The sequence below is a fragment of the Bicyclus anynana genome, chromosome 12, assembly GCF_947172395.1.
Source record: "Bicyclus anynana chromosome 12, ilBicAnyn1.1, whole genome shotgun sequence".
Taxonomy (NCBI): Eukaryota; Metazoa; Arthropoda; class Insecta; order Lepidoptera; family Nymphalidae; genus Bicyclus; species Bicyclus anynana.
Genome location: NC_069094.1, coordinates 13,445,744 through 13,517,832, shown reverse-complemented (window position 1 = coordinate 13,517,832; position 72,089 = coordinate 13,445,744).

Sequence of the window (72,089 nt, the reverse complement as noted above, 5' to 3'; positions counted from 1 at the left end):
TAAAAAAAAATGTCATGCAGTTCGGCTCCTTTAAGCGGACTGATCAACACCTTGAAGTTATGGGAAATACTCCCGAGCAACCCGTATATGTATATGTAGGTATATGAAGATTTCATTAATTAAAGTCCAAACCAAATTATTCAAGTTTCTAGTTTGAGTTAACCAATAAAATTAGTGATGAAGTTAGTCACAATAAAACTTGGGCAATCAAATGTAAGTCAACGGCATCACAAGACGCTAGATACGACGGAGGAGCACTCCTTAGTTGAGTACTTTGGTATTAACAGGGTGGCCTCACTTTCGGATTAAATGAGACTGTCCCGACCCGCTTGGCTGGTCTCTGTAGTCGTTAGATGTTCGCTCGATTGCGCTTGACACTTTGGTATTAAAGACAGCTTAGCATTTTCCCTTCTCAAGGATTACGGGCACTCGGATTCGTCTTTATACTCGCAGCGTTGAAAACTAACAAAGATTCTCATGACATTTAAGATTTGCCGATAAGTGGGAATGTATAAATGCTTTTTCTTACTGATGTCACGAGAATACACCGAAGGTATTTGTTAGAATTGTGAAATAGATGTTGCTTTTTTATATTTCAGGGTAAATATATACAATTCAAGATGTTTCGATAATGTATTCTTTTCATTATTATAAAAAATATGAACGTGAACGAAAGTTATCTTTTCTACTTTACTTGGGTTTAAATTACTTGAAATAATGCCAACTTGCAAACTTTTTCAAAGAAAAACATTTAAGTACATACGCTTCGATGTCGACTTTTGATGATAGTATTTATTATATTTTATTCGACTGTCGATATAGGATTAGTGCCTGTAGCCATGTGTCATTGAAGTGGGGTACTCTTTCGACAATCGAAAAAGCTTCGAAAATTAAAAAAATATATGGGAATGACAGATCCAACCGATAACATGATCACGTGACCTGTCGATGCCTGTCAAGGTGTATTTTTTTAGCGCATCGTATGTATTTCCTTAATTTTGTATGTGTGTCTTTATTTGGTAGATTACAGCCTAAATGGCTTAACGGATCTTAATATGAGATACCATTATAGTCGTATTAATATTATGCCAGTTGTGTGTAATAAGTTACCAGTACCTAGTTAGTAATAAGTAGTAGAAAATAACGTCGTGTTACTTACATTATTTATACCTTAAGAACGGTTGGACCAATTTGGCTGAAAATTGGTTGCTGACAAACAGGATACTTAGGGTAGGGTAGGGTTTCACGCGTACGAAGTCGCGGGCGTCCACTAGTTCCTACATAAAAAAAAATTATGGTCACCGTAGTCATAACTGGCATAACTTGGTAGGCAACTGCTGCTCCCTGCGGCGGAAGCGAGCAACTTTTACTTACGCCTCTATAATTGCTCCTCTACTAATAAAAAACTTCTTATTGAGATAAATTTCTCTTCTTGCTAAATTGCTTTAAAAGTTATTTCTAAAGTGTCTCGTACGATAATGCGTTTAATTTTCAGACCTGAGAGCTAAAAGGCTGACCGATTTTGATAACAACTTTGACGTATTTGTATTTTTTACACCCATCAAATCACTTTTTAATCCTATTTTTCTTAAAGCAACCAAACAGAGAAACGAATACTTACAAAAAAATTATAACTGGTCAAGTCGAGTTTTAGGGCGACGAGCAAACAGTTATTTTTTGTATACTACTTCAAATATATCAGACTTAAAAAGCATAAGTTTGTAAAAAATAAGTTAATAAAAAATAAGTTTGTAAAATGATGGTAAACAAAAAAAATAAACCTTGGCTGAGTTTATTGTGGGCTCTTCTCGGACCACGGCGCATTCGGAACCCTCGTAACTTTAATTTTAAGTTTTCGACTATTATTAAATTAAATTATGTCATAATCCTGACTAAATTAAGCCTAATTGAAATAAATGAGTTTTTAAATTTATACATTTCGTCAGTAGTAGGCGGGTGTGGGGTGTTTATAAACTAACTTTAATATTAGTATCTTTGAGTAACATAGAAGCCAAGCAGGGGCAGATCACTAGTGATACAAAAATACACTAGTGGTAGAAAAAGTATGTGTCAGCTCCGACGTACGAATGGAGTTTACTCTTTCAGATCGACGATGTCTAAAGAGGTGTATGTTGCGCCGCAGCATATGTAGGTCTCAATTCCTACGCCTGAAAAGTCAAAGGTGCGCAACCCAGGAGCAGCAGGCCGCGGCGTAAAAGTTTCGCAGAATAGGTTGCGCACAAAAAACGTAACGCTGTCATTCGTTCATCGAATTTTACAGCCCATATTTTTTTCACACCGGGGGCTTTATATGAAAAATTGATTCTTATGGAGTAAACTCCAAAAATACACCTACTTTTACTTTTAAAATATTGTTGGTAGCGTGCACTGAGCAGTCAGCGTTATTTTTTGCACATCGCAACATACGGGACATGCAATCGCCTTCACTGAAGCGTAACAACGGCTCCCAAACACGGATTAGGGGTCCGTAGATCAATCTATCAATGTCCCATCACACACAAGTTCGGTCAACCATACATTCGCTATAACATTACGGCAAAAAGAGGCGTTTTTCCCTGTAACCCGATAAATAATCAATACTACGTCAAGATAACATAATAAAAGGATTTATGATGTCTGACGAGACTAAAATATACTTCCGCTTCATTTGCTTTTTGTCGCAAAAGTTTCGTTTATAGAAAGGGTTCGATGTGTTTGGGAAACTATCAAGTTTTCCCGCTAAATCGTCTACGCGTTTGATGGGGTTTGTTAGGATGCAAAATAGATTGAATGGAGGCAGATGGAGGATGGAGAAATGAGCTAGAGAAAACTTCAGTCTATATAACAGAATATAGGATTCTGTAATCTCAAGAATATAATAAACGAAGTGAGTTCGTTATAGATAGTATCGATTTTTAGTCAAATAACCGTTAACGTATCGAACGACAGTTATTTAACCAATTACGACTCATGGTGACTAGTTATTTCAATTTCGTTTGTTATTCGGAATTTTGTGTTTAGGTTTTTATTTGTATTTTTTGACAACTCCTAATAGTAGGGGAGCCCGGGATGCTAAATTTGCAGTTACTCGAGCGTCATTGAGACCGAACCGAACATTTGGTAGATTAAATTATAGGAAGAATAAATGGTTATTTACTTTTTCCTTTAGCGTTTTTTTTAGCGGTGGAAAAAAAAAACTACAGACTTTAAAAACATTTTCTATTACTTTGGCTTACTGAAATTGTAAGAAAATTTTAGCGATTAATTAGGAGATTATTTCCTTAAAAATAAGTAAAACATTAATCGCACTCGTACCTCGACCACTAAAATATAAGGGTTTAATTTTGTAACTTTGAAACCCTCCCATTCCATTACGTTACGCTCAAATCGTCAGATTTTCGAAATGTGCAGTTTTTAGCTATCAACTCACCTACCTTATCTTAATCTGACGTGCTGGTTGAGTATTTATGAAGTTAGTTTTTTTTTTTTGTTGCCCTAAACGTACCCACCAATATTAAGGGCTCATACTCGGTGGAGGTACTCGACAAAGTGTAAGGTATAGTCCCTTATGTTTATCTGCCGCGCTCGAGTAACTGCAAAAATCCCCTCTTCGGCTCCTCTACTATAATCATAGATAGAAAATAAACATTTACGAAATAAACTAATACCTAAATAATCTAATTATAATCGACGTCTACATTTTACCGTCGAATAAATAGAACTTCCTGCTTTAGGGGTTAATAGGATCAGTATTTTTTCAAATCATATTTTAAAAGATTCTTCTTTGGTATTTTAGTTCAGTAGCAGATGGAGTTCTTTGTTACAGAGCTTGTTATATTCAATAGCATTGATAAGCAGCATCGCTATGTTCCAATTTAGTTGAAGGGTATGTTTTCTAATGAAACATAATAACGGACGCCCACGAGTTCGTACGCGTGATGTTTTGTTTTTCACAAATCCCGCTGGAACTATTGTTTTTTTCCGGATAAAAAATAGCTTATATGTTGCTCATTGACCTCCTTTATCTTCCAATGAAAGTCCCATTAAAATCAGTACAGCCGTTTCAGAGATTAGCCTGGACAAACATAAAGATAGACAGACACATCACTATTCACACTATCACTCTAATCACACTTAATATTTTATAGGCGAAAGTTTGTGAGTAAGTGTGTAAGTATGTTTGATCCTCTTTTACGCTGCGGCTACTGAAGCGATTTGGCTGAAATTTGGAATGGAAATAGACTTTACTTTGGATCAACATATAGGCTACTTTCATCCCGGAGAAATCCATGGTTCCCGCGGGATTCTTGAAAAACTGAATTCCACGCGGACAAAGACGCGGGCGTCCGCTAGTTTGTTATAAAGCTTAATTACGTTTTTGTGTCTTGTGTCTATAAGCACTTGAAAAATTCAGTTATTTTGAAATCACAGACTAGAAGAAACAAAAACTTCTCTAGAAAATGTTTTCATTTATTTGAAAATCATTTTTGTTCAAAAAACATTAAAGTAGCACTGACTTGGCCCCGTAATAATTGAGACGGCGACTCTGAAATACTTCGCGGAGAGTCGGAGAGCTCTCTGTGACAGAGTTTGAAGCGAGTCGTAAAAGTTATTTTTCCTCCTCTTCTGTTTAGACAATGTTATTTACAATTTCAAGTTTTAAGCTCCTTTATTTTTCGAGCTCGAATGATTTTGTTTTGTATCGCAATTATTGTACTCAAACAAATTAAAGAGTGGCAATAATATTATTTTTATTTACTTCGTTGTAATTATTATTCGAAGAGCCGATGGACGTTGGGGTCCCAAGGTGTTGGAATGGCGACCCCGCACCGGAAAGCGCAGTGTTAGTCGACCCCCCACTAGGTGGACCGAGGACCTCAATCGGATTGCAGGAAACCGCTGGATGCTGGCGGCTCGAGATCGTTATGCTTGGAGGTCAATGCAAGAGGCTTATGTCCAGCAGTGGACGTCCATCGGCTGAAAATGATGATTATGAATTATTATATTTTTTAGGGTGTTTTGGACAGATTTGTTATGATGTTATTTTTCAGTAATGTTTGTTTTACATATGGACCGAGAGCCAGCCGTCTGGCTGTATGTATGTAAGCTCTCATTATATTATTTTAGGAAGCTAAAATGTAGGTGTTTGTCCACCTATGCTCCTAGAAAAGATAAGTGCGATAACAAAGTTAAGGTTTAGTGTTTCTGTGCATTGTATTATAATTACTAATCATAATATTAACGAGTTGCTAGTTATAAATAAAAAATGCTTAACCACTTGACTCCTAAATGTACGACCGGTCGCCCATCGTATCCGTCACGTGACATGTAAAAAAATATAAAGTAAACTAAGGGCAATAGGCGAGCAGAGTATCATGCTCCGCGCGATTTTTTTAAATGGCTCACAACGGTAGATTAAAACCGCATTCCCTGACTATCGGCTTCTTCAACGCAGACGGGCTTTTCGATAAAATACTCGCGGGCAGCGAATGGTTAAATTAAACCATTAATTATTTCCATTACCTAGTCTCTCTTAGAACATCCAAATCGGAAAGACTAACAGTCATTATTCTCACGGGGTTAAGGAGGGTTGTAATTCGACGGGTGAGACAGTATGGGGTGTTAATTCCTGCAAATGACAGGTCATGCGTCCCGGGGGAGGGTATTTCACTAATAGGCGTTTCTCCTTAACGATATCAATTAATACGAGACGAACAGCGCGTGTGAATAGTAGACTTACAGACGGCTTACATCGCTCCAGTTACCGGATTATTTATGTTTTACATGAAAAGGTAATACAAGTCTTATGCCCGGGAACAAAATCTTTGTGTAATATCTTTATACGTGACGTGACATTCATGGCGAGTCGGAAAAATATGAACGTAGCGTTTTTTTGGTTTCTTGGTTATGGTTGGTGGTAAAATTGCAACCTCAGATTCTGTCACAGACAATCTGTTCCAAAATTACGTCCGTCGGTTTAGTTTGTACGTACCTACAGAAAAACCTCTTGTCTATGTACGTAATTTAAAGTATTTTTTTTTTATTCTTTACAAGTTAGACCTTGACTACAATCTCACCTAAAAAAGGATACGTATTAGGATTTTTTCAACATTTTTGTGCTTATGATCTTTATTTGACATTGTAATGTTTGTTTCGAATAATTAAATTTTAACTTAAAGCTTTTTTAGCATTTGTACGGAACTTGCAGTGCGCGACCAACTCGCACTTGACTGCTTTTCTTTTAACAAATAGATGTCTACGTCTGGAAGTCTTCGTATGGAGCTAATTGAATTTCTCCGTTTGCCGCCGAGCGGCGCGCGTGTCCTGTTTAAATAATGATTCAAACTAGCTTGATGTATATTATGAAACTTTTCTGACAGTTACTAACCTATGCTGACATACTAACATATACTAGCCGATGCCTCGCGACTTTAACCGCGTAGTTCCTGTTCCCGTAGGAATACGGGGATAAAAGTTAGCTTAAGACACTTACAAATAACCTAGCTTTTTATTGGTAAAAGAATTTTCAAAATAAGTTCAGCAGATCCAGAGATTTTTTTCTCTTCACAAGTTAGCCATTGATTACAATCTCACCAGATGGTAAGTGATTGTAAGATGGAAGCGGGCTAACTTGTTAGGAGGATGAAATCCACATCCCTTTCGGTTTCTACACGACATCGTAGCGGAAAACTACCCACGGCCAAAAATAATTAAAAAATTACCCCTGCAAAGCCACAAACTTTACCTCTTTATAAAATTAGTCTAGACTAACGGACGCCCGCGTCTTCATCCGCGTGGTAACTACTTACTATAGCATTTTTTATCGTAATCAAGGTTACGATAAAAAATGTTATAGTGGGTCAACCTTAGGTCATCATTTATCGTGGACTTTATTTAGAACTTTTATAGGGAAACAATACATGATTTTTGTGTGACTAACGCACGCAGCACGCAACGGAAACCTTAAAAAGAAATATTTTTTCCCGTTTTCACTTCATTTTTCACTGATACTCCACTGTTATTTGTTGTAGCGTGATGTTGCGAGTATATTGCCTACAACCTTCCTCGATAAATCGAGTATCCAACACAAAAATAGTTTTTAAATTTGAACCTGTAGTTCCCGGGCTTAGCACGTTCAACGGGGGTAAAAGTTATGTAAACGCATAGACTAATAATGCAGGCAGACAGTATCTCGCTGTCAAACAACTGAAAATGACGCCGAGTATCTATGTATGAGTGTAAAGTTTATTGCCATGTAATTATAGGAAATTATTCTGCCTTTATATGTGCATCTGTGTGCATGACGGCATGTACATTACCCGCCACGAGATATTGTGTTTGTGAAGTTAGCAACAAATGACTGCGCAATGAATCAATAACGGTACAAACGGTGCGTGCGTGGAGCCGGCTAGACGCGACCGCGCATCTATAGTAATTCCGCAGCTAACTTCACAAACATAAAGATCCGTGGCGAGCACTGTACGTACACAGAACAGCATCGCTAAAAGCTAACTCTTTTAGCAATTTACGTATATGCGAACTGGAAGAATTGGGGTCACTTTTTACTTCACTGTGTCTGGACTTTTTATTACGTCTATGACATGTAAATGAACGTGGACAAAGTCACGGGCGTCAGCGAGTGACGGATGTATTTTGTTTATCCGGAAGTAAATAGACTACGTTTAATAATAATTAATATAGCTTTCGAAACTATTCATAACAGCCCCGTTAAAATATGACTTGATAAACATCTGTGCATTAAACTGTAAACCCTTGATAAATTACGACGGCTAATTAATATCGACTCGAGCAATGTTAACACAAGACTGATGAAGTCTATTTGTCTGTTTGTCTGTTCTGCTTCATCCATGTTAAACTGTTGTAAATATTCATACTAAATAATGGTTACATATCAGAGAATTTTCTTAATTCTCTGCGTGTCTGCTAACCCGCATTGGGCCAGAGTGGTGGACTATTGGCCCAACCCCTCTCAATCTGAGAGGAAACTCGAGCTCAGTAGTGAGCCGAATATGGGTTGATAACGAACGAAATAATGGTTAAAATTTTATGCATAAAATCCTTTTTAATTTTATGACTTTTTTTCGATGATTATTGGCTTAATTCTATTTTGGTATATACACGTAGGAGATGAAGCTACATTTTTTCTTTTTTAGGTCTCAAAATCATCGGCTCTTCGAACTATGTGCCCTGCTCATTGCCACTTCAGCTTCGCGACTCCCATAAAGATGGGCGAAATAATGTCACCGAACGCAGATCAGTGTCTGTAATCTTTATAGATTTCTGTCTCATACCAACCCTTATTAAAATAAAATCAATAGCTAAGGCAAGGCAGGTACCATCATAATAAATTTCATCAGCATTAAATAATGCGTTCAACGAATTATTTTCGACCGTTTACATAACTTTCGCTCCATGGAATCCAATAATGGTCGCCTACAGCACATTTTGTTTGCAACTGTGCGTGTAATATCAACTCTATTTGTATTGTGTTAAGGTTCAATGTTATCGTTATAGTGTTTGATATAAAACAAATTTAGTTTCCATCGTAGTGGATATCACCTGGGCTTCACGCATCACTGCCCGCAGGCGGCGCGGCTAACATGCTCTGTTGTTGCAGTGATTTCAATTAAAAGTGACCAATGATTCTTTTTTTTTTGTAACATACACCTATGTGAAATAATTTATTTTAAAACGTTTTATCGTTATGTTGTTAGGCCGGCATAACCTCATTCTCTGAAGAAAGTTTGTCAGTCCATGCTACTCGTAGATAAAGTACGGTAGCTAAATTACAGCTCTCTTGTATACTATGCACAAAAATTAAGGGAGCAGAAAAAAAAATCCAAATTTTTGGGGGATTTTCAACAGGCTGTAACTTATACAAAAATGGTCGTACAGCAAAAAAAAAAACAGCAAATTGTAGCTCTAAGTGTTTAGTTTTTGGATCTGAGTTTGAAAATTTTTTTTTGAAAATATTTTTCGAGTAATCATAAGAAAACCACCGAAAAAAAAATTTTCGAAATTTTTTTGGTTTTTTTTTTAATCTACGGACGTGGAAAAAATTTTTTCGACTCAACCTCCATATGGACCGGATAGCTTGTTTATTCAGATTTAATTTCGTTTTTTTTAAATCTCGATACGAGCATTTCTCGCTGAGATATCGATGTTTGAATGGAAAAAGATCATTTTGTCTTTGATTACCAATATCTCAGCAACCAATGATCGCACAGAAATTTTGAGGTTGGTTTGAAAAACTTGAATAAATTCTCTACAAGGATTCGCAATTGAATTTTGAAAAAAAAAATTTTTTCAATCATTACATGAATTTGAAAAAGCATCCAAAAAAGGGCTTTTTGTCGTTTTTTGGAAAATCTAGCGACCAATAAATAATATTGCGGAAACTACTGACGTTAAGTGTGCCTTTTACTGTTCAATATACCCACAAAAACCCTACAAAGTTTCAATTCAATCCAGCCAACCGTTTATTTTTCCCACTTGATCGAATTTTTGAAAAAATTAAAGGAGCAAGAATTTCGCTCTGAAAATGTCATACCTACATACCTATATACATCTTCTGCTACCGGTCGAGGCAACTAGCCGCGGAGAAATGACTCGGAGAAATTTTAGGCACTGTGACTTCATGACAAAGATACAATATACTAGACATTGAAATGAATAAATTAAAGCGTTTCACATACAACACAAAGTATTTTCTTGGTGCTACGCTTACAAAGAAGACCTACACATAAAGCAATTTCTAGAAAAAAAAACTAAATGTAAGTAAGCATCGGCTTAATTAAATAAGTAATATTATGGGCGCGTGTATGCAAGTTTTAAAACTCAGACTGGACTCGTAAATTGAGCTTCATCTGTCCGCTCATTAGTATTTAGAAAAAAATACAAGAAGTTTCACACACAACACTAAGTATTTCCTTATCGTTATCAACCCATATACGGCTCACTGCTGAGCTCGAGTCTCCTCTCAGAATGAGTGGGGTTAGGCCAATAGTCCACCACGCTGGCCCAATGCGGATTGGCAGACTTCACACACGCAGAGAATAAAGAAATTCTGTGATATGCAGGTTTCCTCACGATGTTTTCCTTCACCGATTGAGACACGTGATATTTAATTTCTTAAATTCCTTTATTATTCACATATAAACAATACTCACACATAAAGCAATTTCTAGAAATAAACGAAATGTACATAAGCATCGGCTTAATTAGACATGTAATATAGGCGCGTGTATGCAAGTTGTAAAACGCAGGCGTGTTAATGCGGGCCCCGTAAATTGAGCTTTATCAGCGGCTCATTAGTATTCCGTGTAACGTGTTGATCTTCCATCGCGCGATACACGACACAAGGCCCGCGCAAACAATCCGGGAAATAAACTTGTTAATACCTAAGTTTATACCTACGTATATTGCAAATACGTTTCCACGAGTATCTACTATTAATCCATGATCCGAACATTTTTTTACAACTGATTACTATCAAGTTCATTTTTCGTGAGTACCTTCATCTTGATGAGACGATCAACTTTTTTAATTTAAATTATAATCAATAATCCCCCTCGCTCATGATAGAAACCAGGTAAATAAACAAACGCCCCGTAAGCCCCGCTCCCCAAAAATCCCCAAAAATTACCAAAATTCGACAGATGCCGATCTACTAAAAACGTTACGAAGTTGCTATCATGGCCGTTCAAATGGTTATGGTAAAATGTAAAACAACCTCACTCGAATTAAATCGCGAATATCTGCTAGTCATTACAGTTATATACAAGTAAGATGCAATGAAATTCCTGAGGGATAGCCTGCTAAACTACTCAAGCCAGAGCAAGAAGAGAAAATACGTCAGTTCGATTTGACAGTGAATAACAGCCCTGTCGTTTATCAACGTCGGTCGCCCACCGCTAACACGTCCATACGATATACGTGTAATATGTAAAGAGTCAGGACTCTTGCTATATCAACTCTATAATACTTATATAATCAAAGTAATTTATTTATCACACATAATTTCTGTATTTCTTTACATAATACAATAAAATGATTATTTCGTTGATATTTTGATATTTTAGCAATATTGCAATACATACCCACTAAAAATTTTAAACTTTGTTGTTAAAGTCAGGCTTATCAACTACAGATAATAGCTACCTAGATAAGTGAAGAAAATATATATTTTTTATTCTTTATAAGTTAGTACTTGACTACAATCTCACCTGATAAGTGAAAAGATGAATGGTAAGTGATGATATTGTAATCTAAGATGGAAGCGGACTAACTTGTTAGGAGAAGGATGAAAATCCACACCGCTTTCGGTATCTACACATCATCGTACCGGAACGCTAAATCGCTTGGCGGTAAGTCTTTGCCGGTAGGATGATAACTAGCCACGGCAGAAGCCTCCCACCAGACAGACCTAGACCAATTAAGATATAATAAAATGATGAATAATATAGCAAATAATCTATACTAATATTATAAAGCTGAAGAGTTTGTTTGTTTGATTGAACGCGCTAATCTCAGGAACTACTGGTACGACTTGAAAAATTCTTTCAGTGTTAGATAGCCCATTTATCGAGGAAGGCTATAGGCTATATATTATCCCCGTATTCCTACAGGAACAGGAACCACGCGGGTGAAACCGCGCGGTGTCAGCTAGTAATTAAATATAATATTACACTAAAGCGTAGCATTAAATCGATAGTAACGTAATTAATGACAAAAACAACTGCAGAGTTGTATATTCTAGTGTCCCATACATGCCTCTTGTTATTTTCCGCATATAGAAAGAGGTCAGTACCCTTGACTTGACACCGGAAGCGCCATTGTAAGGCCTTGTCGTTTTCACTAGGCTACTATAAATGTTTTCCTAGTGCTTTTCAATTAGGGCGGGAGTTAAGATCTACGGTATAAATCTGTTTTTTTTTTGTTGAAAATCAATCTCAATTGAAGCTGTTTGCAAAAAACAATTATTTTAGTGTCTTTTTATCTCATTGTATTTTAAAATGTAAAAATGCTTCTTTTAAAACTTTTTACGTACGTACGTAACGACTTCTAGTTCCAGTTCATTCAACTATTGTAAGCTTCAAATTAAAAGAACTGCATTCCAACAATTTATCTGCTATCAAAATATATTAAAGACTAGCTGACGCCTCGGGTTTCACCCGCGTGGTTCCCGTTTATGTAGGAGTACGGGGATAATATATAGCCTATAGCCTTTCTCAATAAATGGGCTATCAAACACTGAAAGAATTTTTCAAATCGGACTAGTAGTTCCTGAGATTAGCGCGTTCAACCAACCAAACAAACATACAAACTCTTCAGCTTTATAATATAAGTATAGATATGTGTGGTACTGAGGTAGTTTTTTTTTAGTAGATGTCCGCTAAGAACATATTTTACGATAAGGCTGTATTAAGAAAGTCAAAGGGCGGACAAATTCGCGAGCTATTTCTATAAAAGCTTTTACTTTCTTTCCACACAATCACCATCATTACACACAAAAAGACACGCGTACCCTTTATGCTGTAACCTTGCAAATATTCATTAATAAAACAGGATAAGGGTAACATAATAAAGAGATTCAGACGACAGCCTCGCAAGAAGAAAAATGTATTTCCACGTCATTTTATCCCTTCATCGCAAATCTTTGGAGCGTAATAAAATGGCGGTACGTTAAATTGCGCTAACGAAAATGTGTCTACCCCCGTTTTCATAAAAGCGTAATTCTGAGTATAGTATTTTTCGTCAATCAGCGTATGTTAGGCTTGCGTTTGACTACAATCATGTCTGATGGAAGGTGTAAGGTAAAGTATGCTTATCTAGAAAATGCCTATTCATTGTTGAATTCATTAAGTACATCTGTGTAATTGTGTGGTAGAGTTATAAATATGAGTTTAGTATATATAAAGGAGTATAAATTTTTAATAAATAGTTTTGAGCGAGTTGCTTGGATATTCGTCCACATTCATCATACTCTTGGTTTGTGTTTGTTTTATGGCAGAGAAGGAACGGGAGTAGAAAACGGAGGGCGAATAATACTATAATGTAGATCTTGAAAAGATTTAATACACGTTTTTTTTATTCTTTGCAAGTTAGCCCTTGACTACAATCTCACCTGATGGTAAGTTATGATGTAATCTAAGATGGAAGTGGGCTAACTTGTTAGGAGGATGAAAATCCACACTCCTTTCGGTTTCTACTCGACATCGTACCGGAACGCTACGTTTTTGTCGGTAGGTGGTAACTAGCCACGGCCGAAGCCTATCACCAGCTAAAAAGCATTATGGTAAAATACAAATACCTATACATCTTAATCTGTTTGTTAACAGCATCGAACTGCCAAGCGATTTAAGATTCTTATTAGAACTTCATCTTTTCAAGTAGTGTCGCAGACCTGGAACAATTTAAAAATTTCATTTGTTGTCAGATGAGCTTGATTTTTTTTTAATTATTTTATAATTCTGCATTACATAGTTAACCTTGATGTCGTGAGTGTAATCCCGGAAAATACCCCCGGGCCCGCGACGAGACCGGGATTAGGAAGGCTGTGATGTGCCCTTTTGATGACGTAGCAGGATTAGTGCAGCTTTGGAAGGTAGATTGCTTGAGGTGATTTTTATCAAAATATTTTGAACAAATTTAATTTCAAATTTTCGGAAAACTCCCAACACAGTGTATTATTTATGTAGAGTAAATCCATCTTAAAGATCAAAATTATAGAGAGGAAAGATTTTATTGTTTGTTTGTTTGTTTGTTTGCGTTAAATAGGCTTTGAAACTAATGACTGATTTCAAAAATTCGTTCACCAATGATAACCTAGATTATCAGTGAGTAACAAAGGCTATACTTTATCCCCATATTCCCACAGAAACGGGAACTACACGTAAAACCTATGCTATGCTACCTAACCTATGAGTTATGATAGTAATAGATAAACGCTGATATCTTGAATGACTATTCCTATCTTCATTGTGCATAATTAAGAACACTTGGTCATCGTGCATACCTATGAACATTTTCTCATAAATCAGCGTTATTACAGAAACCTCGTGCAGATCTCTCTGTCCATTTTCTTGGAATAAAAAAACGATACGAGAAATAGTAAGGCTATTCTTCATTTAAAATTCGTATCTATCTCTCTATTGAAAGTATCATGAAAGAAAGAGAAATATAGAGAACGTTACAGAGTAGCGCAACAGAACTCGAACTCAAAACCTAATGAACGGTTACCATACAATTTAACACTGAACAACGTGACACTGAAGCAGTAAAAGATGCTGCTGCTAAATGATTAAAATTTATACTAATATTATAAAGCTGAAGAATTGTGTTTTTGCTTGAACGCGCTAATCTCCGGAACTACTGGTCCGAATTGAAAAATTCTTCAGTATTAGATATCCCATTTATCGAGGGCTATTATAGGCTATATATTATTCCCGTATTCTTACGGGAACGGGAACCACGCGGGTGAAATCGCACGGCGTCAGCTAGGTCCTCTATAAAATGAAGATCTTTTAAAAACATTATGAAAAAAAATCGTTAAATATAAACATTACATTAAATAATAGTTTATTTTAAGTAAATACCTTTTGCCGTGGAGACCCTTGGGCCATGGAGTCGCAGTGCCAAAAAATTTTACCGTATCATTTCACCGCGGCTAGTTGCCTCGACTGGTGACAGAAGGGCTGGCTCATTTTTTGCACAAAGGATCAGCCTGGCTGTCCAGCGCGTTAATGCAGCCTTCGTGCCACCATTCCACGTGGGCATGATTTGTATAGTTATTATGATAAGTTAGCTTAAGTTCCTTATTGTATTATTTCTCAGTAAATACCTGTATCAGAAGACCTCGCGCTTTATATTATTATATTATATTCTTATATTAAATTCCTGAAACATAAAATACCATGTCGCAAGTTGTCGAATTTTGAACTAGTTCCGCGGAGCTGATTTCAGATGAAGTACAAAGAGACTGATAAATAATTCAAATGCTGCAATGCGCTCCCTGAGGATCAGCGGAAAATGCTTTTATGTATAGTGGATTTGCTCTGATCGATAGGTATTTACCTACTGACACTTCATTACGTATTATCTTTTATTTAACTTTCAATCTATATTAATATTATAAAGCTGAAGAGTTTGTTTGTTTGTTTGATTGAACGAATCTCAGGAACTACTGGTCCGATTTGAAAAATTCTTTTTGTGTTAGATAGCCCATTTATCGAAGAAGGCTATAGGCTATATATTATCCCTGTATTCCTACGGGAACGGGAACCACGCCGGTAAAACCGCGCGGCAGCAGCTAGTATCTAATATTATCTTATGTAACAATGTTCGTTCCCACACTCCTCCTGCTTGTCCGATTATTATGATATTTTTATGCATATTCAGTAAGTCTGAGAATCGGCTACAATCTATTTTTCAAACACCTAAGTGATAAGAGTTGTCCACCCTAATATATTTTTCTATGCTTCCATACATACTATTCGTAATAATACTTAAAAGGCAATTTGAGCTTTAATGCCATACCGTAAAGTTTAATTGTAAGTGGAAAAGTTTCGGGAAGACAAAACAATTGATTGACGTTAGTGTAGGGGTAGGGTAGGGGTAGAGTAGGGTAGGTTTAGGGTGGGAGTAGAATAGGATAGGCGTAGGGAATGAGTCAAAGCGAAACTTGACCGGATTCGCTAGTTACTTATATAATTTGTGATTCCCTCTGGATTTACAGGTTGCAGGGAGCCGCTGGACGCTGGCGGCTCGAGACCGTTTTGTTTGGCCGTTATTTGTCTATGCAATAGGCCTATGTCCAGCTGTAGACGTCCATGTTAATGAGGATGAAAATCCAATCGCACGCTTTTATTCCAGCAATTTTCACGCTGATCTAAGATATGAAAAGGATACAAGTCTAGGCTTCTTAAGAATATACAGATACTAAATTGTTTAATATGTGAAACTGTGATTTTATATTACTTATTAATTTACACACACAGACACTAAGACCTAGAAATATACGTAACGCTATAACACTTTTAATTTAGTAGGTAGTGTCTGCAAAATTTTCACGGAACAACATCCTAGAGAACAATTCAATTTACTTTTATGCCCGGCGATCTTTCTCGGCTCAGGGAACTGATCGCCCGATGTCCCCTGCGATTCGTTACCTTCTTCATGATAGCCTTTAAATCTTATTCCCCACGATTTGGCGCCACAGCTAACGACTCGTTTGACACAACGTATGTAAAGACGATAGAAGACGATAGTTTTGCAAAGATGTACACATTTTAGATTGAATATTTTTTGTAAAAAAAGTCCCACTACTCCCCAGGCAAATCTCTAGTTCTTTGTTAGGTTAGTATAGAGGTATCTGTCTCATTAGTCGATCACGGAGAATCATATATCTTTCAAGGCGATATATCTTTCAATAAACAATGCTCCTCCGTCGTGCACTGGCCATTTGGACGCCACTGTAAACGTTGTGGGCACCTGTTTCTTTGAATTTTTTTTTTTATTCTTTACAAGTTAGCCCTTGACTACAATCTCACCTGATGGTAAGTGATGATGCAGTCTAAGATGGAAGCGGGCTAACTTGTTAGGAGGAGGATGAAAATCCACACCCCTTTCGGTTTCTACACGGCATCGTACCGGAACGCTAAATCGCTTGGCGGTACGTCTTTGCCGGTAGGGTGGTAACTAGCCACGGCTGAAGCCTCTCACCAGCCAGACCTGGACAAATTAAGAAAATCTCAATCTGCCCAACCGGGGATCGAACCCAGGACCTCCGTCTTGTAAATCCACCGCGCATACCACTGCGCCACGGAGGCCGTCAAATATAATATAAAAATCAAATATAGAATAAATATAATATAAAATAATAGAAGTACAAATGAAGTTTCCATGCTTAAGGCACCTACCTAAAAATGTCGATCAGCTCTCAGATCATAACACAAAATACTAGGGCTCTATAATTCATACGCACGCTGTAAGTAGCTATTGTCAAGGAAAGGAAACGCCTGTTAGACAAATGATGACTCCACGTGACCTGCCGTTTGCAGAGGATTTACACCCCATGCCTCATGTCATCCTAGCCGTCAAATTAATGCCCTGCCCGACCCTACCGGGTTCACTAGTGAGAATAATGTGTTGGTATTTCCGATTGGTGTGTTTGCTTCCCAACAAGTCAGTGATGATAAATAATAAGTCTGACATGTAATAACTCTTGAATAGCTATAAAACTATACCTACAAGTCATCATCATCATCATCATCATATCACCAGATGGACGTCTATTGCAGGACATAGGCCTTTTGTAGGGCCTTCAAACATCACGATACTGACCTGAGCCACCTGTATCCAGCGAATCCCTGCGTCTCGCTTGATGTCATCAGTCCACCTGGTGAGGGGTCGGACAACACTGCGCTTACTAGTGCGGCTACCTACGAGTCTGTCTGTCTTAAAGAAAGTCCAGGGTCTCTGAAGTTTACTTTACTCTGAGCTTTCTTATAAGACATTTTCATTAAACGTTTTTAGAGTTGGAAAGTTGGTGGTGGTACACAACCTGTGACTCGGAGAGCATGGTTGTTAAGCCGTCGGATCTATATAATCTAATAATTCCATCCATTTAGCATTGTGGTCTTTAAATCATCATTATCATTATCAGCTCAACGAGCAGTGATAGCCCAGTAACGAGCAGTGATAGTGGATATGACCTCTGCCTCCGATTCCGGAGGGTGTGTGTTCGAATTCGGTCCGGGGTATGCACCTCCAACTTTTCAGTTGCGTGCATTTTAAGAAATTAAATATCACTTGTCTCAAACGGTGAAGGAAAACATCGCGAGGAAACCTGCATACCAGAGAATTTTCTTAATTCTCTGCATGTGCGAAGTCTGCCAATCCGCGTTGGGCCAGCGTGGTGGATTATTGGCCTAACCCCTCTCATTCTGAGAGGAGACTCGAGCTCAGCAGTGAGCCGAATATGGGTTGATAACAAAAAAAATATCAGCTGATGGACGACCAATGCTTTACATCGGCCTCTTGCATGGACTTCCAAACACAACGATCGCGAGCCGCCAGCATCCAGCGGCTCCCTGCACCTGCTTGATGTCCTCGTTCCACCTAGTGTGGGGTCGACCAACACTGCGCTTTCCAATTATCCTAACTCCGGGCTAGGAATGTTTACTTACCCTAGGACTCAGACCTCATAATTTTAAGACTAACTAACCATCGACCAACGAGGTATTTTCTACGAACGAGATAGAGGTCTTATTCTACAGGTATATTTATATCGGTAAAACGATTTATAGCTCTGATAACCAAATTTTACACAAAGAAAGGTAATGCTGAGTTACGATTACGGCGCCGTACATCGGCCTGCGCTTCAATGACCGGAAACTTTCAGATAAGGTCAAGCCTATATTTGAATATATTGCCGCACTATATTTTACATCTTTGTATTTGCATGAAATATGTATTTGCAGACATACTGTGACATCTTGATTTATAATAATATCATGCGTTTGGAACTTTTGAATGGAACTTTTGGTCATTCAATTTCATCAGTTCCAAGGTAGCCTAGCTTTAGGCATTTGCCTGGAAGCGATTGCTCAAAAAATAAGGCTACTTTACACACTTTCTTCTATTTCTGAGAGTGTATTCTTCATTTCTTCTTTTTATGTAATTCTCTCTGCAAATGTACAAAAAAGAAACTTCCAGTATTTGTTGCTATACTTACACTTTTTAATTACATACTTACTTTACTTAACAGCATACTAGTAGGTAGGTACAACAGTTTCATCAGGATATATTAATTAGAAATTATAGAGGACAATCGGTTCAAACAATTATTATTATTAATTATTATTTATTGACTAGTAGGACATCTTTGTTTTAAGGCTCGTCCAGGGAATTGTTACCGCTAAGCAGCATTGCTTTGACCTGTCTCAAGGAATGTTTCCCAGTGTTAGTAATTGCAGCTTAACACCTGAACTTTAAGTGACTGTATATACACCTGTATTTACATTGGCAACGATGTAGTAAGATGACGATGACGATGATTTAAAGGGTTTATCACAATTTCAGCCAAAGCAGTCCTCTTTTGGAAGCCTCTAGGACTTACAAACACTACGAAGCCGTCCACTGCTCAGGGGCCTTAGCCATGTTGCACATCGATTCTCTTTCTACAAACGCTAACGCTTCGAAAACTAAAAAAAATATATAGGAATGACAGATACGATCGGCAACTTGATGACGTGACCTATCGATAGAGAATGTCATAAGAGAATCGACGTGCCACATGGCTAGAGGCCCAGGTTTGCCGTCTGTACGGACTTTCTACACAACCATCCTTGACTGCAGAGCGATGTACATTGGATAACATTAAAATCGTTGATTGCATAACAAGTTGTTTGTAACTCCCTCGGTTTATAATAAACAGAGACACGGAAAATTATTCACTAACTTCGCCCTAAGCGTTGAATTTATGGTGCGCTTACCGCGAAATTTCTGAATTGTGTACGAGTCGCTGGGGTTTTATGCTTTCTAACTTCGGTTTGTGCGGCCTGCAATGTAAATAAGTCGTAAACAACGAAAAGTTTACCTTAGGATTCAAATGCTAATATATTTTACTACATCGCCACTACAGTGTCCTTTATGTGTTAAGTTTTAAGCGTTATGGTCATAATCTCGCTCGTATAATCTCGCTCGGAATAGTTTTTATCTCCGACAAAGCGAAACAAGCTTTTTCATTTGTAGAAAGTTTAATTTGACTTCAATGTAAGTTATCCGCTAACTGCACAGTCTCCCGTTCTGCGAATATCTTCGAACAATGATTTTCAAAATGGCGTCCTTGGGTTTATCTCTGGCAGAACTTCTGCGGTATCCAAATACAATCTGGAAAAGAAAACATTATGGTGACCTCTCAAGAATATGATTTATCTACGTATTGATTAGAAAATGTGCAAGAATACAAATAATGAAGTTATAGAGATTAGTTATAGTCCGTGGGCTCAGGAACAAACTATTAATTCAATTTTGTATATAATCTGTCATATTTATAGTGATTTGGACATTTTTCTGAATTCTCCCAATTCGCATTGGCCATCGAGGTGAACTATTAGCCTAACCTCTCTCATTCAGGAGAATGGTGCTCAACAGTAAGCCGATTATGGGTTGTTAGTGGTGATATTTATATTGAAAATGGTTTATTAGGGTTTGATGATAGGAACTGCCTTAATTCACTCCTCAGTAAAATTAAAATTTCATACCACCACCCTTATAGGAATGTCGTTTCCTAAACGAGTAAACACTAGTAAGCACTAGTAAACGCAGTGTTGGTCGACCCCCCACCAGGTGGACTGACGACATCAAGCGAGTCGCAGGTATTCGCTGGATGCAGGTGGCTCAGTATCGTGATGTTTGGAAGTCTCTACAAAAGGCCCATGTCCTGCTGTAGACATCCATCGTCTGATATGATGATGATGATGAAACGAGTAAGCTAACAACGAAACAAGTCTGGTCGTAGCTGTATTAATATAACGCAAATAGGCCCACTGCGTATCCGCCCCTCTCATTAGCGGCTTGTGTTGATTCTATCGCAAAACCAACAATATGGCGATCAGTTTATTAAGGAAATATTATCCCAAGTTGTTGACCTATGTACTCGTAGGTACTTCAAATTTAACATATAGTTTAGTTCGCCAAAGTTCTATTCTATTCCCAAAAAACAAAATATTGAAATACAAACAGTCTTTAAATATTTTGAAGTTAGTAACAACGTAGCTTGGCAAACACACACATAATTTTATATTTGACGTAGCGCAGTGGTATGTACAGTGGATTTACAAGACGGAGGTCCTAGGTTCGATCTCCGGCTGGGCCGATTGAGGTTTTGCTAATTGGGGCAGGTCTGACTGGTGGGCTGCTTCGTCCGTGGTTAGTTACCACCCTACCGGCTAAGATGCACAATGTCGGGTAGAAACCGAAAGGGGTGTGGATTTTCATCCAACTCCTAACAAGTTAGCCCGCTTCCATCTTAGATTGCATTATCGCTTACTATCCGGTGAGATTGTAGTCAAGAGCTAACTTGTAAAGATTAAAAAAAATACCTTGGACTTACTGACAATTATCAACCTCTACATAATTATAATAATCGTATCAGCATGATACATTGTTTACAATAACCTACCTATAGGATTACACATCAAGACCATTGATTAATTGAGTTTATCCCTGATTATGGGCGGATTAACATAAATATGTTAATCAATCGCCCCGAGATGTTATAAATAGAGTTAAGTAAACTGGTTAATGAAACCCCTAAGACTGCCTACTCGCTGACTCAACTAAAGGAACCTGCCATGAATACTGATGATCTTAATCCTTGATTATATTCAGTGGTATTAGCTTACTCATCGACGATTAGTTTAGAAACCAAATTATTATCTATGGAAATATCAGGTAATGTTCTCATGCAGATGATCCTTATTTATATATTTACATTAATTCATTTTTATGTTTTTTTCTCGGTTTTGATTGTTTTTTTTAAATGCATGTTTTATTAATGCCTTTATTGGATAGAATCAGGCGTTACTTTGCGGAAGTTTATCATGAATAGTTTATAATTTATTTATTGTAGAGTCAACATCTCCTGAGGATGCTCCAGTTTCGGGGTGAAACGTACATAGTGTTTGTCGGACCTGGGTGACGTGGTCGCATGGGCTTTTCGCGGATGATAGCAAAATTAATAAATTATTATCTACTTATAATGCCATTATGTTTATTATGTAATTAGCGTAATTTGATTTGTCTTCAATAACTACTTGTATTCTAGTAATTAAAAAAAAAACAATAAGAAATCTGGATGCAGGCGGCTCAGTATCGTGATGTATGGATGTCCCTACAAAAGGCCTATGTCCTGCAGTGGACGTTTATCGGCTGATATGATGATGATGATGATGAATAAGAAAACAAAAGGATCGATTTTTTTTGGCATTCGCGAGTAAATTAAAACTGTGCTCAAAGCAAGCTTTATTAGACTTTCTTATTGATGTTGGATGTAGAAAATATAGTACTATTTTAAGACATCATTCGCACGCGAGCTTTTCTAACGGACGTTTAAAAAGCGTTCTAATACAACAAACGCATTCCCAAGTATATGTTCACACGACAGCGTTTTTAAGACGCGACGCTTTTTTCGAACAGTGTTGCATTTTCAATTTTGGCGTTGGAAATAAACCTTCATTTAACTTCTCGAAAACTCACGTGAGAATAAGGGCTAAGATAAGTTTATACTAAAGTAACTATTATAGTTAATAATCGTTTTGGTTAGTTGTAGCATATATGCCATTAAATTAAATATAATTTACAGATGTGAATGATTTTGATAGAAAATTAATATTTAAATGATTTAATGAAATCACACGATAGTAGGCTTAGTGGCGCATAATTTGCTCATTTGCCTAATCAGTTTATGCAATGAATACGTGACTGGAGCGAGTATTAGTTGTATCCAATTATAACTAGTGTGTGGGTTGTAACAATTGTCTTATAAGTGGTAAATTAGCGACAAGACGTCGCTTGAGCTAATATTTCGGTTATCAGCATTACTTAATACATCACCATCATCATATCAGCCGATGGACGTCCACTGCAGGACACAGGCCTTTTGTAGGGACTTCCAAGCACCGCGATACTGAGCCACCTGCATGCAACGAATCCCTGCGACTCGCTTGATGTCGTCATTCCATCTGGTGGGTGGTCGACCAACGCTTTCTAGTGCGGGGTCGCCATTTTAGCATTTTGGGTCTCCAACGTCCATCGGCTCTTCGAACTATGTGCTATGTGTATTTACATTTATATGCAACTTTTTTATTTATATGTATCAATAATTTAATGAAATGTGTTTTTTGTTGATTAATAAATAAAAAAAATAAAAAAATACATACATATAAATAAAAAAAGTGTCTGTGATAATAAGAATAAGTATGTTTCCTCACGTGCTTAAAGTTATTGACATGATATAAAAACAGAAAAAAAAAAGCTTTTTTTTATATTTTCATCTGTCTGAATAACATATGCCGATAAACAACTTAATTAAAAAAAAAAACAATAAAATTATCAGGATGTTGAATGGACGAATTACGTCACACAACTCACACAGATATTACATTCTAATAAATCCAATAAAAAAGCTAACAAAAGCCGTTTACGCGGCAAAAATGTAAAATAAAATTAACATAACGGATTTACAAACGCTTGCTCCTATTCAATACGAGTATAATGAAATTCATTATGTTAAAGTATATTTAATTTGCACGAAAATAGTTTCACAATGTAAATCCGGCGTTACGCGAGGCTGAAATAATATTTTTGGTCTCGCGTATTATTGCCTCGGATAACGATTATTAGATTAGGCTTGATGACAAAAACATCACGAAAAAATGGGATGGTGACGTAACAAGGATGTCTTTATGAAATTATGTTTTGCGGCGTCGAGTGGCTGACGTTGACAAATGACACGAGTCACGAGGGCTCCGAGTGTTTGACTCAAATTGACGTGTTTTCCTTGCACGTGGATAGGAATTATTAACAAAAGGAATTTTGGTTGTGGACTTGATAGTCTAAGAGCCTATACGGCCAGACTATTGTCATTTTATAAAAGTTAAATGAGTGAGTAATGGACTCTGGTGATTTTTGATGTTAGCAGGTTTCTAGGGTATTATTCGTATTAGGGCTAAATCAACTGAGGGTCTTAGTACAAAACGTTTTTTTTAAATATTTTCTGTGATATCAAATCTCTAATCAATTAAATTAAATCATCCCCAGTAATTGAGATGGTGACGTAACAGGGTGTCTTTATGAAATTATGTTTTGCGGCGTCGTGTGGCTGACGTTGACAAATGAAAGGAAAATGTTTGACTCAAAATGTTTGACGTGGTTTCCTTGCACGTGGATAGGAATTATTAGCAAAAGGAATTTTGGTTGTGGACTTGATAGTCTAAGAGCCTATAACGGTCAGACGGTCATTTTATTAAAGCTCAAAGTACAGAGGGATGGACCGTGTTGGCTTTTGATGTTATCAGGTTTCAGGACCCTCACATGTCTAAAAGTGGAATTCATAGACGTTGTAGGGGCACCCTCAGGGGATCATTCAGCCGCTGACTGTCTAATTTAACACCTATTTGTTTGAGAATGTGACACTCAGCGGCTGAATGATCCCTTGGGGTGCCCCTACAATGTCTGTGAATTCCATTGTTAGTACAAAACTTTTTTTAATATTTCCTATATAATATCAAAACTCTAGAAAATGAAATAAAATCACGTCTCCAGTCAACTTACACTTAGCTTCGTGGCCGTTCTTTGCTAAAGAATCTTTAAATTTGATTTTTCAACAGCGAAAGATTGCCACAAAAATAAGTACCTGTTGACTAGAGACTCATATTATACATCATAATTGGACAGTTGAGGGTTTGAACCCTCCCAAAACAACCATGGTTCAAACTCCATAAAATAGGAGAAAACTAACAAACTCAAAACTATTATAAATTCACGAAGGCTCGCTGTTACATGCTCTTATCTTAATCTTACTATTATACAAATGCGAAAGATGGACTTATTAGTCCAGACCTTTGTCATTTATTTATATATAATTATTTATAATTTATATAATTAAATATTAAGTAAACTAAAAGGCGGTATTGCAGCTCCATCTCTATGTTCGAATCCTGTATTAATTTTAAACTACTTATATATTTTTATTTAATTAAAACTATGATGTCGTTGCCAAAACCTCACATGTTGGTTTAAACTGCTGAATATTGACACAGGCTTCCGAATAACAGCTTATATTGCCAATCGCCGATACTATGAGCATTGAGCATCATATGCATTGCGAGGTCAAGTTATGTTTTGACCTCCCTTTTTTTTCAATCTTTGCAGTTTTTTTACTTATTTGCAGATACATGAATGAAATCTCTACTCGAAAACCAATTGAAGTACAAAGATGAAATATGGAAGGGAGGTAGTTTACAGCTAGAAAACTCTCAATTAGAACGGATTTAGTAAGAGGGCCGGATTAAGAAGGTCTAAAGGCTAACGAAGTCGCAAGCGACCGCTAGTATTCTATGGCAATGGAGGTTCATTTCCATTAAATACTAGCTGGTGGGAGGCTTTAGTCGTTGCTAGTTATCACCCTACCGACAAAGACGTATCACCAAGCGATTTAGCGTAGCGTACAATGTCGTGTAGAAACCGAAAGGAGTGTGGATTTCATCCTACTCCTAACAAGTTAGCCCGCTTCCATCTTAGATTTCATCACTTACCATCAGGTAAAATTGTAGTCAAGGGCTACTTATCAACTCATATTCGGCTTACTGCTGAATGAGAGGGGTTAAGCCTTAGTCCACCACGCTGGTCTAATGCGGATTGGCAGACTTCACACACGCAGAGAATTTAAGAAAATTCTCTGGTATGCAGGTTTCCTCACGATGTTTTTCCTTCACCGAACACACATGATATTTAATTTTTTTAAATACACTCAAGTTGGAGGTGCATGCTCCGAGCCGGACTCGAACCCACACCCTCCGGAATCGGAGGTAGAGGTCATATCCACTGGGCAAGTCAAGGGCTAACTTGTAGAGAATAAAAAAAAAAAAGATTCTGATCCACGAAACATTGACACTCCAATTACTTTGTGTATTTAACTTTTGTTTGAAGTATTTCCAGCATAATCTCTCAACCGTATTTTGAAATATTCGTAGGTGTTATTAAATACATCTAGCGCTTCGTTCCTTTTACTCCAGTTAACGTTAAGTACGCTTTGGGAATAATTAATTGCCTCCGAAAATAGTCCAAGCGGGTTGGACCTGCGTTTATTTGAGATCACGACGAGCTTTAGGAATACAAAATCCCGTGAATTGTATTTCAGAGGGAAATCTGTCAGCAACGGCTATTTTGGTTCTGCTTGTTATTTTCACAGATAGCGAATCAGGTCAGTGCACTCGAGTCGACTTGAAAGTTGCCGCTGTCGTGTTATTTTTGAGCTGGCTTTCTGAAAATGTCTGGTCATATTTTTTTAACGCTCATTCAAACTGAATAAGTACTTGCCGTAACAACAAGTCAGATATCTGCTAGCTGTCTATAGCTTGGCTCGATCGTAACACTCCCGATAGTCCGCGCGGGCCGAGGGTCGTGTAGCGATGAATGACAAACCCACGACTGATGCACCTCACTTCCCCGCACGCACGATCATTAACGAACTTGCCTACTATTAATATTATATAGAGGAAAGATTTGATTGTTTGTTTGTTTGCATTGAATAGGCTCCGAAAGTACTAAATCTATTTGAACAATTCTTTCAGCGTGAATAGTGAAGAGCTACCACTATTCCTGAGTAAGTATACCGGCTAAAAACCCTTCCTACTTCCAAAAACACTGGAGTACCTGCCATTTAGCCTACCACCAGCGTCACAGCCTCTTTTACTTTCCCAGTTCCCTTTCATCCTTCTCCTTTATTTTCATTACTATTCTAAATAAATCTTAATTGCGTCCCATTTGTCACTAGCTTCTAACATTAAATTTATTAGGTTTTCCACCGTGAAACTTCTACCACTTCCTGTCCTACCTCTTTTGTCACCTCAACATTAACTACTAGCAACCAATGTGGCTCAGAGTCACACAGCGGGCGATGGAACGAGCTATGTTAGGAGAATCTCTGCGTGATCGAATCAGAAATGAGGAGATCCGCAGAAGAACCAAAGTCACCGACATAGCTCAACGAGTTGCGAAGCTGAAGTTTCAATGGGCGGGGCATATAGTTCGAAGAGCCGATGGACGTTGGGGTCCCAAAGTGCTGGAATGGCGACCCCGTACTAGTAAGCGCAGTGTTGGCCGACTCCCCAACAGGTGGACTGACGATATCAAGCGAGTCGCAGGGATTTGCTGGTTGCAGGTGGCTCAGTATCGTGATTTTTTTTTATTTATTTGGGTTAACAAACAGTAAACGATAAGATTACAATTCAAAAAAATTAATTACTGACATTAAAAGTAAATCGTCAACCTACACCGTTAACCACAGATTAATTAATATACAAGAAAAGTGAAATATTGAAAGTGAAGTGACATTGAAAGTTTAAGCTACTTTTACATTAGATTCTTAAATTTTTAGTGACAATTGTTTTTTGAATTTACTTGGACGAGTATCAGAATATAAATCAACGTGGGTATAATTATCATTATAGCTTCGCATTAGCGCATATATTGACGAACGCTTTCCAGTGTTAGTACGGCATTTACCTATAGTAAACAATGGTTTTCTAATTGTTCTTATAATTTCTAATTGTGATGTTTGGAAGTCCCTACAAAAGGCCTATGTCTTGCAATGGACGTACATCGGCTGATATGATGATGATGATGAACCAATGTGGCAGTAATACATAACACTTAGTTAATTTTGCAGTAGCGTAGCTGATAAAAATATACTGGTTGTATATACAATTTCCCCGTAATACCGCCCCGTGTAGCGGAGGGCGGCGGCGCGTTAATGCCGCGCTCGTAAATTCCGCTTTATCAGATTCTCATTAGCATGGCGTGTTGATCTCATATCGCGACGTATACAATACATCGTCCGTTCTGATAAACCGGAAAATGTTCCCGCTATTTGGTGTATTAACAAGATTAATCTCAGCAAACAGTCTCTATTTTATGCTCGATGAAATGTTAGCGCTTGAATGCGATATTATTTGCGTTATCGATTTATGAGAGATTTCACTATCTTGTTGAAAGAAAGAAAGAAAGAAAAATGCGTTTATTTCGAAATTATGCCACACATTACAATATCTCCAGTACACCATGACATCCAGGACAATACCCTGCGATGTATGGCATAACCCAGAAAATGGCCCCAGCTCAGCATAACGCTTCGTGACCATTTGAATTAGGACAGGTAGCGCTGATCACAATATCTCCAGTACACCATGACATCCAGGACAATACCCTGCGATGTGTGGCATAACCCAGAAAATGGCCCCAGCATGCTACGTGACCATTTATTTGAATTTGGACACGTAGCGCTGATTTTCAGTTTGAACCACAGATTGGGTAACGCCGCGAACACAGCCAACAAACCTTATAATCTAAACTAATACTTACAATGACATTAAACTGAAAAATAAATAACCAAAAAGAACTAAAATGAGTTAATCTTTAGACCTAATAAAAAATATTATACTATTATTTCAATACATAATTACATATTTAATATGTTGTATTGTAAATTGTTGGTTCTTCTTATTCTTCTTTTCTTCTGGGCCTTTTCCGCACTTGGCTATTTGGGATTGGCCGTTGTATGTAGGTCCATTGGTGCTGGTCACCGCTGGAGTCACTCCAGCCAACCGAGCTCGCCGAATGACTCTTGGAGTGTTGCTGGGGAGCCAATGTGTGCTGCACTTTGTTTGGATACACCTTTGCATCTAAGCATAACATGTATCGGGGTTTCTTTTTCCTTCATGCATGCTCTGTACAGAGGACTGTCGGTCACACCTAGATCCGAAAGGTGTTTATTTAGTGAACAGTGCGCTGTGATTAGTTCTGTTACTGTTTTAAGTTTGCTACAATTAAGTTTAAGTAGTTTTATAGTTAGACGTAGGTTGAGGCTTGGTAAAGCCTCTTTTGTGTGTTTGCAGTCATTTGTGTTAGCCCATGACTCTGAATATGACATCAGTGTCTCTTCGCGAAGCCATGTTTTGTACTCACTGTAGGGTATTGGTAAGTAAGTACTGAAGAATGGGAAGATGGGAGGTAGGTAGGTACACAAATCATCGTCATCGCCTCGCCTAACTTAAGAGGGGATACGAATATGAGGATACAAAGTTGCGTGTGCGTATTTCACACTAAACTTTATTTCATACCTTATCCTGATCCTTTTGTCCATGATCCATCCATCCAAATATTCGCATCTTTAATATTAGTATAACTGTAGTATGGATTAGATTTCAAAACTTTAAACTATGAGAGCTGAAACATATATACAGGATGCTCGGGAGTAATTCCCATAACTTCAAGGTATTGACAAGTCCACCTATAGGAGTCGAACTGCTAATATTTTTGTAATTAAATAAATAAATAGTTTTTATTTTTTCAAACAAAGTAATTCAAATAGTTCCGACTATACATGTAACGCACGCCTTTATATATCCTTGCATTTTAAAAGTCGTAAAACTTGGCTACGTCATAGTTATAAAAATGCGTATAAGGGGCACATTTTAAGATCTATTTACAAAATTAATGTTTTATTTATTTATTTATACTTTATTGCACAAAACAAAAACAATAACAAAGAAAACAAAAGAAAACATAGTAAACAAGTATGTGCAAAGGCGGTCTTATTGCTTATAGCAATATCTACCAGACAACCTTTGGATAAAGGAATTAATGTAATTAAATTATTTACCCCGAAAATATTAATTTTTGAACACTTGTACCTTGAACAATTTGAATATTTTTTTGTTAAAGAATATAACCCTAGAGTTAAGGGGAATACTCCCGAGCAGCCTGTATATCCTATACGTACTAATCTAGAACTTGGCCTACAAGCACTGAACAGTGTATTAGTGCAATGCAGAGAACGGTTCCGCAATAATAGCTGGGGACTAAATTTATAATTGTACTCGACCGTGCTTCCAAATTCAAATTATGGATATAACACTAAGCTGGGAGTTTCCGCTTAAAATTCATAAGTGCGCTCGTAGATTCAACGCCGTGTTTGCTTTTAAGCGGCTCGGCGCTGATTGCAAGCGATACCTCTCATCCGTAGCTGAGCGCTATTAGGTCTTCACTAAAGGTATCTCTATCGACAAAATCTCTATGTATTTCGATTAATAATTTAATATCTGGGTGTCTATCCGGCAAAGTAATACCATGGCGGTGGTGTTTATTTCTGCCAAAAAAGAGCATTGCTGTTCACGTTTATGGTGTAATTAATTATAGACACTTAAAAAATGCACCTCAGCAGGCTAATTCACTATCTTTGACGTATGCTGGTTGACATATACGAAATTGATATTCTATTTAACAAATGTTATCTACTTACTTACTGGTGGATATCATCAGTAGGCAGACGATATTTTGTCAATTGATTTGATGTTTATTTTCGTTATCAACCCATATGCTCACTGTTGAGCTCGAGTCTTCTCTAAGAATGAGAGGGGTTAGGTAAATAGTCCACCGTGCTGGCCCAATGTGGATAGGCAGACTTCACACACGCAGAAAAAATTCTCTGGTTGCAGGTTTCCTCACGATGTTTTCCTTCACCGTTTGAGACACGTGATATTTAATTTCTTAGAATGCACACAACTAAAAAGTTGGAGAGTTGACTCATTAAAAACTGCACCTCAGCAGGCTAGTTCACTATCTTTGACGTATGCTGGTTGACATATACGAAATTCAGATTCTATTTAACAAATGTCATCCGGTGCTTACTTACTGGCTATCATCAGTAGGTAGATGACATTCTGTCAATTTGTTTTGATGTTTACTTTAGTATGTTGATAATAACGACCAAAATAGTGAATTGCCAGCAGGATAATACACACAGGGCGGCACTTTGGAAATGTGTTGCATGTAGGACCGCGTCCTTTTTTCATATTGACAACATAACCTGTGGTAGAGTCGCTACAATTAGTCAAACTTTACATTTTAAAAGTGCTTGTAAACTATGTCTACTTGAAATAAATTAATTTTTAATTTCTATTAAATTTGAGTTTCCTAACGGAAAAGTTGACTTACTCTGTCCGCCCAGATATTTTGTGTAGATATTTTTGGTTATGGTAAATTTTCGCTAAAAAGCGCTGCTATGTCCAACGTTTTCGTGTATGTACCTTCACTTCTTCTCCTTGGAGTAATATATTCTTTAAAGTAAACAATAAAACCTTTTCACTATACGGGTCCCCTTTGAGACGGTGGTGTAAGCAAAGCCAAGAACAAATCCAGCCTCTTTCTCATCACAGACGGGATAATCGTCGTTGCGTCAGCCCCACTCACGCGCGCCCGAGCGTGATGTTAAACGTTCCCCATTTTTCTATAGTTGCAGGAGAATTGCCCCCGCGTTTCCGCCCTACATGTCCTTAAGCTGGAGACAACGAGATTATCCGCGGGGAAATAAAGCGGGGACATGAGCGTCATCAATCTCCCACGTCCTAGCCGTGTATGGAGATAATGTAATGTATAGTTATTTATGTCATCAATACATACTGTATCTGCAAACTAATTCACTAGCTTTCACGTATAGTTGACATGTATGAAATTGAGATTCTATGTAACAAATGCCCACGACTTCGTCCGTCAAACCTCAACCTTAACAATCTGGCCCCTATCCTAGGCCCAAAGTAAAACTTATTTTTTAATAAGTTTTATACTTTCAAAGTATTATAAGTCTGTCCTAAGCGGCCTAGATCAACGGGTTTGTTTTTCATACCTCTTAACATCTTTTAACCAAAGTAAAAGAGATATTGATAATGAGTATGTTTTTTTTATTCTTTACAAGTTAGCCCTTGATTACAATCTCACCTGATGGTAAGTGATGATGCAATCTAAGATAGATGCGGGCTAACTTGTTAGGAGGAGGATGAAAATCCACACCCCTATCGGTTTCTACACGACACCGTACCGGAACGCTAAATCGCTTGGCGGTACGTCTTTGTCGGTAGGGTGGTAACTAGCCACGGCCAAAGCCTCCCACCAGCCAGACCTGGACCAATTAAGAAAACCTCAATCGACCCAGCCGGGGATCGAACCCAGGACCTCCGTCTTGTAAATCCACCGCGCACGAAGGCCGTCAACACTATCAAAATTTGAACACTATCAAATTCAACTTTAAAAATAAATCAATTGATAATTTCAAAATAATTACGGCAAATTTCAAAATGAAATTTCATGTAATCGTCAAATTAAAGAAAAAGTAAATATTGGATTTCTGTTGAAATTATTAAAATTGTGCAATATATCTAAATAATGTCCATTTAGAAGCAATAAAAGCTATTATAGAGGCATAAGTAAAAGTTGCTCGCAGTCCGCAGCCGTCGTTCACCAAGTTTTGCCAATTAAAACTAAGGTAGTAGGGTGAACAAGTTTCACAAAATAGGTAGGACTAGTCCGGATTTTTTACAAAAACAGTTTAATCAATACTTAGATATGTTCTATTAATTTCATTTATTTTTAGTGAAAGTGGTGATTCTTTGTTGGTTTTGCAATTTTTTTTACAAACAGTATGTGATTGCGCTGTCACGAGACAGCAGATTACGACGTGAATTTGAGATACCCGAAGGGCACAAATAAGTTGGTCCAATACTACGTTTTACTAAAATATGGAATTTAAAATAATGTAATATATCTTGAAAGGACTTATACCAATTTATACTTTTTATGAGTTATCAATGTAAACTAAATTGTATTCTAATGCCCAAGCATTACCACGATTAATCGTGAGCGAGCCATCTATCGATAATTTTCATAACTTTGACGATAGGTTAGAAAAGTCAATAATATTCTCACATGACACTCATATTCAACTTTATGTAAGTTTTGTCGATTAGGAAGTAATACCTTGGATTATAAAACTTAATGTTACAGAAAACCTTTTCTTATTAATTGAATTCATTTTACTTAGTAGCATTATTCACCTAAATAAGACAGGTTACTCAACTCTAAAAATAGAAACTCTCTATGAACTAAAAAAAATTAAAGTCTCCATGTATAATATCTAAATTTTATCAAAATAATGTTAAACTATAGTCTGGATAATCTACAGAGGTACTACTGCAGGAACCTCTACAAAAGCTGAAAGTGGGGACACCCTGGTAATAGCAAAAGTACCAAGCTGAGGGGTGCTATTGAGTCTTATCTACGTCGCCCGATGCCAAGGACTTATATTTAATTGTCGAAGTTTTATTGTTCGAATCCTGATTATTTCATTACAATTTAAAATTGAATTACCGAAGTATTTCAAAATGTTATCTTTTACTGAACACAAGCGTTTTTTGCCCTCGAGGTAAGAATAGGGTGTTATAAGCATACCGCGCCAGGGGCGTGCAGAGGGGGTTTAACTAAGGATGGCATTATACGTACAAATTGTACGAAATAGCAAATTACTTCTATAATATGGGTTTCTACTAATGTTCTGGATAGGCAGTGCATTTTTGCATGTATTAAGTGCATGCCACCACGCGTGTGAGCTGTAGTCGTTCTAAACAGTTTTTTTATGTAATAAGGTAGCGTTTGATGCCTGATAGTAAGCAATGATTCCTTGAGAAATGTGGAACGCGTTTACCTAGACGGCGCCTATTCACTTTTGAGTATATATAATATATATATATTGATAAAATACCCATATTGTAGGTAGTATGAAAAACATAAGCTGCTAGGGCATTCCATACCTTTGCAGTGCGTAGGTATATGTAATGACGAAGCAAACTGACAGATGAACCAATCAAATCTAATTTCTTTTAAAATACTTTAATATATATTATACTTAAATCCTTTCTTTTAAAGGTTTTAGAGAGTACATTGATATTACTGTGTACGTTGTTTACTTACTTTACTAAAATTTTGTACCTTCTTTTTTTCTTAAAGTCGGTTAAACACTGATTAAGGCGGGGCATACATAGTAAATTAAATAAAGTTGTTAAGACATTAAAAACAAAAACCAACGATTTGTCTAGACTCTATGTAGAGGTGTAAGAAAATAAAATATTCCTTCTTGTAATAATAAATATCGTTACAAAATAATCCCATTTATTTGTACGAAAGCAACTTTCATATTTTATATAGACTTTGTCACCAGCATTAGCAAGGTCGCATAGAGAACGTGCCAGAGAGAACTGAAAACACTATTAAGAGACTTATTATTCACCCAGGACACGCACGCCGCGCGACGTGGAACGGAAAAAATCCAATTAACTCCATATGAAGACTTCGAACCCTCAACGCGGTACAACACTCTAGTAAGCCATCCTTGGAGCTGATCTCACATAACAACCCGCACGTATCGTACCCAAGAATAGTGAAATAACAAAGCATGTGCTAGCCTAGTGTTATAGTATTTATTTTGAATTAACATGGAAACATTGTGCTACAATAAACATTAAATTGAATGAAATTATTTTCCGCAATACAATACATGATGTATATTACAGTAAAACAAACATTAAATCAAAATTCATTTATTTCAATTAGGCTTAGTTTACAAGCACTTTTGTGCTTTGTGTACAACATGTTATATTGTGACACAATAGTGATAATTAAAGCCGGCAACTTAAGGTTCGTAAGAGCAATGATTAAATCATCTGTCTTCGCAAAGGAAACCAAAATGTGCGTTCTGCATTATATCACCTAATGAATACTTTTTAATAATATTAACGGAATAACTCCTAGCTTAATACGTCACCATGGAAAACCTCAACGCGCTCTCGGATTTATATTTCCAATTCAAATATTAGATTTGAATGTAGAAGTAAATTAATGTTCAATGTCTCCTCTACATAAAGCTGTTCTTTATTGCCTATATCATAAGGTCGATATTTTAATAGAAAAATCGGTTTATATTCATAATACAAGTACCTAATATGCTATTTGTTTCACTCTGAAATAGATTCCGATATTTGTGTAAATTTGTGCTAGACGTTTAGGTTAACCAACTGTTTAAATACAGAAGGTTTAAGCGAAATTCGTATTTACTGCGACGATGTTTCGTAGAAACTAAAATAGAATTGACATTTCCATAACTCCTACGCAAAAAGTTTTGACTTTGTGAACGAGTTTTGAAAGGTTTCGCTTACAAATGCTTATTTTACACGCTTATTTAAAAAAGATGGGACAAATATTCTTTTTTATAAATCAAAAGCTTTTTTAATACGCTTTTATTGGAAATGTTTTTTCAAAAATATATTTAGACAACTAAGCTATCCAGATCATAAAAGCTAACGCACATGAATTTTACAAGCTTTTAACTAGTTTCACATATTCAAATACATTTTATTACCTAAATAAAAGCGTGTTGTACTATTATTTGACAACTGGAGCAAAATAGGACAGTGTAACAAAATAGTAAAATCTTTTTATTATGGTAACAAAATTAATTTGACGAGAATGGAGGAGGATCGGACGATACGGAATGCAGTATTCTTTGTAAACAAAGTGATACAAGTGCGTCCATTGATCCGCATCGTACGAATCGTATCGAACGGATTTTATCTATCATAAAATTGAAAATCCGATATATGCGATGCGTCCGATACGTACTATGCGGATAAGTGGACACCCTACGTTTAATCAAAGGCATGGAAAAAGGCGAAAATAAGTACTTCTAAACTAATTTGACTCAGGAATGGAGTAAGATTATACCCTTAATAAACATAACAAAAATAATCATGGAATTTCATGCGAATGGACACGTAGGCAACCACTAGTCAAGGATAAAGTAATACGAAAACATACCTTGAATGTAAATGTAAATGTAAATCATATTAAATGTAATACAATGAATAAAGCCAGTTTCACCATTTGCAAATTATATTGTAAGGTTAGTAAGGTCTTATAATACACAAGAGAAAACTTTAATAGGTATCCATAAAAGCTGAAACGACAACAGTTCTCAAGGGATTTTTTTTTCTAGACGTTACGTTGTGTAGTAAAATTAAGAACATATTAAGCTTACTATATAAGTTATTTAAACTAGCCGTATTACACTTGTCTCATTTTAAAAAGACATTCTATAAAAATAATGATATATGTAAGTATTAAGTAATAGATTGTAGGTATAATTAACAATCCGAAGCCAATATTGGGCATTGAATAAATAAAACCACAGGAGGTGCCATAAATGTCCTCCGCCGTGTCTGTATGTCAGTTTGTTCGCGATGAACTCTAAAATTATTAAATAAATTTTCATTTTGTTTCACCAATAGATAAAATGACTTCTGAGGAGGGTTTAAATGGAAATATGACGATATTTTGTTCAAATAAAACAAAGTATATTGGAAATATCCTTTTTATAGAGCTACAAAAGAGTCCACGTTAACATATTTCTATGTCTTCATCATCATCATAATCAGCCGATGGACGTCCATTGCTGGACATAGGCCTCTTGTTTAGACTTCCAAACATCATGATCTTAGGCCGTCAGCGTCCAGCCGCAGCCCGCTTGATGCTGACTTTCTATAAATCGGCCTATATAATGTTTTGGCCTTTCTATATAATGTTTTGACGCCCTCCGTGACGCAGTGGTATGCGCGGTGGTCCGAGGGTTCGATCCTCAGGTGGGCCGATTAAGGTTTTCTTAATTGGTCCAGGTCTGGCTGGTGGGAGGCTTCGGCTGTGGCTAGTTACCACCCTACCGACAAAGACGTGCCGCCAAGCGATTTAGCGTTCCAGTACGATGTCGTGTAGAAACCGAAAGGAGTGTGGATTTCATCCTACTCCTAACAAGTTAGCCCGCTTCCATATTAGATTGCATCATCACTTACCATCAGGTGAGATTGTAGTCAAGGGCTAACTTGTAAAGAATAAAAAAAAATCTTAAGAAGCCTATTAAGAATTACTATACCCGTTGTATTTGCGTTTTGAACTATGTTTTTTTTTTCTTTAACTCTGCAAGTTAGTCCTTGACTACAATCTCACCTGGTAAGTGATGATGCAATCTTAGATGATACTAACTTGTTAGGAGTAGGATGACATCCACACCCCTTATGTTTTTATTAATATAATTTCAAAGATAAGACATTTTTGCTGATTCATCCTATTTACTCTTCTCGTAACATTGTCTCGTCCGTCTTGGAACATTCTTTTCGTCCGAAATTGCCAGTGCCTGAAGACAAAAGTCTTCGTAAAGTGCGTGTTGCCAGTGATGACCTATTTTTCCGAGACTTAGTCGCTAACTATAGGCCTCATAAGAAAGGCTCAGAGTCACACAGCGGGCGATGGAACGAGCTATGTTAGGAGTATCTCTGCGTGATCGAATCAGAAATGAGGAGATCTGCAGAAGAACCAGTCACCGACATAGCTCAACGAGTTGCGAAGCTGAAGTGGCAATAGGCGGGGCACATAGTTCGAAGAGCCAATGGACGTTGGGGTCTCAAAGTGCTGAAATGGCGACCCCGCACTAGTAAGCGCAGTGTTGGCCGACCCCCCACCAGGTGGACTGATGACATCAAGCGAGTTGCAGGGATTCGCTGGATGCACGTGGCTCAGTATCGTGATGTTTGAAAGTTCCTACAAAAAGCCCATGTCCTGCAGTGGACGTCCATCGGCTGATATGATGATGATGATGATGAACATTGTCTCGATCTGTACTCGTATTTGTACAAAAAAAAATTAAAAAAGTTAAAAATAAAAACATACAGCAAAGTATTAAAATTGCAATAGAATATGGTATATTTTATAATGCTGTACGCAGTCGCCGCTACTGAAACTATTCATATTTGAAGTTAATTGTATTTTTCTGTTTGCCGCTACATGTCGCGCGTGCTCTGCGTGTGTAATAACTTCCTTAATAATGTTTTCAGCGACCGCTCGCACGTTTCCTATGTGACCCTAGTAGCCGAGAGCCGGTGGGAAAATTTCAATGTATAATTGATGACGAAAATAAAGTATTCTTTTAAAATCGAAGCTTACGAAAATATTACGAAAGCGAAACTACTCGGTGTATTTTAAAAATTCTTTCACTAATTGAAAGCTATATTATCAGCGAGTGACAGGCATTTTATTCCAGTACTAGCTGACGCCGCGCGGTTTTACCCTCGTGGTTCCCGTTCTCGTAGGAATATAGGGATAATATATAGCCTTTAGCCTCCCTCGATAAATGGGCATCTAACACTGAAAGAATTTTTCAAATCGGACCAGTAGTTCCTGAGATTAGCGCGTTCAATCAAACAAACAAACAAACAAACTCTTCAGCTTTATAATATTATTCCAGTATTCCCACGGAAATGGGAACTAATCTGGTGAAACCACGAAAGGTTTGCTAGTACTGTATATTTTTGGAAGCTTTTGACGAAAGTACTTGTCCGTAAATAATGTCTACAATGCTTATTTCAGCTGCTAACTTGGTGTGTTTCGATCTCAAAACTATGCTTAGGTGTTTCTGGTTATATATAGACGTAACTTTGTTAATTTATAAGAGTTTTCTGTTTAATGTGCGTATCTGCTTTAAACTATTATTATAAGAAACATACTTTAGACAAATTATTTCCATTACTATTATCACATTCACTTTTATCAGCATTCACGGCTTAAGCAAAATAGACAGACAGACATACATTCACATTTCACTTAAATAATCAGATTAAGTGTCATAATATTATATCTATTATTTTATGTATTAAATTGGAATAAGTTTATTTGTGTGATTTCACAAAACTTCCACTAGCTCTGGGCTTATAACCTCAGTGACACAGTGTTTATTAAATAATATAAATTTGCATTAGGAAATTTTATTACTTACTTGTATTTCTGTGGGAAATGTGAGATGAAACTTATCATTTTTAATGCCTGGGGTTTCGTTTGCTTAAATTTGGGTCATAAATATAAATAACTAGCTGACGCCAGTGCGGTTTCACCGGCTAGTACCAGACTAATGCGTATTATTGTATCGCATGCGAATTTTATGTTTCGTCGTCATCGACCCATATTCGGCTCACTGCTGAGCTCGAGTCTCCTCTCAGAATGAGAGGGGTTAGGCCAATAGTCCACCACGCTGGCCCAATGCGGATTGGCAGACTTCGCACACGCAGAGAATCAAATTAATTCTCTGGTATGCAGGTTTCATCACGATGTTTTCCTTCATCGATTGAGACACGTGATATTTAATTTCTTAAAATGCACACAACTGAAAAGTTGGAGGTGTATGCCTCGGACCGGATTCGAACCCACACCCTCCGGAATCGGAGGCAGAGATCCATCCACTGGGCTATCACGGCTCTTTAATTTTATGTTTAACATTAAAAATTATAACTAAGTTATAAAAAATAATTGTCTCCAATAATTTGCATTCATTTAAGCGGAAATGCATGGATAAAATTTAATTGGATGAACAATTAACTAGTTTACCTACGCGCAAATAGTTATTGACTGTTGTAACTCAATTTACCGGACGATAACTTTTTAATGTTCATCGCTCAACTCATTAATATACTGATTAAAACACGGAAATAAACTGCAGGTTGTGTTAATCTCTTGATATAAAGCGATTTTATGATACAAAATAGGGATGATGACAGTTTTTTTAATTGTAGGTATATAAATTAAGAGTATGCTAACAGTAAAGCAATTTTGTAAAAGTAACAGATCTGCGATCATTACTTTCAGAGCTACAGGGATTTAGAGGGTCAGATTTGCAGCACAGCCACGGATCCCTGAAAAACGCCCCATACAAAATGGTACGAATTAATGAAGTCGTAGATCCATAATGATCGTTAGATTTGTATAAGCGGTCACACAAAATTACATTATGTATAGTTTATAGTTCATGTATTAAAAGATGTCACATTTAATGTAAGAAAGCTAAATCTGTATGAATTTTCATCTAATTACGATAAAAGATTTTTAATAGATTTTGATCTTATTTATTTTGCAAATATCTTCTTCTTTGCTCTTCGATCTTTGCTTTTTATGCATAAATTAGTTAAAATTGACCTTATTTACCCGAATGAATAAAAATCAATATATTCAAACCTAGTCATCATCCCCATTATGAACGATATATTTTCTATACACCGAATAAACAAAAGAAGAGTAATAACCAACTTCAATATATAATACGCTTAAGCTAAGCTTTAGCAAACTTAGTTCTTAGATGCAGCATAGCTTGGCAACTTCGTTCGTCACTCCCGATGGTCCGCGCGGGCCGGGGAGCGTGTAGCGATGAATGAAAAACCCAAGACTGATTAACCTCACTTCCCCGCACGCACGATTTCACACCCACGCAGTCTTTCCCCCCGTCGCACGCATATCATGGGAGTGTCATCAACGAATTTGCCATACTATAGGTACGGTGTTATTTATTTTTCTGTTTTAGTGTGTCCTAGCATAGGGACCGTAATCGCTACAGTATAGGCAATTTCGTTCAGTTATTTCAGTTCTTTTAATTTTAACGCAAAATTACTGAATCCTTTTTCGTAAAAATTTAATGGAACCAACTTGGATGTATATTCTTTCAAACAATAATTCAAATAATAAATCATTTTCAAAATTGGTTAAAAATTACGAAGTTATGAGGTAACAAAAAAAACATACATCCCGAATTGAGAATCTCCTACTTTTTTTGAAGTCGGTTAAAAATACAACATTCTTACAACAAACTCCTTTTATTAGTTTGGTTAGAAATAACAAGCAAAGCGTTCTATCACAAAAACATAAAAGAAGATGAAAAAATATTTCACCCTCGTGTATATTTATGAAGCGACAGAGTTTTATTAAACCCTGACTATAAACTTACAAGTCGTAAAATGTCGTGGGCCATTTTCTATGAGACATTGCGAAACTGCGCAGATATGAATGTCACTGAAATCGCGATAAATTTCGAAGCCCTTCTTAATTTGCGCTGAGAGATATAGTAGGGGAGCCCGAGATGCTAAATTTGCAGTTACTAGAGCGTCATGGAAGTCGATTAGATTTGGTACATTAGATGATAGCAAGAATGGCTAAATACATTTTTTACTTTAGTGATGGGGAAAAAAACTACAGACTTTAAGGACAATTTTTATTAGTTTGGCTTACTGAAAACGTCAGAAATTCATGAGCCATTATTAAGGAGATAATTTCATTCAAAATAAGTAAAAAAATTACCGCGCCCGTGGCTCGATAACATATAAGGTTATACATATAAGGGTTTTATTTTGTAACTTGGGAACCCTCCCATTCCATTACGTTACGCTCAAATCGTCAGATTTTCGAAATGCACACCTTTTAGCAACCAACTCACCTACCTTATCTTAATCTGACGTGCTGGTCAAGTATTTCTGAAGTTATTTTTTTTTTGGTTGCCCTAAGCGTATCTACCCACCAATATTAAGGGCTCATACTTGTTGGAGGTATACAGGAGGAGGAGGAGGTAACTACGTGCTAGATGTGCCCTTAAGTTCATCTGCCGCGCTCGAGTAACTGCAAAAATCCCCTCTTAGGCTCCCCTACTAATATGAAAGTAAAACGTAGACAGCCTCCCTCGTGACGTAATAGAATATGGATGTAAAAGATAATCAATACTTATTTATAATTCTGAGCAGCGAACAGGAGTTGTAAAATTAGTGATGCTACTCTCTACTAAGTGTATCTTTCCAAATACCTAATATTTAGCGTTAATCTTCTTTTTATCCTTTGTTATAGAGAGCTAGTAAGGTATACAATTACGATCTATTCTTCTTATTTAGCTAATTAGTAACTTTATTTAACTAAACTTATATTATTCTTAGAAATCCAATAACGTATTATCTATATAACTTTATTCAAAAATTATTGTTTTATACATTTCATACAGCTCCCATATTATCATCCTCAACATTAATAACCCAGATTTGGCTCACTGTTGAACACGAGTCTCCTCTTAGAATGATAGGGGTTAGTTCACCACGCTGGCCCAATGCGGATAATTCCCAGGTATGAAGGTTTCCTCACGAAATTATTAAATCTATACAAATATTAAAAGCTGAAAAATTTGTTTGTTTGTTAGATTTGAAAAATTCTTTCGGTGTTAGATAGCCCATTTATCGAGGAAGGCTATAGACTATATATTATCCCCGTATTCCTACGGGAACGGGAACCACGCGGGTAAAACCGCGCGGCAACAGCTAGTATACAATATTTTAAAAAGTGACGTTTTCCTGAATTTTGAAAGAGTAACCTCTACCACACCAGTAGTGTAATGAAATTCAGTTTCAATCTCAGCCTATAAATACCCAAAGTAACGTTATGTTAATCTTAAGTGAAAATACATCTTCTTTGCAAATACATTTCAATGAATAACCAAACAACTCTCACTTTGAGTGTATATCTGTTATAATTCATCAAATTGTATTCACACGGACAGCTCTGCGTATTGTTTTACTGATTAATGATAACGCCTACACCTTGTCTCGCTGAGAAAATACAAAATAATATCTTTTGTTTGTGAATAATATTATGTAGTCCTCTAACATTGTTTTTATATTTACTAAATATTTTCTGATATAAAAATTACTGTGTAATATAACAAAAAATGTTTTGTTTTCTTGTGTTCCTTTTTACCGTGTTCCTCTGAATTTTCATCCCTATTTTATTCCTTTGGGGGTAGAATTGAACAAAATTCTTCCTCAGCGGATGCCTACGTCATAATATCTACCTGCATGCCAAATTGCTGCCCGATCCGTCCAGTGGTTTGGGCTGTGTGTTGATAGATCACTATGTCAGTCAATCCTTTGAGTTATATATATTTAGATGATTGATAATGATGGCGATATGGAGATAATGAGTTTTCAAACAGATACCAATGAATTACTAAGTTTTCAAGTGTATTTTCTTGAATAACCAAGTTAACACTTGAAAAATCTCTATGGAATTTAACTATTCTTTATCACAAATCCGGAGCGACGTTAGAATAAAGGAACGGAAAAAGACAAAGACTTGAAAATAAGAAGAAAAACTATAAGGATCTTAATTTAAATTTACAGTGTTAATAAAGTTACTGTGTCGGGAGACTTTCCTTTGTAAGAAAATTATAAAAGATGACTTAAAAACTTTAATATTCATAATTTTTTATTCGCAGTTTACACAGATCATCGTGATATCGCCCACAGATAAAAGGGTTTTACAATTTATATTATTATTTATCTGCCTCGTTGGTGCAGTAGTTAGCATAAGTACCTTCGGATTACAAGTTCCTGGATTCGAGTCCTGCGTCAGGCTATTAAATACTAAGATCGCAGTTGAGTATTTACTCGTATTTGCCTTTATTATTTCTTCTATTGTTGTTGTTTAATTAATATATTGTAGGAAATAGTAGTCTGAGATGGATATGATGTCGCTCTATCTTGTGTTGGCTCATGCCGACGCTAGGTGGCGTGACTTGTTTTCGTAAAGAGTAGGGAGTTAGAGAGGGGTATCGATCGGTTGCCGGGAACGACTTGCGATATAAGGCGCTTGTCGTACGGTCGGCTTTAGTATGCTCGTAGAATTCGAGCCTTCCACATTTCTTGTTGTTTAATTCTTTATTATAATTAGGCGGGGAGAGTGACATGAGTGGAAAAGGGGAGTGTTAGTTAATGGTCAAGGAATCCCTTAACCCTACATACAACGGTCACAAGTCCGCGACTCCTCTCAAGGTCATTCTTTTAAATTGTGGGATTTATTTTGGTTATATTTTAATTAGGTCGTCCTGATAAATCTTTGTTCGACATTAGTTTTCTTATTTTTGTAATCTACTTCTAAGTCTGTTAAAAATAGTATTTTTAATGGCTATCTCATTTTATCTAGTTTTAGTCATTTATTTTTACAAGGAATACATTTATTCTAGTAATTTCAGCAAAAAATGATAAAGGGAAATGGCTATCCCCGGCCCAAATCTCCCCTAAGCAGCCGGTAGTTTATTTATATCTAAAAAAAATTTTGATAATTCTACTATAATAATGAAATCATTACTTTATCAAAAAAAGTTTGCTACTACGTTTTGCGACATTTTTAATTTGTCCACAACGGGGTCAAGCTAAGATCGTTGACCTAAGATTTTCGATATTTTTGAAGACTTTTGATTGATTTGGTTGTTCGTTTTCTTGTTTGTTATGCTTGTTGGTAACAGAAACAAATAATGCAAAAAAATAATTCAGTTCAAATGTAACTTCGCCTTTTTGGCAAAATTGTATTTTTCATCAAAGAACATACTTTTATTAAGCCAATTATTTAACCTGATCCTTAGTTATACATCACTAGCGGACCTATGCTATAAACCTCACGAAGCCCGAGACCTTTCCAACGAATGCAAAACCGTGGAAATCGGTTCGTGCTTTCTGGAGTTAGCGTCAGGAAGGAAAACCCGACTTATTTTTATATAGTACATATACTTTTATACCTAAGTTGCCTGGGCCGGCCTTGTATGGGCCTTAAGAATAACTTCTGGCTCATTATATTATAATGAGCCAGAAGTTACTTAGATTATATTATCTATGTTCTGGATTTAAGGCTTGCTAAGTACTTAAGTAGAAAAGAACTAAAGGCGAATGAGCTATATTGGTACGAGGATACAGCCAGTGTTCGTGTAATTAAAACTTGCACAATTAAACACGGCTAGGCGGTACGGAAATACGGTAAAATTGAGATAAGATTAATTTTCCGGCTAGTTTCTTATAGCTGAGTTTTCTTACGGTATAAAGTCTCCACTTAGCTCGCTAATTAATGTTTATTTTTCACTTTAACGACCATGAAGACGGTACTTATTAGCATACCGGCAAATATATACTGGCAACCCATTTGGCATTTGGTTTTTGATTCTAGAATCACTCTATGTATATTGTTGAGCACTGCATTAAAATCCGTTATTTTTTTTATTCTTTACAACACAATTGACTACAATCTCATCTGATGGTATGTGATGATGCATTCTAAGATGGAAGCGGGTTAACTTGATAGGAGTAGGATGAAAATCCACACCCCTAAAAACCCTGTTGCGCTTAGATCTTTTAAATTATTAAGAGACCTAAGCGTAACGCGGGTGATGATTTTATTTTATCAATTACTTCTTATATACCTACATATAAGCGAGTAAAAAACTCTGTTTGTCGCCGATAGCTTTCCTGCGATTGGTTGGTTGCGTAACTGACAAAGCGAAGCTTGACTGGATCCGCTAGTAATATCTTTCCAAGGTAAAGTTTGTGAAGTTGTAGTGGGTGGGGTAGATTAACTGAACAGATTTGGAGAATTCAAAGATTCTAAAATAAAAAGCCACATTATTTGTAAGTATCATAGGCCATATTTTAATCCCTGTATCCCCACAGAAACGGGAACTACGCGGGGCGAGTGTAAGTACCATGTAAATATATCAAATGGGTATAGATAAGTTTAGTAATGTATTAAAAATATGCTAATTGCATTTCGCATAGTGAATATGTATTCGTTTGTTTGTCATTCACGGCTAGACCACTTAACTGATTTTAAAATTTCTCTCACCACTGGGAAACTACGTTATCAGCGAATAATATAAGCTTATTTTATCCCCGTTTTCCTACAGGAACGGGAACTACCCGAATAAACCAAATGATACATTAAAGTAAATCTTTCTGTATACAAAACAAAGAGCATGAGATTACATGAGAGAACAAATTTTCAGATGTTTACTGTTTACATTGCGAAGCACCGTCTACATTATCCCTTAACAAATACACCAATTATCTATTAATTAGACAAGTCTCGAGTAAACACCAATTAGTTCTCGATATATCCCTTACCACTTAACGTTTGTATAAACTTACACGCGTAATTTAAGATCCTTTTAAATCGATGTCTATACTAATATGTATTATAAGGATGTAAAGTTTGTGGTGTTGTAGAGGGTAATCTCTGAAATGAAAATTAAATTATTAGTTTTAAACATTACATTAAATAATAGGGCTGAGACCTTCTTTTAAGTAAATACCCGTGTCAGAAGGTCTCGAATCTCTGTATGTTCTGAACCGATTTGGAAAATTCTTCTACCACTAGAAAGTCACGTTATTTGTGAGTGTCACAGGATTAATTTCTGTATTCTTACGGGAACGGGAACTACGTGGATGAAACCGTGAAACAACGATTTCTATAAGAATACAGCTCACGATAGAGATCTCGTATAGAATTAAAACCAGTTGTTTATTTTTTACGGTGGTCAACATTACTTGAAAAGTAAGTAGGTAAATACGAGTATGTTGTAATCTGTAGGAATCTATACTAATATTATAAAGCTGAAGAGTTTGTTTGTATGGACGCGCTAATCTCAGGAACTACTGGTCCGATTTGAAAATTTTTTTCATTGTTAGATAGCCCATTTATCGAGAAAGGCTATATATTATCCCCGTATTCATACGGAAACGGGAACCACGCGGGTAAAACCGCGCGTCGCCAGCTAGTTATTTATAAAGAATGTGCTTGAATTTTAAAAGGATTGAAATGGGTTTCGGTATTCTACAATATTTTCTTTATATAATGATTTATTTATTTTGCTATCATCCGCGAAAAGTCGACGAACCCATGCGACAACGTCACCCAGGTCCGACAAAATACTCTCTACGTACGTTTCACCCCGAAACCGGAGCATCCTCAGGAGATGTTGACTCTACAACGTGCAATTGCAAAGTTTGCAATTGCACGTTGTAGAGTCAACATCTCCTGAGGATGCTGCTCTGAGAGTCATAATCATGATGAACTTCCGCAAAGTAACGCCTGCTTCTATCCAATATTTTCTTTGTTTTTGGGTTGGCTTAGTACCAAGCTATCAAAGCAGTTAGTAAACACAACCCATAATACATAGTATAGAGTATTTCATGGTTACTAAGCTCGAAAACAGCAAACGCAGTGATTCACAATTTATGCTAATATTGGTTGCAGTTAGAAATGTATGTTTAAGCACTGGAAGCTAAAGTGGAAATTTATGTGTGTGGAGTGTGCGCTTAATCCCTAACCGTGGTCTCTAACGAACGTTGTACCAACCATTATCGTTAATACCCGTATGTACTTCATTTTGAAGAAGTCCTAATTGTAGTGTATCATTATATTACAGTACTATTAATACACAGAGCGACCATATCGATAGTAGTAGTAAATGTGTGTACTTCGTTTTGAAGAACTCCTAATTGTAGTGTATCATTATATCACAGTACTAATGATGCCGAATGTGCCGAAAGATGAAGAATGTGCCGTGTGTCTAGTGGATATGAACTCTGCCTCCGATTCCGGAGGGTGTGGGTTCGAATCCGGTCCGGGCATGCACCTCCAACTTTTCAGTTGTGTGCATTTTAAGAAATTAAATATCACGTGTCTCAAATGGTGAAGGAAAACATCGTGAGGAAACCTGCATATCAGAGAATTTTCTTAATTCTCTGCGTGTGTGAAGTCTGCCAATCCGCATTGGGCTAGCGTGGTGGACTATTGGCCTAACCCCTCTCATTCTGAGAGGAGACTCAAGCTCAGCAGTGAGCCGAATATGGGTTGATAACAAACGAACGAATGATACACTTCTAATTGTAGTGTATCATTATTGTTCAGTATTTCAGAACTGAATAATAATAATATGTTTTATCTATTTCCGAACGATGCATTGGCCGTCTCGTTCTCTTTTCGTTAATTTCTTGGTCTCTCTCTCTCTCTCCCCTCAAGATGGCGAATAAAATCACATCGTGAAAAGTGCTCCTCGAGTTTTATTTAAAAATCAGTATATATAGTGAACCAGTTACCTAAATACTAACTCCGTTTAATTATTTTAGTTACTAAAATAAATTAACAGAGATAATTTTATACAAAAAAATTAGGCCATACAGTAAAAAAACCTTCTCTAGTCGAATCGTTAATACAAAAAAGTATCAATAAATTACCTATAAGTAGGGTAAACAACCACAAAATGGCAACACAGTCAACAGCTCCACCCGAACCCGTTGGAACTTTCCTCCATTATTCCGGAGCCGCGCTCGTCCAAGACGCCTAATCCGATCTAAAACGTTCTCCCTTTACAACTTTTTACCCTGGAAACTGTGGAACTTCGAAATTGAAGACGGCAGAGGGGCTTTTGTAAATCCATGATGTTTGTTGCAAAGTTGTTTCTGTGACAATGAAAGTTGTTTCATTTATTAACTGACTTCAAAAAAGAGAGCACCACATACTACGTACACTCGAAGGTTATAATATGTTTTTTTTAGTTTTAACAAACAATTTTACTGTCATTTATGTATACGTTTATATGTAGGTATGGACATCTATGGCAATAATCTACACTTGTACTAGATATTATAAAGAGGTAATCTCTGGATCTATTAAACCGATTTTGATCTTGATCTTTTACCACTAGAAAGCCACTTTATTTGTGAGTGTCATAGGCTATATTTTATCCCCGTATTCCTATCAAAATGGAAACTATGCGTCGGCTAGATAAAACACATATGCCTTTAATTCTTAGACGTAATGCATTTAATTTGAAGGCAGATGCTTAACATGCCCTATAAAACATCGCTCTGTTGTGGCCGTTTTTTTTCTAGTTAAGTTCAAGGAAAATTCACTAACTTCAACGTATTTAAGTAGACGTATTAATACCAAATTCATCAACTAGTTTTTGTTAGTAATAGTTTAGTCATATTGTGATGTATTCACCCTTCGAGGATTGTTAACTTTTACGAAATATGAAAAATGATTATTGCTTTGATGTTAATTATATTAGGTAGCTAACAGAAATAAAAGTTAGTGAATTGCTCGGATAGTTCCGTCATAAAGTACCCACCTAAAAATATATATAATTTTATAATATTGCAAATCAATTGCAAATTGTCGTATAAACATCTCCAAAAAATACTCCTGTCAATGTGAGGGAAGGATTTGTGTCGGATTTATAAGATTTTCACGGATAAAAGTAACATTGTTATTCATAGTCTTTGTTTCTTTATGATGAACTTACTGTTATTACTGTGTAGTATATAATCTGGTGGCTGGTAGGAGGCTTCGGCCGTGGTTAGTTACCATCCTACTGACAAAGACGAACCGTCAAGCGTTCCGGTACGATGCCGTGAAGAAACCGAAAGGAGTGTGGATTTTTATCCTCCTCGTAACAAGTTATCCCGAATCCATCTTAGATTGCGTCATCACTTACCATCAGGTGAGATTGTAGTCAAGGGCTAACTTGTAGAGATAAAAAAAAAATCTTATGAAAATAAAAGGATTATAGACTAAATCAAAATTTTCAGCAATTTTTCAACTGCTTCAACATCTAGTTTATTTTCATATTTATATTAAATTTCAATTTAATATACCATTAGTTAGTAAAATGTATTGTTGTATGTATACAGGAAGAAATTTTTTTTAGTGCGGATATTTTTATATTTTGTACATAAACAAAATTTAATGATCACGTATTTTTTCTTTTTTTTTTTAACTCAAAAATAACAAAATTATCGTTAGCTAAAGTTATTTACTTTTGAACAGAATTTTAGGGTCACCCTATTGTGCGTTTATTTTATTTTCGTTTGATACCTAAAGGACGTCACCAGATCACTTTTAAGCTGAATATATCTTGTTTAGTAATAATATGTACATTATTTTGTTATTTAAGAGACATAAATTAAAAAAAAAAATTACATAAAATGTATCGAACTGTTTGTAGATTTATATTCTATTAATGATACAGAACCACGAAAAAAAATATCCGCACTAAAGACCGAATCACCCTGTATATTAGTTACTATAACAAAAAGTTACATCATCCGTTTAAACTAATGTTTACAGAACAGACATCGACAAATGTTAATCCGATTATCTATTCTATATTATACATCTAATATCCCATATGAATACTACCCGTATTTGAAGCTACAGTTTGTAGTGCAGATTTAATTAATAGGCAAAGTTAATTAATTGTTTGCTATTGGTTTGTCACTAATTGAGTTTCAGTCGCATTTCAGTCCCTCGTCGATTTCACACCGACCTGTAAAATGGTGGATTAAGGCTGATTCTGTCAAAAAATTGCCACTGTGTTCAAACTAAAATATCTTATTTTATTATTTATTTATGTATATATAGTTTTTACACTTCCTGAACACAGAACTCGACATTGTAGATGATTTTTAGGTATTATTTGTTTAAATAATGTTCGTTGTTGACCACAACTAACATTGAGATGTAAAAAATTTTTTTGAGTGCCTCTTTTTTCATGACCATGACATCTAACAGTATTTTACATCATTGTTGTTTAGTGTATGCTTCAGATGCAGATGTGATTAAGCTGGAGACTACGGTGCTACGTAGCTACGATGCAACGCGCGTAGCAACATTCGTAGCAGCTTGCGTCAGCAATTCAGCATCGTTATACACTCAAATCTATACTAATATTATAAAACTGAAGAGTTTGTTTGTTTGAATGTGCTAATCTCAGGAACTATTGATCCGATTTGAAAAATTCTGTCAGTGTTAAACAGCCCATTTATCGAGAAAGGCTATAGGCTATATATTATCCCTATATTCCTACGGGAACGGAAACCACGCGGGTTAAACCGCGCGGCGTCAGCTAGTACGTTGAGAAACCTATACTTTATCAATGCTTATTAATTATTATTTTATAAGCATTGGTAAGGTGAGCGATAAAACGAGCTTATACTCGTGTTTTTCGCGATTTCAGTATTTTTAACCGACTTTTCAGTATTTTAAAAAGAGAAGGTTCTCAGTTCTTTTTAGTTTATTTTTGTGATTTTGAAGTCGGTTAAACTTTTTTGTTAAAAATATGTTTTTAAGAAATAAATTAATATGATTTGCCGTTTGCCGGGTAACTCTCTCCTATAAAGAACTTTGAATTGTAAACACGCATTGTATTATTAACCCGGTTCAAAATTGAACGCTTTAATAACACTATTAAATTGCCGAGAGATTACCCCGGGGCATTCATCTTCCCCTAAAGCCTTAACGCAGGCACCATAAACATTTGTATTTGTATAGTTAATAAGGCACATATGCCGGCTAATGCCTCGTTATGTATTCATAACACAGCCATTGTGTGGAGTGGCGTGCCATGTTGATTCTATTATCCCGCGGAAACGAAGCCTCGTCAGACGATGTTTGTAACGGAAAACTTTGTTCAACAAAACTTAACGCAGCTCGGAAAAATTTGAACGTAAATGTGAGAAGCATACATTCTGTTGACTGCGTATCAAATATTTTTAGGATTACACCTGTCTATAATAATTATAGTATAGTATAGTGCCGTGATAGCCCAGTGGATATGACCCCTGCCTTCGATTCCGGAGGGTGTTTGGGTTCGAAACCGGTCGTTGTGTGCATTTTAAGAAATTAATTATCACGTGTCTTAAACGGTGAAGGAAAACATCGTGGGAAAACCTGCACACCAGACAATTTTCTTAATTATCTGCGCGTGTAAAGTCTGCCAACCAGCATTGGGCTAGCGTAGTGGACTTTTAGATACTTATCTATAAATATTATATTTAATTTAATAAATTTTTTTTTGTTTGTTTGTGGTGAATAAGCTCACTGGACTAATTAAAAAAAAACACCAATGGAAAGCTAATATTATTAGCGAATATATTTTATCAAAATCAGCTGGTGATGGAGCGAGCTATGCTTGGAATTTCTCTGTGTGATCTAGAAAAGGCTAAGTATGTATTTTTTTTTATTTCCATTTTTTGTTTCTTTCTGTAAAACATAAACAATGTAGTATCATCATCATCATTAACAACCCATATTCGGCTCATTGCTCACCACGAGTTTCCTCTCAAAATGAAAAGCCTTAGTCCACCACGCTGGCCAAATACGTATTGGCAGACTTCACACGGTGTGCAGGTTTCCTCACGATGTTTTTCCTTCACCGTTTGAGACACGTGATATTTAATTTCTTAAAATGCACTTAACTGAAAAGTTGAAAGTGCATGCCCCTGACCGGATTTTTAACCTACGCCCTCCGAATCGAAGGCAGAGGTCATATCCACCGGGCTATCCAAATCTAAACGTATGAAAACGTACGAGTATGACGGCTCTCCGAAAACTCACCCGATTCCGATTGGTTCCACTAACAATGCCCTGTTCCAATAGAAGGAGAAATCGGATGTCAAAGTGAATAAAATATATGTAGGTAGGGTCCTTTGTTGACGGCAAATTACGAGATTCTATTTATGGTCCGATAAATTTTATCTTTTATTACAAGTTTTTATTGAAAAATTGGAGGAAAATAGTTTGACATTACTTACAATTGATAACATTTATTTGTATTAAAATTTATTTTCGAAGTTATGTTTTATTACTTTGATAGTGTTATGTGTTTCATTTTTACTATGAAAAGCTTTAGTGAATCAGTTCTATAAAAGAAACTCGCATAACGCAATATTTTGTAAGGCAATGTAAGTAGATCGTATAAAATGGTTAGTTTTTTAATAATTCACTTTTAAAATACGTAGTACTACAACCAATATAAAGTAGACAAATTCAGTCCAGCCTGTAATTTTCAAAAGCATAAAAACTGAAATCCAAAAAAGGTCCAAAATTTTTATTTTATATTCGAATACAAACTCAAATTTAAAATTATATAAAAATATATATTTTTATAATCCTAAAGTATAGGTATAAATACGTATGAATTTCAAAAGTGATTGATTGTATGTTTGCACTTTGATTATGTAATAATCACAAGAATCTGAACCTCGTCAAGGATCTAATTAAAACACGCAAGTAATAAAGAGAGGCGCTGTCGGTTCTGTCATCAATTTCCTATTCATCAAAAATTACTCTCCAAAGAGGCAACTTCCTATTGAAAACTTAATTGAGCAAGGAATCCCCATTATCGGAATCAATTCTGTATAACTTAATATTGGAAATCAATCTATGTCTTTGTAACACTGTGATTAATATTTTATATTGATTGTAAAATATTACAAGTTATATTTAGAACTAGCGGACGTTCGCGACTTTGTCCACCTGAAATCCAGATTTTCACAAAACCCGTGCGAACGATGAATTTATTCGGAATAAAAAGTATTCTATAACCTTCCTTAACCTCCGTTAATATCCAGTTAAATTCGGTTTAGCCATTCCAAAAATGAATTCGGAAAAACAGAAAGACACACGCACACAGTCTAAATGTTTAAAAAAGTTCGTTTGTCGTTTGGTATCTTGTAATTAACTAGTACTTGAAGTAGAACTAGAAGAACTTGAAATTATGTCTTCAATCAATTTTATTTATCTACGAGAATTTTTTTTTTAAACCTTTTTTCTAAATTCTTTTACCACTAAAAAGCCACGTTATTTCTGAGAGGCATAGGCAATATTTTATCTCTGTATTCTCACAGAGAATGGGAACTACGCAGATGAAACGCGGGGCGTTAGTAAGTGTAATATAATCCGATTTAGATCAACTTTCGCTCGGCGCTGTATCCACGTAGACTCCCCTTTAAAATAACAAAAATCCACGTCTCATTAGAGTGACAGCTGTGCGTCAATTAAACATAAAATATAGACCTCCAAGCCGTCCCTTTCGTCCCCCCTTCCTTTCCGTCTCGTACCCACAATTTAACCTCCCAGGATGTCATTAGTAAAGCTTAAATTGCTCAATTTATCTTGCAATAGACACCGTCATTGTTTGCCTCACAGACATCATGTCTGTTTATTTTTTAATCTTTAGCTAAAAATAGCGAATCCTTTGTCCTCGAAATTAATTATTTTTTACATTTCCCGAATAACCGGAATTCTAAAAAAAACTATTTTTTTTTTGATCATACCGGAACCGAAAATGTATCTACGGAATAGTATTATATTTACTAAAAAAATGTCTCTAGCACTAGTTAATAAATTAAAAAAAAACATTGTAAATAGATTAAAAAAATTAAATTTATTTTCCGAAGACGTTGATCCAGAAATAAAATAACTATACATAACATGGTAATTGAGCCGTGATAGCCCATAGGATATGACCTCTGCCTCCGTTTACGGTGGGGTGCGGGTTCAAATCCGGTCCGGGGCATGCACTTCAAACTTTTCAGTTGTGTGCATTTTAAGAAATTAAATATCACGTGTCTCAAACGGTGAAGGAAACCTGCATACCAGAGAATTTTCTTAATTCTCTGCGTGTGTGAAGTCTGCCAATCCGCATTGGGCCAGCGTGGTGGACTAATTGGTCTAACCCCTCTCATTCTGACAGGGGCCTCGAACTCAGCAGTGAGCCGAATATAGGTTAATAAATAAATAAAAATAAATAAAATAAATATACTTAAACAATACACATCACTATCTAGCCCCAAAGTAAGCATACAGAGTAGCTTGTGCTATGGGTGCTGAGATAGTTGATATTATAATATTAATATACAATTATATACTACATATAAATACTTATATAATGTATAAATACACACAGACACTGGAAAACACCCATGCTCATCACACAAATATTTTCCAGTTGTGGGAATCGAACCCACGGCCGTGGATGCAGAAAGCAGGGTCACTACCCACTGCGCCACGCGGCCGTCAAATGAACATGGTTTGTAAATTTCATCATTAAAAACTATGAAATGTGCGTTAAAATAAAATCCTTTCCTGTAATAATTGTTTATTTCGATTGTACGCCAATGGAATTGCACTAATTGGAGTGTAATAAATAAAATTTTAAAGATATTTTATAGCTTATAAATATTTATGACAGCCAATGTTACAAAATAAATTCACGCAAATATTTAAACCAAATATCCGTGTAATTGGGGACGAGATAATAATTGCAGATGGACATCGATTTTATGAAATGATATGCCATAGCAATAACTTTCACAACTCTCTCTTCAATATGAAGTTTTGGAATACTACGTCATTCACATGTTATTTCTTGCCATCTTGGGGAGGCTGCCATATTGGATTTGTAATGATGTTTCTTAGCTAGTCGTGTATTGTCATCAGAATTCAGAGCGTGTGCAAAATTTCATCCTAATCGAAGACCGGGAAGTGTGTCAAATTAAGATTCCAAGATTTGATATTCTTACATAGTTACGAGTGATTGGGGAGGCCGCCATATTTAACTTATAATGATGTTTCTTAGATGTCATGTATTGTTGATCGGGAAGTGGGCCAAATTAAGATTCCAAGATTTTCTTAGATATATAGTTACAAGTAAAGCTATAAAGCGTGTAATAAGAAAATGATTTATTTTTTTGTTCTTTACAAGTTAGTCCTTGACTGATGGTAAGTGATGATGCAATCTAAGATGGAAGCGGGCTAACTTGTTAGGAGGAGGATGAAAATCCACACTGCTTTCAGTTTCTACTCGGCATCGTACCGGAACACTAAATCGCTTGGCGGTACGTCTTTGCCGGTAGGGTGGTAACTAGCCTCAGCCAAAGCCTCGCACCAGCCAGACCTGGACCAATTAAGAAAATCTCAATCGGCCCAGCCGGGGATCGAACCCAGGACCTCAGTCTTATAAATCTGCCGCGCATACCACTGCGCCACGGAGGCCGTCAATGATCTCTTCTATTTTTAAAATAATTGAATCATTAATGAATTTTGAGGGTAGGCTAGTACGTCTTTAAGTTCTTCTAGTAAAAAAAATATAGGGGCTGCATTGTTAATATTAAGAAGCCAAGGTAAGCCGTAGTTTAATCCGGAACTAGGTCTGATAGAAATTCCCTGCGCTGTACCTAACGCCACTATTCGACGGCAGATAATCCTTCAGTAATGCTCGCTCCGTTACAACTTCTACAAGAAACTTCGATATTCAAGACGGGAAAAGGGAACAATAAATCTGTTTATATCCGATTATGAACTGTATGTAAAGAATAGATTTTTTAGGATTAAATTACGTTACAGCGAAGCGTTTTTAATCCGTATAGCTTGTGTGGAATCATCGATCTCCTATTAAAAAGTAGATGCACAATCAGCGACCTAAAAATGTCCCCACACAATGAGTGCCAAACACAACTTCTTGGCACTCAATTCAAGTAGTCGTATTTGCAAATTCAATCTTACACTCAATTCTCAAGATTGAATTTGCTCTGAATATTGGACTATATTTATAGGCCTTTAGGTATAATTTTCTTGGCCAGTTTTTAAGTGAAATTTTTTACTTGATTGTGCTTTTATTCTATGAGGTCAATGTGTGGAATCCCCTTCCTTCATCTGTGTTTCCTACTACTTAAACACAAAAATTTTATTTCTGTTGTAAAGTACCAATTTGGTAATTTATACGATTTCGATCTAGCCTACTTGCTTAATTAGTAATTTTAACCTAAACTTATAATTATACTATTATTATACTGATATAATTTCCAATAACTTAATCTTACGAGTAGTCTGTCACTGACTATTACTTTTAGGTCATTTTGTTCACGTGATCTTCTATGTAGTCCCATGTACCTACTTAACACTACACTATCACTAATCACTAACTCAAATTATTGGGTTATGTAAAATGGTTAGTGGACTATTTATTATCATATTAAATATGCGAAAATAATAAATAGAAGGGTTTTGAAATAGGGGTTCAAATTATATTTAAAGGGGGGTAGCATGTTTACATCGATTTCCTCACGGACAAAGTCGCAGGCGTCCGCTAGTTGTAGAATAAAAAAAATACAGAGTATAAAGGCCTTTAGTAGAAGTTACGATACACCCCAGCCCAATAGCCTTCGTAAATAAGGCTGTATCTCGACGCTCGTCGCTTCTGCCAAATTGCTTGGCAGCCTTCTTTATATTTCCGTTACGAATAATAATAATATTACGAAACGAAATAACTATAAGTGAACTATGTGTTTACTCTTTCCTCTAACAAGACTCGTGTAGATTTACAACCACTACTTTGTTGTTGTCTCTGACTTTTGTTGGCGGAATAAAAAAAAATACGATTTTCGAATTTTTAATGATTTTTTATGTAACTTAGTTTTGTAATGTACAGATTTTCGCTTTTTCATAATACCTTATATAGGCGGGTTTATTTCAATATGTTGGCTAAATGTGTTAGAACTCAAATATAATAGACTCAAAATTTAAAAAACATATATTCGCTGTCTATGGTTGGTTGTCTTGTCTTTGACACTTGCTCTTTGTTCCCAACCTTGTGCGCGTTGTAATGTTTCTAACTTCATTAAATTGTAATAATTGCTTAATATATAACTTTTTCACTAACAAGTATATTATTTCATTTCCTCACAATATAATATAATAGAATGTTCTTCATCACTTTCACACTTTACATCTTATAAACGGCTGAACCGATTTTGATGAAACATTCTCATTCATTTAAGACCCATAGCTGGCAAACAAGCTACAAGAAAAATGCTTACCCGAATCGTTTCACCCGTTTCAATTCTACGCTTTGATTACGGTTTTATGGTTCGAGACACTACTTTTTTTCCTTAAGGCATAATTAAAATAGGCTCAGCAAATTTTTTTCTTATTATTATTAATGTGTAGTGTAAATATAAATAAAACTGATGATATCTAATATCATATTGTATACTAGTGTTGTATCATTTGTAACTAAACAAATAAAATTACCTATTTACCTAGGCTCTATCATATTGAAGACGCGAAGCTAAATAAAATATTCCCATACCTAAACTTGCTAAAGAACTTGTCACTTCAAAAAATTTCTCAAGAAAACCTTCGCTTTGATGTAAAATATTCAACACCACAACACTATTAGCCTGGCGTCTAGAGTTACAAGTCTAGAATAGCGTGTTGAATACATTATTTTGTTATGTCTCTCATTTATCAAATTCTTATTCAATTTCGCGATGTCGTAACACTGTAACTATGTAAGTGTCATGCTCGTGTTTCAAGTTTTTAGGGTTCTTGTGACGTGATGAGTAGCAGCGTCAGTGATTGTACCATTATTTTGTGGTAGAGAAAACATCTCGAGAAGGTGTTGTGACTTGTGACCTTAAGAGTCGGTTTTAAGGATCAACACTCACCTTTCCGGACTACCGACATTTTCTCCATGCCCTTGCCCAGACTAAACAATTTATGATAAACAATAATAACACAAAACATTATTGCATCACTAAAGCGACTGGCAGCGTGACGGTGTCTACGCTGCCTAACAATCAACTGAGCTCAAGTCATCAAATACCCTCATAGTTATACCAACACTGATACCTCCCCTCTACAATAACATAAATAATGAATGTTATTATCACCTGTAATCGAAGAACTTGTAACATTCCGTAGTCAACAAGGAACCCTTACAGTATCACCATGTCCGTCTGTCTGTCCGCGTTCTAGCACAAACGAGAAAAAGTTACAATTTAGCATGTACATTCGAAATATGGACAAAGGCGTAAAATAAAATCTTGAAATATATTTTTTAGGATACCCTACGTCTAAAGTGGGTATCTCATTTTTTATTTGTTTAGTTTTGATAAACATTTCACATCGAGTTTGGCTTTAGTATAGGTGTAAAGTTTTTTCTAGAAGTTATAACATCTTCCTATATACTTGCACCCTACTTACTATTTGTTTTTGAATACCCAAAAAGAATACGAATACGCCGAAACCAGCAAATATTGGTCACAAGCTATAGAATAAAAGAAAACGCCGATAATAAATACAATTCCACCAAATATCTGTTGAATATAAAAGTATTCTTGAGTCAACTTTCACAAAAGGCAGTTTCTTTTGAAGCGATTTTTTCTTCGACGTCTGATTGACTTCTCGGGATGTGTTTACATTTTCTGATGGCTCATCTGTGTTTGTCAAAGTTTTTCTTTGTACGAGGAAATCAGATCTGTAATTCATTCGTGAATATGATACTCGTACTGTTTTAACCGACTTCAAAAAAAAAAGGAAGTTCTCAATGCGACGCGTATAACTCATAACTTCGTTTATTAACCAAATAAGGTTTTGTAGTTATGCGTTAAAATCAAAATAACTGAAATACGTCTTTGAAGTCGGTTCCATTTTTATGTTTAAGATTACAATAATCTTTTTACCTAATCGTATATTTGTAGATTGTGTCAAAAATTATCAAATAAGTGCTGGAAAAGCACTTCTAGATACATTTCTAAGAACCTTTTGGTGCTTAATGGTTGTTTTTATTTATAAGTTATAGCTTACGTATCAATAAGAAATTCTAGTAAATAGCTAAACTCCTGCCCAGGCTCTGATATTTGTGTTTGTCTTTGTAAGCTTTTTGTTTCAGACTTCATCTGGCTTATATTGCTTAAAAGCACCAGAACACGAAAGCCTCGATTCCAATCCTGATTGGTGTGAAATATTGAGCCAAGAAATTCTGGATGAAATTTCCCGGAATAAGGAAGTTGGTGGTGAAGTCCTGCCTATTTTCATGGAGTTATTGAGGCTTTGAATGATGTAGTTAGTCTTCAACTGGTGACATGGTATTTAAGTTACGAAATTGGAGAACGCGGTCTGAAAGGCCGATGCCAAAATTTCACATTAATGCAATCTACTGATTTGAGGTTTTTACGACACTAACCGCCTATACGACGTGGAGTTGAACGTACAAAGTTAGAGGTACGTAACGGTAAGTTGAAGGTACAAAGTTCAAGGGGGTAAATGATTTTACTGACGCCACTAGGTCTGTGAGACCCCATGTCACCAGTTAAAGGTTAGTGTCAATCTCACAACTCGTAAGTAAAATGTATGTTATTAAGAGGCATTTTCCCCTTGTACCCCTAAACTATTTAAGTGTTCATTTCTCCGGGAGTCCGCATTAAAATTTATTGCAAGGTGAGTGTGACAGGGGCCCAGCGCTGCTTGTTTATGTATTACAATATTACCTTATTCACGGCAGATTGTGAGGACGCAATGACCTTCCCGGATTGAATATTAATCATTCCTTGGAAGTATGTCACGGGGGCTTATGTAATTTTAATGTAACAGATTGGGTGAGATTGTTGCGCGGGTCGTTGAAGTGTTATTTGTAGGTACTTAATGTTAGACTATAGCTTGGCAACTTTGTTCGTAACACTCCTGATGTTCCGTGCGGGCTGGGGGGCGTGTAGCGATGAATGATGCACCTCACTTCCCCGCACGCATGATTTGACACCCGCGCAGTCTTTTTCCCCGTCGCCCGCATATCATGGGAGTGTCATCAACGAACTTGCGCCTTCAACCAAAAAATCTCTTCAGCTTTATAATATTAGTACAGATAAAACTTTTGAAATTTAGGCAGTATCTTTCAAACAAGTTATCTATGAACTCATAAATATAAGTAAAATTAAGAATTTTGAAGGTCCCCGACACTCTTAAAGTTAGCTAGAATACTGATTTTCATGTGAGAAGTTATTTCCATTAGAAAACCGCTGATATATTCACATTGGCATTCGTATAGGCAATTTTAACTACGAACTTTCTACCTCTACAACGTTAAGTTTCAAGCAACTGCATCGTAATCGACCCATTCGTTTAGTAGTCAGTCACAGTACAGATACACCGACAGGCTCACCACTCAGGCTCAAACTTATAACACCTCACTTTTAGATGTGGAATATAAGCCTAAAAAAATTTAAAAGGTATAACTTTGGAAGTGTCTCTTTTTATTCATAAAACTAATAAAAACCATTTGTAGCCCTTGACTACAATCTCAGCTGACGATAAGTGATGATGCAAATAAGAGATGTAAGCGGGCTAACTTGTTAGGAGGAGGATGAAAATCCACACCCCTTTTGGTTTTTACACGACACCGTTCCTATACGCGAAATCGCTTGGATGTACGTCATCGCCGGTAGAGTGGTATACCTAGACTAAATTCGAACCCAGTACCACCATCTTGTAAATCCACCGCGTCGCAATGGCCGTCAAAATATATCACCCATTCCAATTTCAAAGTTATAACACCTAGCAGGAGCATTTCAGTTCGAATTAGACATCGTAAAGCAAGACAGAGTTTAATGGAGATAAGTGGATAGGAATAATGGCGTACTCACACGGCCGACTTAGATTGTGCGGCGCTTGGCGACCGCATAAATCTTATCATCCACTTGACGGTCGTGTGTGGGCTTCAAGTTAAACGATATTATCCAACCTATAAACTCAATTCACATATACGGCCTAAGAATTGCACATCGCTGTAAATCTTGCTGACATTTATGACTCGGCGATATTGTTTATTCACAGAGTATGGTAATAAGTTTTGCTGAATATACATGTACATTGAATATGGAATATGCATGCATATATCTTAATTTATATAAATACGAAAGGTCTTTTATCACGAAGTCTCGAAAACCTCTTGACGGATGTAGATGAAATTTGGCAGGGAGGTAGCTTATAGTTACTAGGTATCCGCTACGAACGGATTTTTCGATAGGCGCGTATTAAGGAGGTCAAAGGGCGGACGAAGTCGGGGGCGTCCGCTAGTATACCCACAAAATACTATCTAAATGTTATACCGTGATATTATTTTTTTCATTCTACAAGTTATTTTTTCGTCCTTGACTGCTGTCCATACATTGTTAAGTGACAATGTTGTCTAAAATATAAGATGTTACCTAAAATCTATTTACATTAAAATCTAAGCTACTTAGGTTCTTACGACTAAGATTATTCAAAGTTTAATTTTAGCTATTTATTATTTATTAGCGTTATAACTTTAATTAGATACTATAAAAACATTTAATTTTTATGTTTATTATAGTTTTTGGAAACGATATTATTTTTGTTAAAGCCTATGTATTATTTATGCTACTATACTTTATTTCATACTAGCGGATGCCCGTGACTTCGTCTGCGTGGAATTCAGTTTTTCACAAATCCCGCGGGAACCCTGAACTTTTCTGGTACGAAAAGTAGCCTATGTGTTAATCCAGAATAAAATCTATTTCCAAACACAAACACAATCAAAAACATACACACTTACACATCAATTTTCTTTTATATTATTTATTTTATTTATATTAGTGTATCTGTATATATCAGTGTGCCTAGTGGGAGTTTTCAATAACTTCATACTGTTACTATCGCGTTGACGTAAACGCGAATTTTAATGGAATTGAAACAGTTGTGAATTAGTGCCACTAGATGGCGCTGTTTCAATTCCTTAGAAATTCGCGTTTGCGTCAACGCGATAGTAATAGTATCAAACTGCCACTAGGCCCTCAGTGTATATGTAGTGTGTTTGATTCATTTCTATTATTATTTTTTTAATAATGAAGGAGTAATACATAAATAAAGATTCTCAGGGAGTACTATATAAAATACAAAACAAAATGCTTAATGCCACACGCTTCACCCCGTCCATTTTCCCTCCAATGATAATGCAATTAAACTCCACTGAAGTTCCCCATTTCCCACATTAAAATTCTAATTGAAGGAAAACGATACTAACCATAAGTAAGTGGTGATCCTTGTAAGGGAACAACTGGGAGTCTGTTACAAAATAAATTGTACATTTAGAACCTCTTCTAATGAGATCCTGGAACGTTGAATTGTGGGTATAGGGACGGAGGGTGGGGGGGACGTTTCGAGGACTATATTTTCCGTTTAATTGACGCCCAACTGTCACTGTAATGAGACGTGGATTTTTGTTATCTCAAGCCCGCTTAGCGATATTAAATTTTGTAGTAATAATTTATCTCATTGTCTCTTATTATTTCAATACTTAACTTTCAAAGCAATTTAGTGAAAATATTTTTTTAACAAACGAATGTTTTATTAATTTCTTATAATATCGAAGTTCCAGCTAAGTGAGAAATCTAAAAACCTCGACGATTTTACTCCTGCTCTGTAGCCAAGTGGCGCGTGGATTCTTTTTCTACGATCGCAAACGCTTCGTAAACTAGAAAAATGTATTGGAATGACAGATCTTGATCACGTGACCTGTCCATACCAAATGTCATTCGCATACATTTTTCTAATTTTCAAAGAGTTTTACTGATGCCAAAAATGCAATCAGTAAAATTTTTATCTGTCTGTCTGTCTGTATGTATGTTCGTTATAGAAACAAAAACTATTTTAACGGAACTTAGTACAATTATTCTTCATACCCCTGGGCAGGTTAAAGTATACTTTTCCTCACGCTACGATCAACAGGAGCAGAGCAGTGCAGGGAAATGTTGGGAAAACGGAAAAAGTTACTCCATTTTTACAGCGATGCTACTGTAAGGGCTGGATTAAAGAGATTGTAAATTCATTATCAACCCATATTCGGCTCACTGCTGAGCTCGAGTCTCCTCTCAGAATGAAAGGGGTTAGGCCAATAGTCCACCACACTGGCCCAATGCGGATTAGCAGACTTCACACAAGCAGAGAATTGAGAAAATTCTCTGGTATGCAGGTTTCCTCAGGATGTTTTTCCTTCACCGTTTGAGACACGTGATATTTAATTTCATAAAATGCACATAGAAAAATTGGAGGTGCATGCCCCGGACCGGATTCGAACTCACACCTTCTGGAATCGGAGGCAGAGGTTATATCCACTGAGCTATCACGGTTCATAGTCAATACTTTTTATTACGCTACGATAAATATGAGCAGAGCAGTGAAGGGAAATGTTGGGCAAACGGGAGAAGTTACTCCATATTTACAGCGCTGCTTCTGTAAGGGCTGGATTAAAGCCGTCTTCTATATTATAGGCTAACCACTGGACCAGCGAGGCAGAGATTGTAAATACAAAGCTAAAATAATATACAAAGTTAGTTATAAAAGCTTGTTATTTTGTTCCACGCAGCGGATCCCCGCTAGTTACTGAAAACACAATGAGTGGGTATTCGATTGCTCGAAGAAACTTTGTTGTTGTAAAACTTGTTCAATCTTTCATACTTTGAAAACATATTTTCGTCGATCACTTTATTGAAAATATTTTATAAACGAACGCTTTTCGAAAACTTGAAGTTCTTTTTGATAAATTAAATAATATTAAACATTGCTACACTACAGCTATTATTAATAACCCAAAACCAAAATCAAAATAGTGAATAGACACACACACACAAACACATATATATATGAAATATTATTATTATAATGGTACTAGCGGTGAAGGAAAACATCGTGAGGAAAACTGCATACCAGAGAATTTTCTTAATTCTCTGCGTGTGTGAAATCTGCTAATCCGCATTGGGCCAGCTTGGTGGACTATTGGCCTAACCCCTCTCATTCTTAGAGGAGACTCGAGCTCAGCAGTGAGCTGAATATGGGTTGATATTGATGGTACTAGCGGACGCCAGCGACTTCGTCTGCGTGAAATTTAGTTTTTCACAAATCCCTCGGAAACGATAGATTTTCCGGGATGTTAATATGTGTTAATCCAAAGTGAAATCTATTTCCATTCCAAATTTCAGCTAAATCGGTTCAGTAGTTGCGGCGACATACAGTAACAAACATCCATACAAACTTTCGCGTTTATAATATTAGTAGGATTGACATTCATCCTATTTTGACGATCTATTGACTAATTAATGAACAGCAAATTAATATTGTGTTACCAAATACTGATAACAAACTTCCCTTTGTAATGATTTTGAACGTAACAAAACAATGTTCAAAATCAAATTATATGGTTGTATTCCGAATAATGGAAAATCCTCGGTTAATTGAGTTTGGAATTAGAAAGTTATTGTTATATTGTTTTTGTTAAACGATTAATAGGTCAACAGATCTGATTTAGCTTTGACTCAATCGATAACAATATTCTGGACATTTAACTTTTTTTCGTACGTATATCAGCAAAGTTAGTAAAGAATAATATCAAGTAGTTTGATAAAACCTGTACGGCCCTATTTATAAACAAGGATCAGAATTTAAACCTCAAATTTCTTCAAAGTAAAGTGAACTTTAAACAGTCGTAATTAGATTTACTTTACTTTGGGGAAATCTCAATCCACGTTTATAAACAATATGGGGGTAAGACGAGCTAAGTCCTAAACTTAATTTTTCATGCTGGCGTATTAACTACTTGGTCCAAATATTTAGATTATGACAGAACGATGGTGCTTGGCGGCAATAGTATTTACCTCCAAACATTCATCATAATCATCATCATCTTCATCATCATCATCATCATTATCAGTCGATGGACGTCCACTGATGGAGATTCGCCTCTGTGATGGACTTCAAAACACCAAAGTTTCGAGCTACCAGCATCCAGCGACTCTCTGCAATCCGCTGGATGTCGTCCATCCACGTAGTAGGGGTCAACCAACATTGCACTTTCCAATGAGACCTCTTACTCTCACTTTTCCAACACCTTAGGACCCCAACGTCCATCGGCTCTCAACTATGTGCCCCACCCAAACATTACCGATGAATTCTATCTATCTATCTATACTTATAAAAAAACTGGTCGAATTGTATATATTTATTCGAAATTTGAGATTTTACTTATACCATTTGAATAATCTTTACTTATAATACAAATTTTGTACATTTTGTACATTATGTTCATTGAAGATATTTTGAAAATTGTTGTTGGGGGGTATTATATAATCGATATTGAAGCTAAAAATATTTTTTTCGATTTTTTGTTTGTCTGTCTGTTTGTCTATCCGTGTTTTTTGTTATTCGGGCATCACGCTGAAACTACTGAATGAATTCAAATGAAACTTGGCACGGTTTAAGACCATAATACGTAAAAGGTTATAGGATACTTTTTATTGCAAAAATTTGTATTGTATTGTAGTTTGTATGAAAAGTCTTTAATTTTTACAGTAATAGTTTTAAAAATTTGTTTATAAATCATAAAAAAAATACGAAATATAATGAAATTCTAAAATTTTTAAAATTCAATCCCTAAAATGGTGAAATAGCTTGAAAGTTTACATTGATTTCCACGCAACGAAGTCGCGAGCGTCCGCTAGTTTAAAAATAAAATCTTTTAGAGAAATCGTTTCGAAAGTAATCTTCGCCTACTGTCGTTGTAAATATTTTTAACTCCGCCTCTATTGTTGTTCTGTATTCGATCACAATGACAGCAATTTTCTTAAAAGCCAAATTTCCCATCTTCCTTTATATTACTTTTCCATTCAACACCTCGAGGTGTTTTGCTCTCTTTTGTGAGCGAATGAGAAAAACCAACAAGTGTAATAATGCGACTTTTTTTGCGATGCAGAGTTTAGCAACGAATAAATTTCTTTTCGTTACAATATTTGTTGTATTACATAAATGAGATTAAATTTTAAAGCTTACGAATATATAGGGATTTGTAGAGTTCTGTTTTCATTTAAATTTTGACGGTCTCCGTGGCGCAGTGGTATGCGCGATGGACTTCCATGACAGAGGTCCTGGGTTCGATTCCTGGCTGGGTCGATTGAGTTTTCTTAATTGGTGCAGGTTTGACCGGTGAGAGGCTTCGGCCGTGGCTAGTAACCCTATAGTTTTATGTCGTGTAGAAACCGAAAATGGTGTATATTTAATCCTCCTCCTAACAGGTTAGCCCGCTTCCACCTTAAATTACATTATCACTTACCATCAGGCGAGTAGTCAAGGGCTAACTTTTAAAAGATAAAAAAAAATAAAAATATTTCATTGTCATTCCATAGGTATACAGACTTGGTTTTTTTTCCTTAAGAAACTAAGTCTTTATGATTCACTTTGATTAATCTACAAGTAAAAAGGTTAGGAGACTTGCATGAGGTTCTGCTGCTCATTTTTAGAGTAATTATTAATGAAGGACCATACAATCGATGGATTGGAAAACGAGCTATCAATTGAAATCTATACGAAGGTCATAGCTTCTCTGAGACAAAAATTGGCAGAGTTGATAGATCACAGGGTTCTATTTTACCGTAGTGAATACTTTGATCTTTAAACTGTCGAATGCTTAGGTTTTGGATGGATTTGATGGTTATGTAGCTGCGACTCCAAATTGTATGCCCTGATTGTGTAACATTAGTTTTTTTGGAATGACTCCCCATTATGGAAGCACTTTCAAAGTGGGTATCTATTTCAATCCTTCGTCTACGATTGCAAATCATGTTCGTAACTTAATTTTTAAAATTCAAATACCAGTAGGTACTAGTTTCATAGCAGACGGTCTTTAGAATTGAATAAGAATTTGATAAAGTGAGGGTTCGACAAAATGAGAATGAATTTATAAAATTATTCTCAGAAACGTTGGACGCGGCTAACTGTAATGTGGCGATGAATATTTTCAAAGACAATGAGGTTCCTTTTTATTTGTATACCTAAAAGATTTTTAGTTGAAATTGTGAGTCTGGGGATTAGATCACTCATTTTTATCTATATTTGAATCTCTGTTCATTTATGCATGATTTTTCAAAATAGTATCGAACTCTATCGATCGTAGATCGTTAGATGAGCCTCAAAGCGTCGCGGAATTGTCATTTGTTTCGCACATTGAGTACGTTATCACTAGTAACACATTTCTCTTTATTCATGTTGTGGCTTGTGGCACTTCCAAAATGAACACGAAGGCATAATTAAGGGATTAAAATAAGAAAATACAGTAAATATTTTATTAAATCCACGTCCACTCACAGCAAGCGCTTGTACTTACTAAGATAAGATGTGTGTGCAGGTCTTTGGGTAATGACATAAAATTGTGCGTTCTTTAATATGGAGGGGCCCATCTAACGTATTATACTGATGACAAACTACCAATATTTCGGCTACAGAGGTCCATTTTGAGCCAAGCTATACTTTACGTAAAGGGCATTTTAATGCACAATGGTGTGCGAAAAAACAAACTTCTAATCCCTCGCTCTTGACCAATGAAAAGGTGGCCAACGCAACTACCAAAGACATCATAGGACGGTTTTTGCACTCTCCGAGGCGAAGTCTTCTGGCTTCCAAGCTGCAAGCTGCTAAACAAACTGTAGTGCTCATTATCCATCGAAATTCGAATCTGCTAACCACGGGACCAATGAGTCAGTTATATTTACTATTTATTAGCGGACGCCAGCGACTTTGCCCGCGTAGATTTCAGTTTTTCAAAAATCCCGCGAGTACTTTGAATTTTTTCGTATTAATCCAGAGTAAAACATATTCCAAATCGCTGCAGTAGCCGCAGCGTTAAGAAGGAACAAACATAGACACACGAACTGTCGTCTTTACAATATTAGTGTGATACCTAAATACACAACTTTACTTTATTATACAAACTACTAGCATAAGTAGGAACGGCCCAAACGGCCTACGATTTCGGATAAGCTAACATTAGGGCATGGCTTCGTTATCATAAATCTACTTAATATGACAATCATGACAAGCAAAAATACGCAAAGTAGACTTCGGGATCAAATTAGAAGTCTCATAAAGGGTAGCTATAGATCATGGTATTGATAATAGTATTCATTTTAGCATACTGGAATCTGATGACAGAGGAAAACTTATAACAAGAAAATGCGGTAAAGTTGTGTTACAGTTAAACACCGTTTTGATTGCTATTACTAAAACTAGCTGACACCCGCGTCTTTGTCCGCGTGGAATTCAGTTTTTTACAAATCCCGCGGGAACTGAAATGGATTTTTCTGGGATAAAGAGTAGCCTATATGTTAATCTAGAGGAAAATCAATTTCCATTTAAAAATTCAGCAAAATCGCTTCAGTAGCTGCAGCACAAAGGAGAAACAAACATACACACTTACAAACTAACTTTCGCTTTTATAATATTAGTGAGCCCTGAGTTTTAACTTGAACATAATTTAAAAAACGTAATGTAATCGAGATCAGTGAAACCTGTGAATATTCGTTAGAATGGAGGGAAAATTATTATCATAATCAATACACCAATATACAGTTAAACATATAAATAAAATTGATTTTATAATAACTGTGTCTAAAGTGCTTATAGTTAACTATAGTGTTTTTCAAATAGCATGGGTACTGTGACAGATCGTTTCACTCATGAAAGTTTGCCGCGATCTACGATAATAGTACGTATTATAAACGTCATAAGGTAACTGTCACCATACCCATGATATCTCAAAAACACTTTAGCCGATGCATCGCCGATGCACCCACGTATTTCCCGTTCCCGTAAGAATACGGGGATAGAATTTTTTTTTTTTAATTTTTTTTATTCTTTACAAGTTAGCCCTTGACTACAACTACACCTGATGGTAAGTGATGATGCAGTCTAAGATAGAAGCGGGCTAACTTGTTAGGAGTAGGATGAAAATCCACACCCATTTTGGGTGTGGATTCGGGTTTCTACACGGTATCGTACCGGAACGCTTGGCGTTACGTCTTTGCCGGTAGGGTGGTAACTAGCCACGGCCGAAGCCTCCCACCAGCCTATAAGTCTCTCTGACACTTACAAATAACGTGGCTTTCTAGTGGTAAAAGAATGTTCAACATCAGTCCAGTAGACCCAGTGGTTATCTCCTACAATACCTCACCCTCCTAAAATCGTATTTTATTATTTGTAATATTATTTGTCACTAGTACCTATATAAAAAATATTTTTTTGTTATTTTTTTTTTTTAAAGATTATTTGCCATGTCTTTAATAATATGACCAATATTCCCATTCCCCTCCAACTAGTCGGGAAAGACTGTGCTAGGAGTGGGTACGACAATAGACCAACGGGGCGGGGATCGAACCACCACCCCTCGGTGATGAGTCCAACCGCTCTTACCGTTGAGCTATTGAGGCTTAAATTACACGACTAACTTCCAAACCAACCAAACCAAAATAATGTGCTGTACTGAACGTATCAAAATCGCAGTTTGCTTTTGAGTGACAGTTTAATGACTTTATAAACATTGAAATTGCTTATGAATATTTTATTTTTAATCTCGACGTGATTTCTGCTCAGCGCCGGCAGCGTCCGAAATTTCCTAAACAAACACACTCCTTACAAATTAATGCGACTTGTGTTAATGCATAGACCACATTTTGTCCGGAAAATAATTGCTCACGGCATTCTAACCTTTATCTATATTGTTAGAAAGTCTAAAATTACAGATAATGAAGCAAAACACGAGTAATTTCCCCCGGCAGTATCATACTATTATTGTAAAGGACCTTCCATGGATTAAGTACATAGGAATGTTTATGTATTGTACCTATGTTTATATTGCACAAAAATTATTTAAAGCCTATATACTTGACTAGAGGACGCCCGCGACTTCGTCCGCCCTTTGATCTTCTTAATTCGGCCCTGTCGCAAAATCCGTTCTTAGCGGATACCTACTAACTATAAGTTACCTCCCTGCCAAATTTCATATTAATCATAATGATAATGATGAACCCGCATCGGAGTAGTGTAGTGGGCCTAAGGTTCAACACACACAACAGTACAAAATATACCCCTATGGAACTTCATCGTTAACAACCGCTTTTCGGCTCACTGTTGATCACGAATCTCCTCTCGGAATGAGAAGGGTTAGGTAAATAATCCACTACGCTGGCCCAATGCAGATTGTCAGACATACGTAAAGAATTAAAAAAATTCTCAGGTAATTAAGAAAATTCTACGGATTTCAATATTCCTAAAATTATTATTTCAGCCCATCCTTAATTTTATAAGCGTTTACCGTAAATTTCGGTTAATAAGCATTCGTTCACTCAATGTTATTGTTTGGGACTAAATTTTAATTACTTGTGGATGAGCCGTAAAATCCTGTACTATTTAATAGATGTTTGAGGAAGGAAATGTCTGGTCAGTTATTTATCAGCAAATTAGTTTCACATAATATTATTGTGTTGGACAAGGAATTATAAAGGTTGGCAAAAATGCGCCTCATAATTATCACACTAATATTATAAAGGCCAAAGTTTAGTTTAAGTGTGTGTATGTGTGTGTGTGTGTGTGTGTGAGTATGTTTGTTCCTCTTTTAGGCTGCGTTTTGGCTGAAATTTGGAATGGAAATAGATATTGCTCTGATTTAACACATAGACTACTTTCCATCCCGAAAAAATCCACGGTTCCCGCGGGATTTGTGAAAAACTGAATTCCACGCGGACGAAGTCTCGGGCGTCCGCTAGTAAAAATATAAAATTGCTTTTTAGAATTTTTTATTTAATGTACAGACACTCTGTTTTTTCTTTTACTTACGGATTTTGAGTCCTGGGTTGAGTAACAATTCGACCTTGCTTCAAATTATTGAACTATAAAATCGTTTTGTTAATGACTTAGTCATAAAATTATTAACATAAAGAATTGAGATAAAAGGGATCGTGACGCACTAACGTGCGTCAGCCAAATTAGAAAGAAACAATTCAAATATTGAGCTTTGTATTCTAAGTTCTATAATCTGAATAATTTGGCACCCATTAAGATATCATTTCTTTCGTTGTCAAAATCGATAGCCACACACATTTGTGATATTGAATTTGGCTTCCATTTTCACATTTATGTTTTGATAGGATTTGAATTACGGATAAAGTAATGTGTTATTTTTACCCATTATCTGACCATTAACACGATATATTAAAATTTCCCAAAGCCCATTGTTTCCTGAAGGCAAAATGAAAACACAGCGTGTAACGTTTTCATTTCAAAATCCCGCTGTGAGTGGAAAATTTAAAAAGCAGATAATAATTTTAACGGCGCACAATAGCTCCGACAGAAGCGTAGCTAGGATTTGTTTTCATTGTTTGGCCATTTATTGTATTAACTAGCGGACGCCCGCGACTTCGTCCGCATGAAACCCTACCTACTACTACCCTACCTTACTCCCACTCTACAGCTACCCTACCATACAGGGGATAAGTAGGGACTCAACCCTACCTTACCCCTAATTTTACTCCTACCCTACCCCTACCCTGCCCCTACCCTACTCCTACGCCTATTCTACCACGCGACGGAAGCTTAAAAAATGGAGTAACTTTTCCCGTTTTCCCAACATTTCCCTTCACTGCTCTGCTCCTATTGATCGTAGCGTGATGTAAAGTATACTATAACCTGCCCAGGAGTATGAAGAATAATTGTACCAAGTTTCGTTAAAATCCGTCGAGTAATTTTTGTTTCTATAAAGAACATACAGACAGACAGACAGACAGACAGACAGACAGACAAAAATTTTACTGATTGCATTTTTGGCATCAGTATCGATCACTAATCACCCCCTAATAGTTATTTTGGAAATATATTTCATGTACAGAATTGACCTCTCTACAGATTTATAATAAGTATAGATAACGTACTTCTTTAGGCATCTCGAGCACTAGGCGTCCATGGCCAACTCAGAGGATAGGCCCTTAGTCGTACCGCCCACATTTTCTGCCTCAGCCTTTGAGCCCCATCAGGCGATGCTTCTGCGCTAAAACCCCCGGGGACGCTTAAGGTCCCATTAAAGAGCCTACGTCACTTACAATATCACAAAAGATAAGGCGGCCATGACGACGACCAGTGACCATAACGACCAGGATAAATAATGAAACCATGATATTATAAACATGGAGCAAACCAAAAACTCTAACTGGGAAATATTACAATCATTCCAGAATAAAGTTTTAAAAACCATTACAAATGTTACGCAGATTATGCAGCTG